Source organism: Phascolarctos cinereus, unplaced genomic scaffold (assembly GCF_003287225.1).
Source record: "Phascolarctos cinereus isolate Bilbo 61053 unplaced genomic scaffold, phaCin_HiC Scaffold_5;HRSCAF=322, whole genome shotgun sequence".
Taxonomy (NCBI): domain Eukaryota; kingdom Metazoa; phylum Chordata; class Mammalia; order Diprotodontia; family Phascolarctidae; genus Phascolarctos; species Phascolarctos cinereus.
The window spans coordinates 185,379,157-185,451,245 of record NW_027555958.1 but is presented as its reverse complement, the minus strand read 5'-3'; the positions used below and the strand labels follow the sequence as shown (position 1 = coordinate 185,451,245).

The following is a 72,089-nucleotide window of genomic DNA, read 5'->3' as shown; positions in this document are numbered from 1 at the left end:
AAATGCATGGTTGTGGGAGTTGGCAGGCTGAGATCAGGGACAAGGTATAACTGGAACATGGAGTATTTGAATGAAAGTAATCATCAGAGAAAAAATTAGCTGAAATCAGATTGTTGAGGGTATTAAATGTCACGGTGAAAAATTCCTATATTGGCCAACAGCTAACAAGGAACCACTGAGGTTTTTTTGTTTGCTTGTTTCTTTTGTTTTGTTTTGTTTTTACCTCACAGGAATGGCATGACCAGACCTACGTGTTAGGATGATTATTTTGGTAGCTCTGTGGAGAATTAATTATAAAGGAATGGGACTGGGTGATGGAAATCAAGAATGGATTTATAATAGTTGAAGTGAGAAATGTGGCTTTGGGCCTCAGTGTCCTCAATACTAAAATGAAGGGATTGTTTTTGATAATTTCTAATCCTCCTTCCAGCTCTAAATCCTATGATGCTAAAATGATAAGCATCTGCACTAGGTTGTGTGAGTGTGAATGGAAAGGAGGGGGCTATGTGAATGATGTTGTATAGATGGAATGCAAAGGATTTCACATGTGTTTGGATATAGGCAATGAGGTAGAGGAAAGAAAGTCATGGATGACCCTGTGATTTAAAAAAATACTGAAGAAAAATACATTTTCTCTTCATTCCATCTTTCTACTGGTTAAAAGGGGGAAGAAAAGAGGTGAAGAGAAAAGAAGAGAACAGGGGAGGAGAGAAGAAGAGAAAAGTATAGAAAGGAAGGGAAGGGAAGAAAAAAGAGAAAAAAGAAAGAGATAAAGAAAGATATGAGTCCTTGCAACAAATAATGTAATAAAACAAATTCCTAGGTTGAACACATAAAAAAAAGTCTCACTCTGCACTGAGTCCATCACCTTGTGAGACAGAGATTCAAAAAGAAATAATATAGTGAAAAACCTTAATTGTGTGAAATGAGGAGGAAGGGGAAAATGGGAGCTCTTGAAAATGGCTTCATTTATTTTTGTGAAGTTGAAGTACAGGAAAAGGAAACAGGTAGCATATTTTATTATCAGTCCTCTGTAATTATATTTGTGCACCATTTTGTTAGATTTCTGAAGCATTTCAAAGTTGTTGGTCTTTAGAACACAACATGTTTTTCTTGTGACATTTAATTATTGAGTGCCCACTATATTGGAAACAATATACTGAGTACTTTAGTAACAAATGAATTAGAGCCCCATAGGAGGTAGCTTGAGGTCATAAAACTGGCTTATGAGTCATGAGATATTACCTTAAGTCTTGGCTCATCCATTAAATTATTCCCCCTCTTTGGTGATCCTTATGTATGGTTTGGTAGTCCCTGCTTCTCTTTTAATTTTCTCTAGAGCAATGAAATCTTAGGTCCAGGTCCTATCCCTATCACACAATCTCTTACCTCTCTATTTTTATTCACTGTTTGAATCTTCCTGAACCTGATTTTGACTATCAGCATGGCCACTCTTCTTTGATTCCTCTCTGTTATCCAATTCCATTGCTCCTTTTCTGGATTTGCTTTCCTCACCCCACCACAGCAATTTTGGTAACTCACTCTGAAATTTTGTAACCCTTTGCCCTTCTATTCCTGCCCTGCTAATTCCAAAATATTACTTATTGGCTACCTATTATTTGGCTCTTTCTCTCTCCTTCTACATACCTCAAAATCTATGTATTTATGTATCTCCTCATATTTCCTAACCTCAGAATAAAAATCCTTCTTCCAAGTCTTATTCTTTCACTTATAGCTTTAATGTCATCATTTCTCTTATTCTGAGATCCATGAACCATTCTTTCTCCATATATGTGTGTGTGTATATGTATGTATGTACATGTGTATACTTATATGCATGTATTTGCATATATATGCATGTGTACATGTATATATATATATATATGCATATACATGTACATATATAGATATACAAATATTGATGTATGTAGGTATCTCAATATCTATTAGTTTTCTATGTGATAATAAGTGGGCTATTCTCTTAAAACCTAAAAATCAAAGAGAGGGGGAAAAAGAAACTTTCCCCTTATAAGATACTATCCTTTTCATATTTGAGTAGTTTGGTTGTAGAAAGGAGCAGACAATAAACTTTGACGGTGAAAGTGAACTTTTGCTTAGAGAAAAAAAGGATTAAATTAATTTATGAAAATGGGGGAACTGCCACTTTGAAATGAACAACTTGATTACAGAAAATGAAGCATCTTTTTTCCTTCTGAAAAAAGAAATAGTGTGAAGAAAAGTTTATGGGATGGATGCAGAAGGTTAGTAAAAATAAGTAAAGAAGGGATAGAGCCAAGATGGTGCAGTAAAGGCAAGTACTTTCCTGATCTCTGCCCCAAACCACTCCAAACACCTTTAAATAATGATTTTAAGCAAATTCAGGTGTGATAAAACTCACAAAGAGATGGAGTGAAGCAATTTTCTGGCCCAAGACAATTTAGAAGGTGAGCAGGAAAGATCTGTTACAACAGTATGAGAGAGGAGCACAAGCCACATCAGTGCAGACAGGTCCCCAGCAAAATCAGAGCAAACCACTGAATCATTGTCAGTAGCGGTGGTTTCCAGACCTCTTAGCCCACAAACACCAAAGACAGCTTGTAAGGTCAGCAAGAAATGTCTGTCACACCCAGGTGAGAGTGAAGCAGAGTACAGCGTAGGACATGCCAGCACAGGCCCAGACCCAGAAAACCAGGAACAGACCTAGGGAGCCACTGAATCAGCAGCAGCAGTGACTGCTTTCAAAGCTCTCACCCCAGACATGGTAAGGAGGTCAAACAACTGGTCAAAAGGAGATTACTGGGACCTCTTTGCTTGCACTGAGGCAGAACTCTGTTGCTTTACTCATACTCAGATTTGGGTCACAGCCCTGGGTGGCAGTCACAGTGCAAGGAAGTGCACTAGCACACCATAGCTTGTACCCGCAGCAGAATGGGAACCTTCCTCCCCATTCTAGGGCAGAAAAAAGGGCTTGTAGTCACTCATAGACCACAGCACAGGCCAAGAGAGTAGTAAACACTTAGTAAACACCTCTCCTTAGATCATACCACCCTGGAAGAATGGAAAACTTACATATCCCTAGAAGTATCTCTAAAAAGAGCTGCACAAAACCCAAGAAGCTTGGGACAGTGTGCCTCCACCATGGATGTAGAACCCTACTTTAAGAAAGAGCTAAAAGTCAAGTAATAGGCTGGGAAAATGAGCAAATGAAAGAACAAATTCTGACCATAAAAAGTTATTGTAGTGACAAAGAAGATCAAAACACCCTCTCAGAAGAAGATAACAAAGTCAAAGTTCTTTTATCCAAAGCCTTCAGGAAAAATATGAATTGGTCTCAGGCCATGGAAGAGCTCAGAAAGAATGTCAAAAATCAAATAGGATAGGTAGTGTGAAAATTGGGAAACACAATGACAGTGATGCAAGAAAATCATGAAAAATGTGTCAACAGATTGGTAAAACAGACACAAAAAATACCAAAGAAAATAACACCTTAAAAAGCAAACTAGACCAATTGGTAAAAGAGGTTAAAAAAAAATTAAGAGAAGAATTTCTTAAAAAGCAGAATTGGCCAAATGGAAAAAGAGGCACACTGAAGAAAACTGTAGGGGAAAAAAAAAACTCTTTAAAAAGTAGGTTTGCCCAAATGGAAAAGGAGACACAAAAGCTCACTGAAGAAAATATTCCTTAAAAATTAGAATTGAGTAAATGGAAGCTAATGACTATGAAAAATCAAGAAACAGTGAAACAAAACCAATGTAATGAAAAAAAAAATAGAAGACAAGGAGAATCTAGTTGGAAAAAAAAACTGACCAGGAAAACAGATCCATGAGAGAGACAGAGTGAAAGGAGAAAGAACAGGATAAATGGGGGGACATGATAGAGGGAAATATAGTTAGAAATAGTAACTGTGAAAAAAATTTGAAGCAAGTTTCTCTGATAAAGGATTATTTCTCAAATGTATAGAAAAATGAGTCAGATTTATAAAAATAACAGACATTCCCCAATTGACAAATGAACAAAAGATATGAACAGTTTTAAGATGAAGTAATCAAAACTATCTATAGTCATGTAAAAAAAAGCTCAAACTCACTATTGATTAGAGAAAGGCAAATTAAGATAATTTTGAAGTATTACCTCATACCTAATAGATTGGCTAATGGGACATAAAAGGAAAATGACAAATGTTGGAGGGGATGTAGGAAAATAAGACATTAATGCACCATTGGTGGAGTTGTAAATTGATTCAACCATTCTGCAGAGCAATTTGGAACTATATCCAAAAGGCTATAAAGTCATGCATACCCTTTGACCTAGAAAGATCACTACTAGTTCTATATCCAAAAAGAGATAGAAAAAGAAAAAGAAAAAAGGACATATACATACACACACACACACACACACACACACACACACAACACACACACACATATATATATTAGTTATTTTCTGGTGTCAAGGAATTAGAAATTGAGAGAATGCCCATCAGTTGGAGAATGACTGAACAAATTGTGGTTTATGATGGAATACTGTTTTGCTATAAGAAATGATGAGCAGGGTGCTCTCAGAAAAACCTGGACAGAGTTACATGAGGTGATGCAAAGTGAAATGTATGTGTATAAAGTAACATCAATATTATAAGATCATCAGTTGTGAATGACAGCTATTTTTTTAGCAATACAATGATCCAAAATAACTCCGAAGGACTTGTGATGAAAAATATGATCCATCCCCAGAAAAAGAACTGACAGTGTCTGAATACAGATTGTAACATACTTTATTTGCTTTCTGTACTTTTCTTCAGTTTTTTTTTGTTCTATGTTTTTTTTCACAACATCACTGTTATGGAAATGACTACACATGTGTAACCTAAAATAGTAATAATAATAAATAAAGAATTGTGTTAGAAAACAAAAAACTGCCTAAAAATTTAGGGCTTTGTGATATCTCAACTCTTTTTCATGTGACTATTTTTAGAGTTTGAAGAAATAAATTCACAAAATAGTAAATCACTTAACTGTTTAGCTGTCTGGAGACTGGGATGATTAAATAAATACTTTGGTTTCATAATTAACATAATGGTGGATTTCATGAGTTTTATCTCATAAGAGAAAAATGTCACAAAGAACCAGGAGTCTCTGATTGCAGCTATTGAAGTGTTAAGAAACCAGCAAGAAGAGAAATGGAAGAACTAGCTGGAAGGAACTGATTTGTAAAGATAGTATAAGTCATTTAGGAAGACAGCAGGAGAATCAGCTGCCAAGAAGGCTTCAGCTGGTGTTCTGGAAGTTACTAAAATTATCTGGACAAAGGTTAAAGTTTATTGCAAGAAAATTGAATTCTGTTAAGTTGCTCTCTACAATTTGAATTCTGCTAAATTGTTAAATTATCATCTACAGCACTAGAAAAGCAAGACTTTTCTGGTGTGCTGGTTGCTCTGTACTGTCATCACTGGTTTGATAAAAAGAAACAAGAGAAATGATAGGTTTTAAAGCAGCAGTTTTAAGAAATTTGAAGAGGAAAGTGGAGGTCAGAGTCATGCATCTAGGCACAGAAGAAGCTGGAAAATAGGGATTTCCCTCCTTGCCCTCCCCCAATCTTCTCTGCCACAGCCTTGGGTGTAAGGCACTATCACTGTAGAGGAGCTCTGGCTAGGTAGTGACAATAGCTTGTACCCTAGGATCTTCATAGAAAGGAATCAAAAGGGAGTGTGGTGACCAGAACCAAGAGCATCAATTTTTTCAGTTCCTTTCAGGCCCTAACACAGATGATGGGGAGGACAGTGATTACTACTAAGAGCTTCACAAAGAGTCAAATAGAGACCAAATGTGCTAAACCCACAAAAAAGAGATTATCACGTGAAGAGATTATGATAACCTTCAGGTTATCACCTCCATCTATTAGCAACAGGAATTATCTGATACCTCTCAGAAGCTCAGTAAAGCTAATGATATGTGGTAGACCATTGACTATATCCATATTCTGAATAAAGAGAAGAAGCATACAGAGGAGATATCCATGCCATGAAAAGAGATCATGGTCCTAAAAATCTCAAAAGTGAACTATGATCAGATTGTGAAAGCACATTAGGATAACCCTCATGAAGGAGAGTACCAGATCTCTGACCAGATTAGATTCACATAATTTTTCTAGTCTTTCAATGAACCAATCAATCAGTGACATTTATTAAGCACCTACTATTAGTCAGCACCTACTTTATTTCTTTATTAAGCACCTTCTATTATCCACTGCCTCCTTCTCTGTGTCCAGCTTCCTGGATCTACCTGAAGTTATATTCATCCAGATTTGAGAAGTTCTGCAAGCCCCAGGTCCCATAGGAAATTGTCATTGGTATGCTGCACCCACTTAATCCTCTCCCTCTTCCTTTTTTCAGGTTCAGATTTGAAGGACGTAATTATACAACAAAAGTCAAATATTTTATATAAAATTATGATTACAATCAATTTTGCTATTAAAAATAGAAATTATATTCCAATTGGATGATAGAATAACTTGTTGAGTGAAGCTGTCTGGGCCTGTCTGCGTTGCCCTGAGAACAAACCTGAGGAATTTTGAAATTTTCTCATTTAAAGGAACTACTTCTCATTATAACAGTAGAATACATCATCGGCAAACATGTAAGAGTGGATCAAATGAGCTTATCACTGCTTCACCAGATTGAGAGAAGAAAGCATATTTGTCAAACAGAAAAGTTGATGAAGGATTAAAAGGGGATCAGTTAGTCTGGAGTATATTGTTCCTGAAAGGACCAAGGACATCAGGACCTATATTCCTGAATTCTAAATTGCCGCCTTCAGACTATCCTCATTCATGCTTGGGTTTCTGTAAATATATACAGTCTCTCACGTGGGTATTATGTGCATGGTTGAGAAAACATGACCCAGTTTTATGAGTTAAGTGTAATATATTTATTACACTTAATTCAAATTGTAATATAGTAATTTCTGATGTTGTACTAAATTGCTTTGAAGTTGTGAATCCTACTGATTTTGTCTTATCACTTAGAATATGCTTTATGTTTAAGAGTTGATTGTTGCATCATTGGGATTTTATGTAAAAGAGAATCACAATGGTGAGGGCTCTGAAGCTACCAGATAAATGCTAGGGAATGTATTCCCCCATAGCAGAATTATCCACATGATTCTGAGAGAGTCTGAGTTTTATTTATGTTGTGATGAACCCTCTCTGTGAACCCATACCAGCCAGTGTGAGATCATGTTGATATGATTAACTCACCACATAGAGAAAGGAGATGATGATCACTTGGTTTGTTAGGGACTATATTATAGGGTAGAATACAATATTGCCATGGAGTTTTCTGCCGTCTTTTCAAACTACAAATCTGTATCTCCATTTCTCTTCACTGTTGAATTTCTAGAAAGATTGAACTATACTCAGGAGTGTGTTAGAATCACCTCAATCTGGCTAGTAAGAGCCAACTGTTAAATTTTCAATGTAAGCATGTACACCATGGAAATCACTAAATGCTACAAATCAAAGCTTCCTTCATTGTTTTCTTGATTGTCTATACTTAAGAAAGTAATAATTCAGATTAAGCTAAGAAGTGTATCATGTACATTTTGATCACTAGTTATTAAACGTTTACCAGCACATAGTTCCCTTATAACCCCTGTGCCTTTTTATTATTTTCATTTGCCCACTCCTCAACCTCAATCTGGCACCCATCCCAACCATTCAACCAAATCTATTCTCTCCAAATGACCTCTCAATTGTCAAATTCAGTCTTTTTTTCTCAGTCCTGTTAATCCATCAACCATAATATTGGGCAGTTCCAAGTCTAAGAGGTTTATTATTAGCCACTTTAAAAATAATAAGAGCAGGAATCTTAAACAGGTGATTGAAGAACAATTATTATCTCCTTCCTTTAGTTTTGTTCTGGTTTGAATATATATGCATTCCAAATAATAGAAGAATTCAAGCATTTCTTATCCCAAATCAGACAATTGTCTGGGAGAAAGGACTGTGAGTCAGATTCAGGAATAAGGAATTCAAACCTTTGTAACCTATTCAAACCTACTTTTCTAGACTTATTTCATAATATTCCTTTTGGTAAACTCTTCATTCTAGCTATTACCTATTCCTCAAGACTATTATGTATTCCTCAAATTTTCCATGCATTTTCCTACTTCTTTACATTTGCATGACTTTTCCTCGTACATGGAACTATCTCTTCTTCTCTGCTTCTCTATAACCGCCAGATTTCTTAAAGACTTAGTTCAAATGTCACTTCTTTCACAAAACCTTCCCTACATGCCACCCCAGTTGTTATTGCTTCCTTCCCATCAAACCTACATCATTTTGCCTTTGTATCTTCAGTACCTAACAAAATGGCCCTAGTAGATTTCTAATAAATCTGTGTTTGACAGAATTGGAAATAATCTTTCCCTTTTCAAATTTTCCTAAAACACTTGTTGCAGTATCTACTATGTTTAGTTTGCTACTCTGCCATTTATAACCTATGTAACTTGGACAAATTATTGTTGTTTGTTTTTCATTTTTTGACTAGGCAATGGGGTTAAGTGACTTGCCCATGGTCACACAGCTAGCAAGTGTTATGTGTCTGAGGCTGGATTTGAACTCAGATCCTGCTGACTCCAGGGCCAGTTCTCTATCCACTGTGCCACCAAGCTGCTCCTTGGACAAGTTATAAAACCTTTTTGGATATAGTTTCTTTATCTATAAAAGTAGAGAATTGGATTGGATGGCATTTAAAGCTTTTTTCCAGATCTACAGTCCTAGTATCTTGTGTAACTACTGGATTCTACTTTCTATAGCCCTCATTGTAGAGATGCCTTTCTGAATTTAAGGACCTTAGTAAATGGGGGAAAATTCAAATTTACTTCACTCACTTCTGTCACACAAGATGAACCCATGAATGTCAGTATCTTATACTAACCCAAGTAGAGCCAAGAATTCCCTTTATAAGCCATTTATATCATAGGAATCAATGGAAGAAATTACTTTTTGAATCTATGGCTAGAGGGAAAGTTCATGATCAAACTGGAATAGCTTTATTTACACAGTAAAGGATAGAGAAAGGATTTTTTAGACCACAGTAAGTGGAGCCTTTCTACCCACACCCTTTACAAATCCTTGGACTCACACTAATAGATGAGATGCAGCCACTGAAAGGGAAAAGGACAGAATTTACTCCTCTCCTTACTTAATATATGCCTCCACATTCATTTTACTGGTACCTATCTTCTTTTTAGTGGTCAACTGATTTGTTTCCATTGTCCTTTATTCCTAATAAGAGTCACGTGTTTATGTGTTGTCTCCCCTATTAGATAATAAGCTCCTCAAGAGCAGAGATAGTTTCTTATTCTTCCCTTGGTTGCTTTTCTTTTTGTATTCCCAGAGCTTAACATAGATCCTGGCACATAGAAATCACTTAACAAATAATGGTTACTTGTAGACTGATTAATTTGTTGACTGATTTCTTGGTCTACATGACTTTTTGATGAATATCTTACCAATTTAGGCATCTGTGGCTTGTATAAACATTAAAAATGCTACATATTTTTCTATGCCACTAAAAATTATTTCAGAATGAACCTAGAGTTATTTGGTGAGACATCAATAGATCTATTGATCTATTCTCCTTGCCAATCTCAAAAGATTAATCACACATTTCCTTGTTTTATTTTTAGTATGAATCTTCTATTTCTGACTTGGGCAGAGAACTAAGTTGGTGAACCATGTGAGCTCTCCAGTGTAGTAGGAGCCTGTGGTACTTTGAAATCCAGCCCCCAGAGAAATAACTAACAAATGGGAAGAAGTCAGAAACTGAAGAATATAGGGAAATAAGTGGATAAAACATTGAAATTACTAAACATCTCAGAAGGAAGAAAACTCATGGACCTTGGCCATAAGCAAATAAATCAACAGGTAACATAGTAACAAAATAAAGGAATATGGTCTCCAGAGCTAATCAATGAATTCAGGTATCTATGAATAATTACTTCAAAACAAAGGGAAATGATTCAACACCTGATGAAGCACAGAAGAATGTGGATTTTGAGGAGAGAATAAAATCAAACCTCACTGTAATTTAGTAGTATAAAAGAGAAATGAAAATTATGAGAACAGAATTTATGTCCTAAACAACAATGAAAAACAATAATAATTGGCAGAATATAAAAATTTGAATCTGCAGTAACAGGTCTCACCAAAGTAATCAAAGAGAGAAAAAATGAATATAAATATACCAAGTAAAGGAAAATAAAGAAAAAGAGATACTAGTGATCATGATCTCTACCCAAATACAAAATGCTTATCTTGAAGACAGGATATTTGGAGACAACTTAAGGATTATAGCTATCCCAGGAGATCGCAACAAATAAAAAATAATCTGGATACTATAATGCAACACACACACACACACACATTCATATGTATATACATGCATACACATATATACATATATGTGCATATATAATATATGTATAAATATATATATTATGTATATACATGCATACACATATATACATATATGTGCATATATAATATATGTATAAATATATATACAAGAAAGCTGCCCAGAACTTTGGATCACAGAAAATAAACTAAAAATAAAAATAATTCATAAATTATTTCTAGAAAAAAAACAATGGCTGCAAACTCCAAGACACATAGAGGTTAAATTTTTAATTCACAAACAATTAATTCTGTAAGTGACCAGGAGAAAGACCTTCAAGTACAGAAGAAAGCAAATTTGAATAACACAAGACAATTCTGTATCCACCAAAAATACAGAAGGTAATGGAATAATTTGTTCCAAAGAGCAATGGAGTTCAGGATGCAAGCCAGGCTGAGTTTCCCTGAAAGTAATGAGTTTGACAGTAAATGGGAAAAAAAAAAGATGGAAGTTCAATAATAAAAAAGAACTTCAAATATTCTAGGTAGCTCAATGAACAGATAGAGTGCTAGACCTGGAGTCAGGAAGACATGAGCTTAAACCCAGCCTCAGACACTTGCTAATTTTGTGACCCTTGACAAGTCAATACTAATTAATAACATTATTAGTAATAATGCTTATTATTATATTACCCTTAAGTAGTCTGCCAGTCTTCCAAAGTAAGCCCTACCTGCATAATGCCATTTTGGGCTATTGAGACAACCCATTTCAGAGTTATGGAGGAAACAGACTAGTACCATAAGGGACATGAATAAAAATAAGTATTGTTCTAGACTACGGACTTGAAGAAGACTAAAAATATACTGAAATCTGGGGGAAATAAACAGATCCTAAATTATGCAAAGAACTGAGAGTCTTCTCTTCAAGTGGTTACTGGAAATAATTTCCCTTTTGCTCATGGAATAATCTTGCATTCTTTCCCCCCCTCAATATAATATTGTTATAATAGAATGCAACTCATTTATGGTGAAAAGCAGGCCAGAACTTTGGATCAGTTTCTTCATCAGTAAAATAGGGATCATAAACTAATAGAAGTACTTTCCTCATTGAGTTGTTCTGAAGAGGGATGAAATGCATAATGTGTTACTACTGCTACTACTACTACCACTGCTACTACTACTACTACTACTACTACTACTACTACTACTACTACTACTACTACTATTATGTCAGACAAAGAATCAAAACTTACAAAATTTGACTTATGTCCCTGATCATGGCAATCCTTTTGATCCATCATTTCAATTCAATTGAACAAGAATTATCATGACCATTTGGCAGATGAGGAAATTGACATTCAGAAAAAATGTGACTTATCCATGGTTCTATGGCTAGTAACAGAATCAGGATTCAAATCTAGACATCAAATTCCATGTACAAGGATTCTTCTATTATAAAAAATATCTTAAGAATGTCTACATACACAGTTGTCAACATTACACAATAGTGCTTTATTCTGTGATTCCCCCCCCCTTTCAAAGAGGCATTCAAATACTTGTACTACATAATATATCCAAAGAAGTCCGAATGTAATTGGTTTTTTAAAACTTCTTTTGCAGTCCCTGTACGATAATCAAATTTCCAATATATTTCTTCTTATGTTACTTAGAATACTCGTTCTATACACTCTCTATTGAAAAAGATGAATCAATTCCACACTGCCTTTGGAATGTGTCTGCACCCAGATAAAGTCTTAGCAGCTTTAATTTAAGTTAATAAAAACCGGGGACTTGTGACTGCATTCTCCCATAGTGCCTTTACCTTTGACTTCCCTGTGAAAATGGTCACTTGCCATGAACTTCTGTTTATGGCTTTTTCCAATAGATTTGATCTTTGTATTTGTACAGTGGCTCCCTCTCATGTTGCCATGAGGTGATATTGTAACCAACAAACAAATGTTGTTAACCAGAAAAAAAAAATGTGTCTAGCAGGCATCTCAGTCCCTATCACCATATCTAAAGTATAATTCATTGTCTTCATCTCAAAACTTATCCCTCCTTCATTCCTTCTCCATTTCTGTGCATGGCACCACCATTCTTCCTCTTTCCAGCTTCCTAACTTAGGAGTCATCCTTGCCCCTTTGTTCTTTTTCACCATCTCATTTTCATTAGTCACTAAATTTAATTCATTCCAGCTCCACAGCATATATCTATTTTCTTCCTTTCTTTCTACTCACACCACAACTAATATAATCTATATTCTCATCATCTCTCCTCTGGATTGCTATAATAGCCTTTTTGTCGATCCCCTTTTCTCTACCATCTCCCCTATCTATTCTATTCCACATAAATGTCAAAGAGAGATCCTTAAAGCATGATTCTGATGCTGAAAAATTGTCAACTGCTCAAAAAATTCTAGCGGTTTTTCTCTTGCTTCTAAGATAAAATACAAACTTGGCATTTGATGTCTTTAACAATCTCCAGTTTATCTTTCCAGGCTTATTATACAACATTCCTCCTCACAGAATCCAAAAATTCAACCAGCTTGGTTCATTTACTGTTCCCTATACTCAATGTACAATACTCCAACTCTTAACTTCCTGCCTATGAACAGTCTATGCCCCATGTCTGCCTCTTGGAAATCTACCTCCCTTCAAGGCTCAGCTCATATGCTACTTTCTTTAAGCAGCCTTCTTTCTTGTTTCACAGTCATCAGTGCTTCTCCCCATAATTGCTGTATATTTATCATGTATATAATTTAATGAATTTACCTGTAAATTTGCAATGGCATGGTGGAATGGAAAGAACATTGGATTGGAATTACATTGGAAGTTAGAAGAGCAACATTTGTTGATCTTCTACTATGGAAAAGACATTGTTCTCAGTGTCAACAAGTCAACAAACATTAAGTAGTTATAGTAACTATTATATGTCAGGGACTGTGCTAAGTCCCAGAATGCTAATGAGTTAGGGTTTGATTCCTAGCCCTATTATTTGCTGCTTGTCTTGTCCTTTGGCAAGAGTCTGTCTCCCTGTACTTAACTTCCTCATCTGAAAAATGAAGGTGTTGAGGACTGCTGAACTCTTAGTTCAGTTTCAATGTTAGGAAAAAAAGGAAATATTTAAAAGCCACTGAGTAGTTCACCAAAAGATAACTTTTCTTCCTAATACCACATATTAAAAGTAAGTAGCAAGGAGGGGAGGAAGCTGGGTCTGGGAAACTATGTCCAATTAGGTAACAGAGACACCTTTTTCCCCCTTTAGGGAAAACTAATAGCCTGTGAAAGGAGGAAAGAAGAGATACCTGTGCTAACCCAATGTTAAGAGTTGGGGGGAATAATGGTACATATACCTGTAATATTAGTCTAATCACTAAGGGAATAGATGGCTTTTAAGCTTCCTTCTACCTCTAAATTTATAATCTTTTGAATATGACAGAAACATCCTTTTAAGGAGCCTGTAGAAGTAGAGGGGATAAAACGGGCATATAAGTAAATGTGATACAAGGAGGAATGTGTTAACTGTTATAAGATTTAGATGACATATGTAAATGCATTTTATATGATAAAGATGATAAATTTTACATGAGAGTTTACAAAGTGTGATTAGATTTCAAGGAGAATACATATATTTTTTGAGGATAAGATTATGTGTTGTGGATATGAAATTTGTCCAAATGATAGGAGACACAGTACACTTCTAAACATCTACCTCATCTTTATCCTCATCTTCATCCACATTAATAAATACTTATTAAATTCCTGAAATGTGCCAGGCACTGTTGTTAAGCACTGGGGACACAAAGAGAGGCAAAAGACCATCCCTGCTCTCAGAGAGCTCACAATCTACCTTTTGAGTGGTTTTAAACAGGAATATATTATATTTGGTTTGAAAATCAGTTGGTGGGAGAGTAGGAGAAAGGTGATATCATGATTCTAGGTGCAGATTCCTTAAGTGATAAGCAATGAGTCAACTGTTACATCTCTGTAGCAAAGACAATGATTAACTGCAAGTGTTCATTAGCAGCATCAGATGGGAACTCATCTACTTCCGCAAGTTTCTCTATAATGATGTACTTCTATTTATCATTGAGGTAATCTTGTCCCACCACATCATGAAGTTGGTTTATAAGCTGAATTGTTGCATGCCCCTAATCAACTGAATCCTTGAATATGAATTCCTATGTTTCTTTTTTTCTTTTCCCATATTATTTATTTAGTATTGTATTTTTCCTAGTTATATACAAAAACAATTTTTAACTTTTGTTTTTAAAACTCTGAGTTCAAATTCTCTCCCTTGCTCCCTCCCCACCCCATCCCCAATTGAGAAGGCAAGAAATTTGGTAGGGATTGTATAAGTGTAATCATGCCAAACATATCCCTAATAATCATGTTGTGAAATAAAAAAAAGTAGACAAAAAAACTCAAGAAAAAGAAATACTTTTTTTAAAAAAAGTATGCTTCAATCTGCATTCAGATACCATCAGTTCTTTCTCTAAGGAAGGTAGCATTTTTCATCATAAGTCCTTCAGAAGTGTCTTAGATTATCATATTGCTGAGAATAGCTAAGTCATTCACAGCTGATCATCTAACAATATTGCTGTTACTTTGTACACAATACATTTCACTTTCTATAAGCCCATGCAAGTCTTTCCAATTTTTTGTGAGAGCATCCTGCTCATCATTTCTTATAACACAGTAGCATTGCATCATAATCACATACCACAACTTGTTCAGCCATTCCCCAATTGATAAACATCCCCTCAATTTCTAATTCTTTTCCCCCAGAAAAAGAGTGGCTAAAAATATTTTTGTACATATATATATATATATATATATGTGTGTGTGTGTGTGTATGTGTGTGTATATATCATGTATATATATATATCATGTATATATATATATATATATATATATATATATATATATGTATATATATATATATATATATATATATATACATATATATAAATAAAATCTCTTTTGGAATACAGACCTAGTGCTGATATTGCTAGGTCAAAGGATATGCCTGGTTTTACAGCCTTTTGGACATAGTTCAAAATTGCTCTGCAGAATGATTGAATGAGTTCACAACTCCACCAACAGTGTATTAATATCTCATTTTTCTCACATCCCCTCCAACATATGTCATTTACATTTTCTGTCCTATTGGCCGATCTAATAGGTAGGAGATAGTACCTCAGAAGTGTTTTAATTTTCAATTCTTCAATCAATAGTGAGTTAGAATATTTTAATATGCCTATAGATAGCTTTGATTACTTTATTTGAAAACTGATTATATTTTTTGATCATTTATCAATTGGGGAATGGTTCTTATTTTTATAAATTTAACTCAGTTCTCTATATGTGTAAGAAATGAGGCCTTTATCAGAGAACCTTGTTTTAATTGTTTATTTTTTTCATAATTACTATTGCTACTGTATTTCCCTCCATCCTATTCCTTTCACTTCCATTTGTTCTATTCTCTCTCTCCTTTTATCCTGTCCTTCCTCAAAGGTGTTTTCCTTTTGACTACTCCCTCCCCCGATCTGCCCTCCCTTTTATCCCTTTCCACTCCCTTTTCTTATCCCCTTCACCTCCCACTTGCCTGTAAGGTAAGAAAGATTTCTATATCTAATTGAATGTGTATATTATTCCCTCTTTGAACCAATTCTGATGAGAGTAAGGTTTATTCACTCTCTGTCATCTCCCCTCTCTTCCCTTCCACTGTAAAAGCTTTTTCTTGCATCTTTTATCTGAGATTATTTACCCCATTCTACCTCTCCCTTTCTCTTTCTAATAGTATATTCCTCTCTTACCCCTTCATTATATGTTTTAAATTGACATCACTTCATATTGAACTCACACTTATATCTTCTGTCTATATATACTCCTTCAAACTAACTGAATAATGAGAATGGTCTTCTGAGTTACAATATCATCTTCCCATGTGGGAATAGAAACAGTTTAACCTTATTAAGTAGCTCTTGATTTCCCTTTCCTGTTTATGTTTCTATGCTTCTTTTGTATTTGAAAGTCCAATTTTCTATTCAGTTCTGGTCTTTTCATGAGGAATGCTTGAAAGTGTTCTACCTCATTGAATATCCATTTTTCCCCCTGAAGTATTATGCACAGTTTTGCTGGGTAGATGATTCTTGGTTGTAATTCTAGCTTCTTTGCCCTCTGGAATATCATATTCCAAGCCCTTTAAAGCAGAAGCTGCTAAATCTTGTCTTATCCTGACTATGGCTCTATCATATATGAATGGTTTCTTTCTTGCTGTTTGCAATATTTTCTCCTTGATGTGGAAACTCTAGAATTTGGCTATAATATTCCTGGAAGTTTTCATTTCAGGATCTCCTTCCGGAGGTGATCAGTGGATTATTTTAACTTCTATTTTACCTTTTGGTTCTAGAATCTCAGGGCAGTTTTCCTTGATAATTTCTTGAAACATAATGTCTAGACTCTTTTTTTATCATGGCTTTCAGGTAATCCAATAATTTTTTTTAATTATCTCTCCTGGATCTATTTTCCAGGTCAGTCATTTTTCCAGTGAGATATTTCACATTTTATTCAATTTTCTTTCCTTCTTTTGGTTTTGTTTTATTGTTCCTGGATCGCTTATGAAGTCATTACTTTCTATTTGTACTATTCTAATTTTTAAGGAATTCTTTTGTTCAGTGAGCTTTTGGACTTCCTTTTCCATTTGGGCAATTCTGCTTTTTAAGACATTCTTCTCCTCATTGGCTTTTTGGACTTCTTTTTCCATTTGCCTTAGTCTGTTTTTTAAGGTGTTACTTTCTTCAGTATTTGTGTGTGTGTGTGTGTGTGTGTGTGTGTGTGTGTCTCCTTTAAATTTTTTGCATCACCCTCATTTCTCTTTCCAAATTTTTTCTACCTCTCTTACTTGCTTTTCAAAATCTTTTTTGAGTTCTTCTGTGGCTTGAGACCAATTCATATTTTTAGAGGTTTTGGATATAGGAGCTTTGACTTTGTTGTCCTGTTGTGAGCGTGTGTTTTGATTTTCCTTGTCACCACGATAACTTTCTATAGTCAGAATATTTTTAATGTTGTTTGCTCATTTTCCCAGACTATGACTTGACTTTTAAGTCTTTGTTATATTAGGGCTCTGCTTTCTGGATGGAGGGTGCACTGTCCCAACCTCCAAAGGTTTTGTGCAGCTGTTTTCAGAGCTACCTCTAGGGACCTGTAAGTTTTCAGTTCTCACAGGGTGTATGATTTTAGAAGAGGTGTTTGCTACTCTCCTGATCTATGCTGTGGTCTGTGAGGCACAACAAACACTCTTTTCTGCCTGGAACTGTGAAGAGAGTCCCTCCTCCACTCTGCAAGCTCTGCTATGCCAGTGCTCATCCTTGTCCTGGGACTGCCCCCCCCCAGGACTGGTACCTGCATCTGAGTATGGGCAAAGCAACAGAATCCTGCTTCAAAGCTTGCAAAAAGACCCCTATAATATCTTTCTGACCAGTTGTTTGACTGCCCTGCTATTCGTGGGCTGAAAGCTCCAGAAGTAGTGACTATTGCTGCTGATGTTGCTGCTGATTCAGTCACTCCCAAGGTCTACTCCTAGTTTATTGTGGCTGAGGCTGTCATGGAGAGGCCTGTGCTGGACTGTGCTCTGCTATCACCCAGATGTGACAGAATTTTCCTGCTAACCTTCTAAGTTTTCTTTGGCATCTGTGGGCTGAGATGTCTGGAAACCACTACTGCTGTAACTAATTCAGTTGTCCCAAGGCCTGCACGGGCTTTGCTGGGGCTGGGGATGCACAGGTGTGACCTGCGCTGGATTGTGCTCTTCTCTCACCCTGGTGCAACAGACTTTTCCTGCCAACCTTTCAAGTTGTCTTGGGCTGGAAATTTGTTTCACTCCATCTTTTTTGTGGGTTCTGCTGTTCTAGAATTTCTTTAGAGTCATCTTTAAGAGGTATTTGGAAAGATTCAGGGGAGAGCTCAGGCAACTCCCAGGCTTACTCAGCCATCCTGTCTCTGTCTCTCGGATTCCTGTTTTTCAAACAAGCCTCTGGTCAGTGGAGAATATACATTAATTGTTCCTGTAGGGACCACCTATCAATTGAGTGGCACTTTGAAGAAACATAATGGCTTTTCATATGTCTCCTTCTGATATGTGCAGAAAGAAATATACTCCCTTATTACTGATGTTTACTTTTTCCTCCTCAGAAATGTCTAATAAACCACGGCATTGAATTTTATCTGACAAAGGCTTGAAGAAGAATTTCGAATATTGGGAGGTTAAGGGTTCAATTATCTAACACAAATACAGAAGATGCAAAATCAAGTCTCTTTAGATTCCTCTATGTTATACTTAAAGCAGCATGGGCTACTGAGGTCATAGATTGGCTTCATATTGAAAAGGGGGTCACAGCTTCCCATTTGAATTACTATTTGATACAGTTGAGCAAAGCTTTACTTTCTCCTGAATAACTTGTATTACACATTCATCTGATGCATTTAATTCAAGACTTTTTTGTTAGAAAAGCTCAGGTTCATTTGCCTCTCTTGCAGTAGCCAGAATTTTGGAAGGTTTTCTAATTTCAAGTGGAGCATAGAAAAATGGTTAGGGAGATCATCTCTTTCTAAGAATGTTTTTTCAACACTGTAGCTATTTATTTTTGAAAAGCAACTTCACCTACACCTGTTGGACAGTATTTTACCAGTGAAATAGGCTTGGTTCTGTTGTTTTCACTGCTGTCGCATGCACAGGCTGTAGCACCTTGATTCTTGGTGGTAGCTTTGTACTAGAGAAATGCCTGCATGGAACCTTTACTCTGTCCAGGAGAAAGATGAAAAACAAGAATTTCAACTCCCAGTATCCACCATTAAAGAGTTCGGTCCCAAAATACTTAACACTGAAATTCTCAGTTCTCACAGACTGAGAATATCTCAGATTGAAGATGACTAGAGTCTCTCCAGGGCAGTTAAGTGGTACAATGGGTAGACCACCAGATCTGGAGTCAAGGAAGACCTGAATTTAAATCCAGCCTCAGATACTTACTAGCTGTGTGACTCTCGGCAAGTCACTTAATCCTTTTTGCCTCAGTTTCCTCATCTGTAAAATGAACTGGAGAAGGAAATGGCAAACCACTCCAATATCTTTGCCAAGAAAACCCCAAAGGATGTAACAAAGAGTTGGACACAACTGAAATGACTACAGCAGAGTCTCTTTGGATTTAAAATAATCAGAAAATGCCCTTCTGCTTTCATCATTGCACTCAACTGCTGAACTCCTTATCCCAAGGCTACTGTCTCTCCCAAATTTTCATGTAGATAGATAGATACAAAGACAGACAGACAGACAGACAGACAGGTAGATAGATAGATAGATAGATAGATAGATAGATAGATAGATAGATAGATAGATAGATAGATAGATAGATATAGATATAGATATAAATATAAATAGAGATAGAGATAAGTGATTAAGCAGGTAAAGTGAACTGCCCAGGGTCACAGAACTAGTGACCAACAGAATAATCATATTTCAATCTTTTAACTCCAAATCCAATTCTCTTTTCTGTGAAAATATACAAATACAGAATATTTCATTCTTCTCCTATTTCTCTCTTTCAGTTAAATTCTCTAAGGAAGAAATTTTACCTCTTTAAATGAAGAGCAGCTTTCCATTAGTACGACCTTTCATTCCCAAAACATAAATGTCTATTTAGATTTAAGGATTTTTTACCTCAGGATCCCTGAGTAAATTAGTAATTTTTCTAGTGGAATGGGGGAGGGAATTAATAATTTGAACTCATGTTTTTGATTTGCATATTTTAATTAAAGTATCTTGCTACATTGAAAATACTTTAAATTAGCAAGAATCTTAATGCGGCTTCCACACCACAATTTGCTATTGGTGATAATAATGAGGAATTCATTAAAAATTCTCAAGTGATTTGAAGGTATATAGTGTTTTTTTTTCTGCCTGTCTTCTGTTAGATTCTCAAGATCAAGTAAACTATAATAGCATTCAATGTAGTAAGACTTCCTAATATAGTAATTTAAACTATTTGAAATTATCAGTGTGTTTAATGCCTTGTGAGGTGAAATGGGGACAACAGTTTACACTGAAAGAACCTCAGCTTAGTCCCTTAATTAAAAATGTTCACTTTTATATAAAATTTCCTGAGATACGTACTTTTTAGTACCTTTGAAAAAGTCTTCACTTTTGAAAGTACAATAGAGAAAAGTAAATACATTTACCAAAGATATATTTTGTTAAAATGTCATAGTTAAATGTCAATTGAAGTACATCATTTGATGAATACAGAGTAAGTGGCTATCATATATAGTGGTTCTGCCTTAAAGGGACCTATAATCTAATTGACATGCTAATATGGCACACACATGTAGGAAGACACAAGAAGATAGCATTGTGGCCAGAGTTCTCAATTGGGAGTCAAAAAACATGGTTCAAGTCCTGGTTCTGTTACTACCTAGCTCTCACCTTGGAAAAAATTACTTAAACTATCTGGCACTCAGTTTCTGAATTTATAAAATGAAGTGGTTGGACTTCCTGACATCTAAGCTTCCTTCTGGTTCTAAGCCTGTGCTCTTGTGATCCTCTTAATGTAGACTCAGTGTGGAATTGTAAAGAGAATCAGAAGAGAAAAGAACATCATTGGATGTGATTAGTGCAGGAGAGCTTGATAGAAGGGAAGAGTCTTGAACTGAGCCTCAAACATAAGCATAGAGTTTGAAATGGTAGAAAGGAAGAATTTTAGGTGTGTAAAGTGATAGGAATGAAGACACAAAGACAAGGATAAGCAGGCAAAGTATGTGTATGATAGTGTGGGATACCCAGGAAGTGTGCAAGGATGAAGGTGAAGGAGAAAAAGATATTCTATCCAGACCAAAGGGTTCATGGTGATGAAGAAGGTTGATAGGAAAGTTGAGATCAGTTGATTTTCTTCTTTTCTTCTTCAGACTAAACATTCCCAGTTCTTCCAACCAAACCTCATATCCTATGAACACATGGACCTTTACTATTCAGGCTGACCTCTTCTGGAGGCTGTCTAGCTTAAGTAAAGGGAGCAACTGTCCCAAAGTTCTACATCTTGTAAGTCACAAACCCAGGATTTGAACTCAGGTCTTCTGACACCAAGTCTACTGTTTCTACTCCCCCCCTCCAACTGAGCTGTGTTGCTCCTTAACTTGACTATCCACCTTTATCTCACTTTTCACCAGTATTAATTACTAGCTTCAAATGTGCTAATCTACCTAGTGTGTCTCCTGATATACACACTTTGTTTTACCCTTTGTGTTTCCAACTGCTTTGTTTCTCTCACCTGGAATTCTTCTTCCTCTCTACTAATCAAAATCTGAACTTTCTTCAAGACAAGGTTCACCTCCTCTTTGAACCCTTCTTTGAATAATTCCACATTGATGTTTTTTTTCTTTTGAAAGAAATTAAAAATTGAGATTGTCATTAATTTTATTTTACTGATATCCATCAGTCAGTCAAATATTTATTGAGCACTTACTATGTTCCACACATGATGCTAAGCTCTGGAAATACAAAAAGAAAGAAAGAGAGAAGGAAAGGAAGGAAGGAAGAAAGAAAGAAAGAGAGAAGGAAAGGAAGGAAGGAAGAAAGAAAGAAAGAAAAAAGAAAGAAAGAAAGAAAGAAAGAAAGAAAGAAAGAAAGAAAGAAAGAAAGAAAGAAAGAGAAAGAAAAGAAAGAAAGGAAGGGAGGGAGGGAGGGAGGGAGAGAGAGAGGGAGGGAGGGAGAGAGAGAGAGAAAGGAAGGAAGGAAGGAAGGAAGGAAGGAAGGAAGGAAGGAAGGAAGGAAGGAAGGAAGGAAGAAAGGAAGGAAGAAAAAGGTCCCTGCTTTAAGGGATTCATATTTGAATAGTGGAGAAAACATGCAAAAAACTTTGTATATACAAGATGTTTACATAGTAAATGGAAAGCACTTTTACAGCTGAGGTGCTAGCTGGAGTAGGGAGAAAGGGGGATTAGGAAAAGCTCCTTATAGGATTCTTGAAGAAAGCCAGGAGGCAGAAGTGATGAGGAAGAGCTTTCCAGGATGGAAGACAGACATGGAGTCAAGAGAGGAGTATCATGTGTAAGCAATAGCACTGATTCATAGATTATATATAGGAGAGTAGAGAATAAGAAAACTGGAAAGGTAGGAAGGGCCTAGGTAGTGAAAGGCCTTGAAACTTAGAACATTTTATAATTGATTCTGGAAGTAATACAGTGCCACTGAAGTTTTTGATGGCTTGTTTTTATATCACCATAATTTCCTAATGAATACTATCCCTATGTTTCTTCGAGGAAAAATAATTAGAAAAGAGATTATCCCAGTTGCTCTTCTAATGGTATATGCAACAAAAATATTCCATGCCCATAGTGCCACATATGTCCAGTGAAATCACAGTCATATTTCTTCATCTTTTTCCCCCCTAGGGCCAAGACTGAAACATAATTATAAAGTTTGCTCTTTGATTTCTTGTTCTTTTGTTTTCATTATTGTAATTATTATATGACTTGCCTTCTAGTTTTTTAACTTACACCTATATCCATTCTCATAAGTTTCCTCATGTTTTTTTTTCTTTTTTGAATTTTCACATTTTAACCATTATCCTGGGGAGCAACCCACGTGGAGACAAAATGGGACAACTGTTTCTGCAAGTGCTACAGTGAAGATTCAGAAAAGTACTTGGCACAATCAAAACTTCCAACAACAGAAAATGACATTAACCATATCAGTAGAAATGACATTAAAGAAGAGGCATTACCATTGACTTTATAATTGACTTTCCTATCCGACTTGTAGATGAAGCTTTACTTGTGCATTGTGTCCCCCATTAGAATGTGAGCTCCTTGAAATCAAGAACTTACTTTTCTGTTTATATCACCAAGGCTGGGCACAGTGTTTTGTACAAGGTAAGCATTTAATAAATGATTCATTCATTCATGTCAGTGTCAGTAATATCAGATTTATATGATGGACATCAAATTTATATGATGGATATCAGATCCAGTAACCAATGGGCACTCATTGCATTTCCAGGTCTTTGCTACCATGAAATGTTTTGCTCTGAATATCCGGGTAAATATGGAACCTTTTTCTCTGCCTTCAGCTTCCTGGAGGTAATATGGACAGTAGTGGGATGAATTACTCAATGTAGCCAAAGAGCGGAAAACTATAGTTATTATTCTTATATCATTCCAAACTGACTTCTAGAATAATTGGACCAACTAACAGCTCCACTGACAGGGTATTGCTATGTTTATTGCAGATATTTAAAATGATATTTTATATAGATTAATCTAGTAGGGCTGTATAGAATACATAGAATTATTAATTTAGGTCTCCTAAGGCCTTGAATAGTTTCAAGGAAGTATACAAGCTTGAATATTTATTCCTGCTTCTCAGATATAGAAACCAAGGAATAAGTAGAATATTAGCATGAAGGACCCACGTGGAAAGCCTAGAACCAAGAATACATCTATTCCAGTGCCCTACCCAATCATATTCTTTTGAAAATGCTGAAATATTGGAAAGGACATTAATTTTAAGCAAGTCAAAATTGGAGCCATCTCAAAATTTCACTTCATTGCTAGAATAAGAACCAATAGAAATGCCAGAGCTCCCTAAGATGCCAATAAAAATATGAGACTTCAACAGTTTTTATAATAGCTGCCAAAATGCCCTGTGATGCTTTAAATCTTTCTCTAAGAATATCCACAAGTCTTAATTAGCCAGACTCCATGGGATGTCACTAACCACACTGACTTTGTTATGCCACATGAATATTGAGGAAAGAAAGAGTCTTTTGATACACTTCCTTCAAATGTTCTCAAAACTCAAAATTCCAATCTGGCGGAATGTAGATGAAGATTAGTTCCCCTGCCAAATTAGGTAGGAAATTACTCCAAAAGTTGTACTATTTGAAAATCAAGAAGTCATCATACTTCGTGAATGAGAATTCCAACCAGAAGCAGCTACGTGGCACAGTGGCTTGAGTACTGAGCCTGGTGTCAAGAGGACCTGAGTTTAAATCTGTCCTTAGACTCTTACTAGCTTTATAAGCGGGGAAAAATTTAATCTCTGCTTGCCTCAGTTGCCTCATTTATGAAATAGAGGTAATAATATCATCTACTTCACAAAATTGCTGTCAGGATCAAATGAAACATGTGCAAAGTGCTTAGTACAGTATCTGGGACAAAATATGTGTTTAATAAATACTTGTTCCCTTTCCTTTCCCTTTTTATGTGAGAGGCATAAATTATGTAGGAAATTCTCAATCTTGAAGTAATTTCCTACATAAATTATGCCTCTCACATTATTTTAATGTACAGTTTTACTGTCGTTTCATATAAAGGGAAAAAATGAGATTAAATTTGTCTAGTATGATGACTTCTTATTATATCATGCTATCCTTCATAACAGTACCATAATAATTGGTCAATTATATAATAATCACAGATTTTTTCTGCTCAAATGTAATCAGCAGTACCTGCTTGTCTCACTAGCTAAATTCAAACCTGGCTGTACCATATGTCTCTAAAATTATGACATTCTCATAATGTTCACTTCTATGTACTCTTCAGTTGAGATAACCTTATTCTAGCACCTTCTGATCATGAGAATTAGGTTAGGCATAAAACAAAGCAATATGTACTTACCCAAAATGTTCACTACCATGATGGTGGAGATCCAGAATAAAGTCAAAGTTGAAGAATTTCTTCACAATGGTGACTCCCTCACAGGTGCTACTGTTCTCAAGTATCATCATTCTAGCTATGTCAAACTCCAGAACATTACAGAAACTATAACAAAGGGTCTGAAACCACTCAAAAAATTTGTCTTGACTTTCCTTCCAAATAAGAAAAAATTGGATGAAATAAGTCTATGTCCAGGCAGTTGAACTGACAACTTACAGAGCTCTTTAAACTATATGTTTATTTAGGGAAAACAAGGCAGGTGGATGGACTGGGTCCAGAAATAATCAGAAAAGTACAGTCAGTTAGATTATCTTCAGAAATTTAAAATGTCATTTAATTGTGCCAAGCTTCTCTTGGAAATAGAGTTCCATCATTTTGATATGAAAAAGTTTGTTCCAAAAGCTATAATGCAGATTTAAACTTGAATAATTTTAGAAGTATAAATGTTCTAATATTACAAAAATATCATGAGGTTTAGTTATTTACATTTCCTTTACACATTTTTTATTTTTGAGAGAGTTGTATCACAAATTTTATTTTAAATTTTAGTAAAACTGGGCACCCTGTCATTACACATTGCATAGGCAACAGTATCTAGATAACACTTTTCAATCTAGTGAATCAATAGAGGAGGTCTCCTTACTTGACAACCTTGGTCACTCAATCAGTTTCTCTAGTACACTTTTTCTTGTGAGGCTATGTCAATATTGTTGTATATGCATCAAAACTTTGTTCTTTAAGTACTCTAAATCACTATTGATTAGAAAAATGCAAATCAAAACAACTCTGAGGTACCACATCACACCTATCAGATTGGCCAACATGACAAAACAGGAAAATGATAAATGTTGGAGAAGATGTGGGGAAATTGGAACACTAATGTATTGTTGGTGGAGTTGTGAAATGATTCAACCATTCTGGAGAGCAATTTGGAACTATGCTAAAAGGACCTGCCCTTTGACCAAGTAATACCACTTCTAGGTCTATACCCAAAAGAGATCATATAAATGGGAAAAGGACCCATATGTACAAAAATATTTATAGCAGCTCTTTTTGTGGTGGCAAAGAATCGGAAATTACGGAGATGCCCATCAGTTGGGGAATGGCTGAACAAGTTGCTATATATAAATGTAATGAAATACTATTGTGTTATAAGAAAGATGTGAAGGCAGACGTCAGAAAAGCCTGGAACGACTTATATGAACTGATGCTGAGTGAAGTAAACAGAAACAGGAGAATATTGTTCACAGTAACAGCCACGTTGTGCAAGGACTAATTTAATAGACTTATCTCTTCTTAGCAATGCAAGGATCTAAGACAATTCGAACAGACCCATGATGGAAAATGCTGTTCACATCCAGACAAAGAACTGTGGAAAGAACTATGGAGTCTGAATGCAGATCGAAGCACATTATTTGCTTTCTCTCTCTCTCTCTCTCTCTCTCTCTCTCTCTCTCTCTCTCTCTCTCTCTCTCTCTCTCTCATTTCTTTTTTCCAAGTAGTTTTTTTTCGCATTGGTTCTAATTTTTCTTTACAACATGACTGATGGAAGTGAATCTTATGGAAATCTTATGGAAGTGAATATTGAAAGCTAAAAATAAATAAATAAATTTATTTTTAAAATTGTTCTTTGCATGATCTGAAGGTTGGAATTACAAATACCATCCTTTTAGCCAATGAGCAACAGCTGATGAAACTTTTAGCAAAGTTCAAAAATTAAATATATCAGTACTTTACAAATTTAAGTAATTATTTTCCACATTTCGTAAGTTTGTGGCATTTATATTTCTGAAGTTAATAAAGCTTAAAACTGAATGAAAACATTCACATCCTATACTTTACCAAAATTATTATAAAACATGGGACACAAGAATATCTAAATAATTGAAACATAATATCGCCTAGAGAGCAATGGAGAGATGCACTGTGGGCATAAGCAGGTCATACCTTATAATCAGTGAAAAACTTCAAATAATGGAAGTCTTAAGAAAAAGCTGATGGACTGGTCATGTAGTAATATAACAAGGAATTATAGGTCAACAATCTGAATGTTGAATTAGAATCATCATGTTGTCAGGAAAAAACATGGAAGGCCCACACACTGAGTGGATTTCCTGTCACAAACTATAGGAAGACTTGTATGTTTCATGACATGAATTGGCATGGATGATGGGAAATTGTGATTTGCCTTGTGGAGGGAACTTACACATCAGTGAGAGCACAGATTTATTTGAGTATTTGAATATGTATCAACAAAATTATGCTTTCTGTACTCTGTCCTTTGAACTCTGTGTTATGGCTTGGGTTATTACTCAACTTTTTATACTCTTTCCTCTGTTTGTATATTAGGTCTGAATTCACCTTTAAAGCCCAGCTTATATGCAATCTTCTTCAAGAAGTCTTCCACAAGTTCTTCAGTTACTGAGTCACACACACACATACACACACACACACACACACACACACACACACATACACACATATCTCACATGATATTTTATTTTGTAATTATCTAATGCATTTATCCTGTAACATCATTTATTATATCCATTGGTTTTGGTGCCTTGTCTTCCTACTGGACTATAATAATTGTGAAAGAAAAGACAGTCTCTTTTCCAAATATTTAAGTCTCCCCACTGTCTAGTACCATGTTGTATGATTGTAGCACCACCCCATATATAAAATATTCCCTCATCTTGTACTCAAACTTTTGGGTTGGGTCCCCAAAGGGTGACTGCTACGTCTGGTTTTAGAGTTCTCTAGGGATGTGGGTATGTAGCTTATGAGTACCCAAGCATTAATACTCAGCCACTAGACACAATTGACTCGAAACAAAGTCATTTTTTAACATAGCATAGTAAGAATAATAGTAATACATAGTAATAGTAATATATGAATCTAGGGTATACCCTTCTATACATACACACAGTCTATGAGAAAAGTGGACACAAATTTAGTTCACAATGTGAATGAGACACCATCATAGAATGCACGTGCCCAAGGCAACTGACAGTTCTGTAATCTCAGGGTTTCAATATCTTTTTCTCTGCATGTGATGAAATCCACCCAAAGCTTCGTGACTGATATGTAAGGTGATTCAGTTGATCTTCCAAGGGTTAAGCACCTTGAAGCTGATTCCAACTTTAAGAGGTTTTCATTCTGCATCCACCTCTGTCTGGAATGTGTTTCTTGTACCTCAACTATGTCTTGGAATGCTCTCAAACAGTATCCAGTTGCTGCCTTGAGTATTTTCTACTAGGCAAGTAGCTATGGCCATTGTTGGGGGAAAGTTCCCTTCCCCTTCACTCATGTCCCCCACTAAGAATCTCTTTCAAAGGTTACTGTGTGTTTGGAGAATCATTTTGCATCCAATCATTTTGTTCGGTTGTTCCAGAAAGAGAGAGACAGACAGACAGACAGACACACAGACAGAGAGAGAGAGAGAGAGAGAGAGAGAGAGAGAGAGAGAGACAGAGAGACAGAGAGACAGAGAGAGAGACAGAGAGACAGACAGAGAGACAGACAGAGAAAGACTAGGAGGGAGGGAGGAAGAAGGAAGCAGGAAAAAATAGGGAGAAAAAGGGAGAGAGCCATCATATATTGTAAAGGGTTCACCTGAAGAAGGTAACACCTTAAAACATCATCTTTGATTGTATCCTGTGATTATAGCAGCTGAGCTGGGATGTTGGGAGTTTGAAGCAAATCTACTCCCCTTACTCACACATTACATACTCAATAAAAGTTAATAATATTTATTATTATAAACTGTTGGGTGCAATTCAAGGCACTCCATGATCTGGTTCTAATCTTATCAGATTGGTAGATCCATTCTGTCCAATTCTTTCGCAGTTCAAATGAGTGAGACCTGCAAAAGCACAATGTGTCAGGAATTGTAAGGTAGAGTAGGGGAGGGGGAAATCAACTCCATTCAGTTTGACAGACATTAGTAAGCACCTTCTAAACCCACTATTACCTAAGTTTCTACCATATCCAAGTAAATAGAACTATTTGCCACTGCCAAATATGTATTTTGCTGCCCTACTTCCAAACAACATTTAGTATTATCCCTCCCTTAAAACATCTTCTCCATTCTTCTCACCTGTTGAAACTTTTCTCACTTTTCAGGTCCTTAGATTAATTCCTACCTTTGTTATAAATACTTCTCTGATATTCCAATCCATCTAAATATTAGTTTTTGATCAAGGCAAAGAGCCCAGCTTCTAGGATAAGACCTTCCTATTTGACAAAAACTACTTGGAAAACTGAAAAACAACATGGCAGAAACTAGATATAGACCAACATCTTATACTATATCCCAAGAGAATGTCAAAATGGGTACATGATTTAGACATAAAGGGTGGATGTCATAAGCAAATTAGGGGAGCAAGGAATAGTTTACCTGTCAGATCTATAGAGAAGGGAAGAATTTATGACCAAATAAGGATCACACAGCTAGTAAGTGTCTGAGGCCAGTCTTGAACTCAGAAATATGAGTCTTCCTGGTTCCAAGTACCACACTCTACCCACTATACTACCTAGCTGCACATGTATTTGTGTATATTTCTATCCCCTAGTCTTACAGACAGGGATCATTTGACTTTTTCTTTTTTTGATGTATCACCAGAGCATGCCACTATTTTTTTTCACAAATACAAGGTGCTTACTAATGTCTGTCAAACTGAATGGAGTTGATTCCCCCCTCCCCTACTCTACCTTACAATTCCCTGACACATTGTGCTTTTGCAGGTCTCACTCATTTGAACTACGAAAGAATTGGACAGAATGGATCTACCAATCTGATCTTTGGCACAGGGAATGAAGGCCCTGGAAATAAAATACCAGCTAAGCTAATTATTTTAAATACAAATGTTCAGCTGAATCTACAATAGAACCTGGCAGATAACACCCTATTTTTTTTAAACAATTGCCCAGAGCTACAAAACTAAACCCAGCTCATCCCAGAATGAAGGAAGCTGCTTTATAATTCATTTCAATACTGGCTTACTTTCCACAGTTTCATTCTCCTGTGTCTATAAGCGAGCAGAAGACAAATATTTATCTTGTCCTCTTGTACTCAGAAGATATCATTATGAATGATGAAAATTCTATTTCCAATTATATAATAAACAGAATAATAAATACAAAACCACTGAATATACAAATGTTTACACTTTCAGATTTTTAATTCAAGAATATTATACTTGAATAGCTGCTATCAGAAACTGGTGATTTTATATTTTTAATTCAGCACTTCTCTGTGTTCCATGGAACATTGTGTTTCTTTTATACAGTTCATTGGGTTCCAGAAGAGAAAAAGTTTTAATCAAGGAGAAATACACATGGCATATATGGCACCCCAATCAACATTGTTGTCTATTGTGTACACAAAGAGAGAGCAGCCTTGGATCTTCCTACTTTTGATAAGAATAACTCCATTTTAGAATTAGCCTCCATTTCAGTGTAAATTGAGCAGGTACCTCTACAAAGAGTTGTATTCTCCCTTTTCTACCAGTTAGCTCACAAGAGCTTTCATGATGTTTAGATGACCACTAATGTTCTCAGTAAAGTAATAAAAGTATGATTTTGCAAGGCCCTATATAAAAAGTATTTACTCATAATAGAATTTTATATATATATATATATATATATATATATATATATACACATGTATGTGTATGTGTGTATGAATATGTATATGTGTATGTGTATATATAGGTATATATGTGTAATATGTGTTAATAGATATATTGATATAGATACATGTGTGCATACACAAATATTTGTATATATTGATGGGAAAATGAGCTATATTTAGAGCCTACTTGACACATTTTCTTTGTAGGTCACCTGATCTCTACCTTCTATCACTTGTAATAGAATAAATTATTTTAAATTATTTGTATTCCAAACATTGAGTAGCAGATCTTTTTTACTGTAACAAGGGGCAAGTAGGTGGCATGGAGTGTTAGGCCTGACATAAGGGAGAACTGAATTGAAATCTAGCCTCAGACAATTACTACCTGTGTGACTCTGGATAAGTCACTTAGTCTCTACCTTCCAATGTTGCTGTTAGGATGAAATGAAATACTGACTGCAAAGCATTTAGCGCAGTGTCTGGCACATTACAAACACTGTATAAATATTAGCTATCGTTATTATTATCAACAACAGTGTTTCAGTCATACATGACATATGTTTAATCAAGTGAAGCAGAAAGCAATGGGATATTGAGTAAAATTGAGTATGTGACCAAAAAGTTGGTTTCTTACATGTCTAGATAAATTAACTGAACGTGTGCAATAATACGTAATGGATGAATCTCAGAATCATAATATTTCAAGAGATCCTCAAGGAGATTTAGTTAAACTTCTTCCTGAATAAGAATCCCCTAAATAACATAATCATAATGGAGTTATCTAGTCATTGTTTGAAAAGAACTAGTGAGAGAGTAACTACTAAGGTCTTCCCAGCTCCAGGCAGCTCAAGTTGTTTTCAGTCTTTTGTTATATACCAAGTCTAAATTTATTTCTTTGCAACTTCCATCCATTATTTGTAGCTAAGGCCCAGACAAAATAAATCGGATTCCCTCATCAAGTTGACAGCTTTTCAAGTACTGAAATTAATCAATCAATCAATCAATAAGCATTTTTTTAGGTAATTGAGGTTAAGTGATTTGCCCAGACTCACACAGCTAATAAGTGTCTGAGAACAGATTTGAACTCAAGTTCTCCTAATTCTAGGACCAGTGCTCTATCCACAAGTTGCCCCTAAAAGCATTTAAGCACCTTCTATGTGACAAGTGTCTGGAATGCTAGAGACTCTCAAGATGCAGGTACAAAGAATGGAAAAAAAAATTCCAACTGACAAGGGCCTTACATTCTAGTGAAGATAACCAGCCCACATATAAAATGTATAACTAATATATAATATGCATGTGTTTGTGTATATGTGTGTGTGTATATATACAAATATATACACACACACACATATATATATATATCGATATATACATACACACACATACACATAGGGAGAGAGAGAGAGAGACAGAGAGAGAGTAAAAGAGAGGAAGGGAGGGAGGCAGGGAGGGAGGGGGAAGGGGAGAGGAAGAGGGAGAAGGAGGGAGGGAAAAAGAGAAAGATAGGGGAGAGAGGTGAGGGAGAGACTTTGGGGGATGTCAGTAGCAGCAAACAACATTAGGAAAGACTTCATAGAGAAGATGGTGCTTAAGTTGCTTTTTAAAGGAACAGAGGGATTCTATGAGGAATAAGCAAGGTGTATTCTATATATGTGGAAAAGCCAAAACAAAGGCGTTGAGATTGGAGATGATGTATCATATGTGAGGAACAGAAAGAAAGCTACTTTGGCTTTATTCTCAGAGTATGAGAAAATGAGTAATGTCTAATGAGTTGGGACCAGGTTATAAAGGGCTTTAAAAGCTAAAAGGTGGTAATTATATTTCATATGTAAGATAGATAGCATTTTACATTTAAGTTCTCTTCTCCAAGCTAATCATTTTCCATTCATTCATGTTGACATGTATTTATTGTGTGTCCAATATATGTCAGACCATGCTGCCTTGGTGGACCAAAACAGAGGATTTACCCTGAAGTTAGGAAGGCCTGGTTTCAAGTTCTGCCTCTGCAACTTACTGGTTTTTTCACTCTAGGAGAGGAACCTAATTGTATAATATGCTCCAACAAATTTTCTAAGACTATTAATTTCAGAGAAGATCATAATTTAAATTGTTAGAAAAAACTCATAAGAAGAAGTTCCCTAAACCAGTGAAATCACAGGTTTAGTCTAAACAAAATAAATGAAGTACTGTTTTAAGCTCTGGATATACAAAGCCAAACAAGAAATCATCCTTTCCCTCAAGGAGCTCATATTCTGTTTGGAGGAAACATATGCCTAAGTAAATTTATGTGTGTGTGTGTGTGTGTGTGTGTGTGTGTGTATGCATGTGTTTAAAGTAAGTACAAAGTAAAGGGGGATACTAACAATGAGTTCTTCAATTGATTCATAAATATTATGAGCTCAACATTTGTCTTCAATCAATTATGAGCTCAATCATTCTAGATTATGATCTCCTTGAAGGCAAGAAGTGTCTTTTGCCTCTTTCTGCATCCCTAGGACTTAGTACAATGCCTGGTACATAGTAGGCATTTGATAAATCTTTATTGATTAATTCTTGCTGCTTTCCTTTGTATATTCCCCAGCTTATCAATGAACTTCCTAAAATGTGATGCCCAGAGCTAAACAAAATAATCCAAATAGAGTCTCACCATGACATTGTAAATGGAGATAATATCTACCTTTGTTGTTGTTCAGTTGTTCAGTCGAGTCTGACACGTTCTGACCCATAGGCCATATCATGTCAATACTGCCCATGGGGTTCTGTTGGCAAAAGCACCAGAATGGTTCACCATTTCCTTCTCCAGTGGATTAAGGAAAATAGAGGTTAAGTGTGCAGGGTCACAGCTAGTGTCTAAGGCTGCATTTGAACTCAGGTCTTCTTTACCCCAGGCCCATCATTCTATTCATTGAGCCACCTAGCTGCCTCACCATCTATTTAATAGTTGCAAAAGTTTCATCAAAAATGGATAGGTGCTCTCTTAATATCTCTTTACTTATCTTAGGAATTAATCCTATGTGTGTGTGTGTGTGTGTGTGTATGTGTATGTGTGTGTGTGTGTGATTTCCAATCTAAAGATCATTCTCCTTGGAGGAGAAAACAAAAATCTTAGTTTTTACTTTTCTTTTACTTTTTTTAGCAGTTCTTTCTTCTCTCAATTGTCCACTATTTTTACCTCATCCACTCTTTTTGTTGTCTTTAACTTCCCTCACCAACATGAGATCATTCTGTGTTTTACCATTCCTATCACAAAATCTACAGTACTGTCCCATGCTGTTGTATCCATTCTCCAATACCTGTCATTATTTCCATCTTTTGTGCATATCTTTTAATAAAGTTAATTTGTTTAACTAGTTCTCTCACATCCATCTCTGTAGACTGCTCACCTTTCCACTCCTAAGCATTATTATTTTTCTTCATTTCTTCAAAATTTCATTCTTGGAGGATCTCTTTTTTTCGTAACTATATTCTTTTATGCCATTTTTGTCCAAGGCATTCTACCAATAATTCTTTTGAGTCCTTTGAAATCTACTCCTCCAAAATCCTGAGTACATGGAAGAATATACCTAATTCTCCATTCCTTTGCTATCACGAATCCTAGAGGGGATTAATCAGTTCACCTTTCCCTAACTTCATTTTCATCTTAGCCAGCAGTTTAATGATAAGAATCAGACCCAGAATGGAATATTCCTATAGTGTTTCCATTCCTTCAACTTTTTGAAAGATGAAATTACTGTTAAAGAAAGCCAAGACATTATTAGCTGCTCTGCGTTAAACAAAGAGAACGTTCCAGCAGATAAACATAGCTGAATGCCTTCATCAATAATATGATGTCTTTGTGTCATGCTCATAATTTGTTTCCATGATCCCCCATCAACTGAATTTCTTATTTCCATCCAGGTAGTTTATAATGTATTCTGATGATGATATCATTTCAATTTTTTACTTCCATTGATCCTCATATAAATTATCTTTTTCTACTATTTTGCTATGCTTCGGTTCTTGGATTCCCTCTTATAAGTATGTCATATTTAACGCAGACCTTTATTCTGCCACTCTTCTCTCCCCTTTACCAAACTTATCTATCCTTATTCTTTTGAATGAACATTTTTAGATGCACATTAAAATAATGGAATATATATGTTCTAAATTTTTATGCAGATTATGTGTGTTCATTTAAAACATCTGAGACTATCTACTGCATATTTTCTTCAGTTTAGCACTGATAATCAGTCTACTTTTAGTCTTAGCAGAATCAGGCATTGACAAATTATTCAGGAAGCATTTAAGTGCTTACTAGGGGCCAGACACAGTGCTATTCATTAAGAATAGAAAAGCCAAAAAGTGTCCTTGCCCTCAAGGAGCATACATTCAATGATTTTTAATTTGTTCTAACGTTCTAGAATTCTTACTCACATAAGGCTTTGTATCTCTTGCACTAAGCTGTTAATTATCCTTCTAAGACTATTCTCCAAAACTCTCATCTGTTTTTTAAATCTACTTTCTTGTATCCTCATTTAATTTTCAACATAAATTTTATCTCTTGCTTTATTTTTTCTAAGAAGTCTAGTAGAAGAGTCACACTATGATTTTCTTTGAAGCTTTGCTTTTGCATGCTATGGAGTTATTCTCCTCCTTTGGATTTGTGTCTTGGGCATCCTTGGGATTTTAATAGCTTTTTTTTTTTGGCTCTTTCTTCCAGCCTTACTTCCTGTTTTAGGATTTTGTGTCAGTTCCAGGTTCTGTACATTTTTTTTGGTGCGATTGTCATGACTTTGTATGGTACTGGAACATGTTATCTAAGGCCATGCTATTATGTTCTTTCCTTATGGAGTGCTGCATTCTTCAAAGATCACAGGGGCATCTTGGTCTGAGATGTTTCACTCTTTCATCAAGCTTTATGTGGCCTCATCAAAGGCATGATTTCATTGTTGCCCTCCTGGATTTCTATACTCTTAAGACTCTAATTTGGGTCACAACAACACAGCTGCAGGCTTGCCTCTAGGTGGAGCTTCAATGGTCATTTGATGGTCCTAGTCTGCGTAGCTGGCTGGAAGGTTCAGTAGGTTCAGAACAACATATCTGTCTACTTACCTTGGTGTTTAATCCTGAGACCCAATCTATAATCCACTCTGATGTCGATAAGCATCACAGCCACTGTCTGGCTACCCATTTTGAGCCTCGGAGTTGAGACTGAGATCTTCTGTGGGGTCCAAACAGCAACATTGTGTCCCTGTCTAACTCTGGTCTTCCTGACTTCATGTTGGTTCTCTATCCGCTTTGCTATGCTGTGCCTGTTATTGCAAGGGAGAAGTTTCACTTTTTTTCAAAAGACAGTTTTTGCAAAGAGGAAGGGAGGGAGGGAATAGGGAGCATAACAAAAAGCAAAAGAAAGTGCATCCATGTAACATGAATTGTATACAGACTTATTTAGACATTATTAATGTCTTATTTACTTAATGCACCTCTCTATTTAGAAGATTCTATGGAAATAACTTCTATGAGAATAATAATAACATGTAAGAAAAATTCCCTGGAGAAACTGTGAACTACGAATGGACATTTTGTAACTAGTTCCAACTGGTTAACTACATGGTTGGGAAGACATTTTTTTTTTCTCATTGGCAGCATAGCCAGAACCATTGACTTCTTACAAAAGCCTGAATCAGCTCCATTTTCTTTATTGTTCCATTCTAGCCTGTGTAACTCCGTCACTCTTTTACTCAAATGTATCTAGTTAGAGACCATGAGGTAAAGAAAGGGGTGATTTTAGAGATGTTTTCCCCCTCTCAGGTATATGGCTTCCAAGAATTTGGTCTTTATCCTTAGCTTCTTTTTTCTCACTTTTTCTATTCTAATAGGAAGGCATGGGATCTCCAACCTTAACAGAATAAAACATGACTCCAAAAGTCAGATTCCAGGCCAAATGTTATAGATAGTCCAGCACCAATGCCCTCAGAAGTAAGGAACAATGTTTAGGTGCTACCTTCTGTAACAAAAACAATAAAAGTTTAAATGAGGACTTATATGGCATCAGTGCTGCCTTTGGATGTGAACTTGTTGGGACCAATGGTATGTATGAGGGAAAACAAGGGCTCAGGTTCTTAAAATCTGGCCGACTTGTGTTGGTGTCACAAACACCACAGGTTTGCTGGGAATCTCACCCACCCAATTGGTATCTTAATAAACTCACTACTTGAATTAAAAAGGCTTCAGTGGTCAAATTCTTCCAAAGCAGACCTCTGTACTGTACCCTTGCGTTTTGGGTTTCCTAGCACCCCCAAATGACAATATATTTTGGTGGCCTTGTTATAGGGAATTGCTTGACCTCCTCAAACTCTTCTCCAGCCAAGACTGGAAGGTATGTAAGCCTTCCCTCTCTATATATCTCTTTCTCAATCTGCAATTGGGGTCACTCTCCAAGCACCTAGAAAAGCTTGGAGGTGCTTTTCAGGCCTGATACTTTCAGGTTCGTTGAGGTCAGGCAGTTAACAAAGCTGTTTAGGACTCTGGCATACCTTCTGCCTATTGAAAGATGCCCTATCTGAAGTGTATGCCTAATTCTCCCGATTCTCTAAAATGCTAGGGAGCTGGTAAAACTGCAAGTACTTTTTGGTTTCCTGAAGTTTCCTTCCCTCTGGACCCCTGGACTCTCTGTCCCCATATCTATGCCTGCAGGATCCCCCTTGTCTTCCAGCCTCATGGCCAACTGATCCTTGAAGCTGTACTCAGCAGGACTTCCCAAAGACTTGCCCCTAGGTTAGAACTGGAAAAATCTTGGTCCCAAAGACTTTGAAAAGGAAAGCTTCATGCCCAGCCTCAATACAATCTACAGGACCAAGAAAATTATTGTGCCTGGCCTCAACACGATCTAGAGGACCAAGAAAAATTGTCTCATTTGTACAGGGGATTTCTGACAAGCCTTTCTGAGCTTTTGGATTTTCCCATATTGATCTGTATCACCCTGTCTCTTCCTCATGTTAATCTGTCCTATGTTTGTCTCTGAGTGATATGAGTGAGTGTCTGTGTTGAATCTGACATCCTATAAGGTTTAAAATGTAACCAGCCAGCAAAGGAAGCTTCTAAGGGCTGTAACTAGATTTTTCTTGGAATGCCTCTTTCTCTTTCTCTCCCCGTCTCCTTCCCTCCTTGATTGTAACAGCCTCAGAGGAGCTGGAGAATGAGAAAGAGAAAGACGCTTTATTATTTAGGTTATATGATTGATAAAAACAAATAGAGGAGGGTAAGAGAAGTGTCTGATCAGAATTAGAAAGAAATAAGATAAGTGCAATTTTAAAGGGGCTTTAATCAAAGACCTCCAGAGAGATAAGTAAATAGAAGGAAAGGCAAAAAAAAGTTTTAGCATGTAGGAATGAGAGGAACATGGACAGAAAGAGATGGATAATCTATTTGCAGGAACAGTGTGAACAGAGGGTTTGAGAGTTTGGCTTAAGACAAATTTGGTTTAAAAGATCTCAAAAGTGAAGCCTTGATGGGGGCAGCTACATTGTGCAATGGGTAAAGCACTGGCCCTGAAGTCAGGCAGACCTGAGTTCAAATTCAGCCTCAGACCAAACACTTGACACTTACTAACTGTGTGACCCTGAGCAAGTCACTTAACTCCTATTGACTTAATTTTTTTTTAAAGTGAAGCCTTGAAGCTCTCCAGTACCTGGGAGAAGGGATGAGGTGCCAAGTCCCCAACTCATCTGTCTGGAAAGTTCAATGCCTCGCTTTGGATGTAGAAACAAAGGAAGTTTCAGTAAAAGTTCAAAAAAAAAGAATTCTTAAGATTCTTCTTCCTGTAGTTCCAACTATGATCAGGCTAAGGCTACAATGAGAAGTGGGAACAGCTAAAAACATCTTAGCAGATTCTGGAGGTTTTGAGATTCATTATTAAGGAGTTTTGAAACACCTCCTTAAAGCCCTGGTAACTCCCTCTTCCCTACTCCCTTCGCCTGAGTCAAGAAGGTATCTCAGTGTGGGGATTGCAAACAGCCCAGGTTTTTTTGTTAACCCCCCTCATCCCGGATCAGACTAGGAGTAGAGAGTTTCACTCTTCCTCTTGCACCTAGCAAAAGGAAGGAGGGGAAAGGGCAGCAGCTGTAGGGGGACCCACTGGCAATGACCCTGTCCCCTGTGCATCCTGTAGCCCATCCAGAAAGCCTGGAAGTATAACCCAGATTTAGTGCACACTGCTCACTGCCCTCACTGGCAGCTAAGGGTGAAAGTGAGATTGGTCAAGGCAGTATGAGGTAAGAAGCAAGCCTCAAACTTGTTAAGCCCACTCTTTTAAAAGTTGCAGTTTTAGCACATTAATGATGAGATGCCATTTTTTGTGTAAAGTAATTTGAAAATGCAGTTGATGTCATCTGAAGTTTATTGTTTGTGTTACAGCTGAAACAATTTGGCTATTATTTAGGAAAATTTTAAGATTGTTGGTTATTTACTTAATGATAAAACCTAAAGCTGGTAATTGATTATTTTACCTGTGGAAAGGAGAGGATGAGGTAAAGGCCCGCAGCAGCTCTAAGAGTAGATGGGGTAAATAGGAAGGCCCTTCTCTGGGGTCCCTTTCAATAAAGATATCCCCCTTTATTTTGTAAACTTGCCAAAAAGCTTGTTTGGGTTATGGAGCTCCTAAGCAATGAACTTGGCTTGCTAATAATTTGCAGGTATATAGAAATGATCTCTAACGATTGGCTTTTACACTAGGACAAAATTAAATTTGAGATGTAAATCCTGGTAAATTTTTCTCTGAACAGTGATCAATGAAACTTGCTGTTTGAGCTGAAAACTCATGGGATAGTAACTGATTTTATTTTGAGTTGTCTAGTGGATCATAATAATCCATCCATAATGAATAATCCACCACCTGGGAGAAATATCACAAGCTACTTAGGGACAATGTGATTCAGATGAGGTCTGCATTGGGAAAATCTGAGAGGACAATTTTAGTCTCAGTCTAAGATAGGAATCCTCGTGGCTCAGTTTCCCCATTGTGTTGCTTTGAAAAGGATTGTTACCCATTTGGCTGTTCGTGAGTCTGACTATGATGTGAGATGGACACCATATGATTGGAAAACTGTGAACGATCTGAATTCTAAGGATGTTTTATCCTGTCATACTTGTTATAAATCTTGTCCCTGCTTTATCCTTTTATAGCAAATTTCTATAATCAGAGCAAATGGTTAGTAAAAGATAGAAGCACAATTCAAGTGTGTAAGATCTTGCTGTTTTGACCTGAATGTGTAGACATTCCATATCCCACATGACTGAAATTAAATCAGAAACATCTTCAGTTTGGTTTGGAGAAGAGAATTTAAGTGCAATCAATTTTCTTAGAGGGAGGTAACTTATTTAGCCTAGTCATTACTTAAGTATCCTCTCAAGTCTTTTGTTTTAATTGGAGTAAAAGTCAATCTCCGGTAAATTCAGTTGTGTAACTATTGAACCCAGGGGTAGAAAACTTCTACCTTCAAAAGTGTTGTTACTTCCCAATAACATCTGATCCTACTGGAAGAATTAGAATCACAATGGAAACTTTTGAGACAGTAACAAGATCAGACAACCTTGTATGTCAAATGTAAATGATTCTAATGGGGATCTTAGTTTCTTTGTTTTCCCCCATTCTGACATCATTTTTAAATCTTCCTATATTTGGGCTCTTCATATTGAACCTGCTTATCATATTTGTGCCATATAAACCATAGGACATTCACCTGCAGTTGACAGCGAACAATGGGTACCAACCCATGTTTCCCCATTATCCCTGAGATGTAGACTGTGCTTGGTTCCAGTCAACTTCCTCTCTGAGAACCCCTCAAGGTAGGCACAGCTCTATGCCTCTTGCCAGTAGGAAGCAGTTTCAGAATACCAGACCTTTGCCCTTAACCCCAAAAGATTTTGGGTCCCCTTTGTTTGATAGGAGAATGATGGAATGCTAATGATGGACCCTTAAAAAGAAAAGACCATGTCTTTCAGACCTCTACCACAAGGTCCCTTAACACAGATCTCTGGTGTTTGCCTAAGGAATCCAGTCTATCCCAGTCAATAATCCTTTTAATTGCCCTTTCACTGGGGCTCTCCAGCCACGGAACTCTTTCCATTGTCTGCACCTGGCCCTACCCCAGGGTACTTTCCACTCCTGAATCCCATCCAGATATTCCCACAGCCTCTCTGTATAAAAGTTCCAATTTTATCCTCACAAAATGTGCAGATTCTTTAAGAGTCTGGCTTACTTGTATTGATGTCACAAATAAACTCCCTATTTTGACAAGAAAAAAAGAAAATGAGTTAAGTTCTGAGTCTACTTCTCTAGAAAATAAGATTAGGGGAGGAAAATACACTCCAAAATCATTGAAGTAAACATCTGTTCATTTGTTCTTGATATCTTTGAAGTAAATATCCCTTTGTAAAACCCAATTGATTTTATGTAGTTAAATGGGAATGGATTGGTAGTCACTGGCTCATAACAATGAATGCAACACAATTAGTGGGGGTTCAAGTTAATGGCATTCAGAAGAGATCACCCCAAACCCTCAGAGTTCCCCCTTTGGGCCTTCGGGAGAAATGTAGCCAGTCCACCCTGAAGAGAGAGACAAAGTAATTGATGTTACAAAGGAGACATTTAAAAATACACGACAGAGAAAAATGAGTTCATAGAGACACACAGACAAGCAGAAGAATGTTATCGCTGCTGTGCTTAATCTAATATTTATTTTAAAAATCAATGATTTTTTATGTCCATAATAGATCTGTGACTTCATATACAAAATTAAAAGAATCTTCAAAGAAGTTACTAAAAGAAGTTTCTTTATTTGATATCAGCCTGGAAATCTAACCATGCTGCACCATAATATCAATTTTAAATAAACAAGGATTAGTGAAAACTACACAGCAACCACCAAAGTTCTCAGAGTACATGACTAGGAGAATATCTGTCTTCCTTCTTCCTATGTTAATAAAAGTACATTGTAGGGCAAAAATCTGAAATTGATGCTAGAATATTTTGCTTTCACAGATATTTTTGGTATCCATCATAACAAGATGTTCTCGTGGAAAATAAAATTTAAAAGGAGACCAAATAGCACCAGTGGACTGCCAAATTATACTTCTTTGTGACCTTAAATAAGCTTCCCAACATTTGTTATTAAATAACTTGTCCACAAGCCATATATTTACTAGATTATTTATTTTATAAAATGTGAAGTATTATTTCTTGCAAATAAATTGGAACACTGTCTCTATAGTGTCTATTCTTTTCCTTAATTTTGTTACCCTTATTTTCCTTTAGGAAAATTATCCTTAATTATCCTTTAGAAAACACCTGAAAAATCTATCTTCTTTGCTTTCATACAATCGGTATAATTTTGATTGGAATGTCATATTTTTACCAGTTTAAAGTCTTTAGTAAAATTCACCACACTTCTTACTGTAATAACCACAGCTTACCTTTCACTAATGCCAAATACCATTACCAGTTCCCTTTATGTGGGCTGCTTTTTAAAGTGGAACATACCATGAGAATCAGTTTTATTTTTGAAGAATTCCTTTTTATTCGGGTATAGTTCACCATTATAAATAAAATGATCTGTAGCACTTTAATAGCTTATTGGCAGGATTTAACATAAAAAACAAAAAAAAATACCTTGCAAGATCATACAGAAGGAGAGTCTTCTATAGTCCAAGTGTCTATGTGTCAGGAGGAAGTGACAAGTGAATATTAATAAATCAACAAGAATGTGTTAATTGTCTTGTGTGTGCCAGGCCTTGGGATAATGACTCTTAATATATAGGAAAAAAAATGGAAGGTTTCCAGATCCTAAAAGCTTAAATTTTTTCAGAGAATATATTTAACTATGTTTAGCTAATACTTGCATTACCACAAGAAAAGTAAAAAACATCAGGGAAAATGAGGTTTTTTTGTCTATTATATGATATTAAATTGTCTATGTTATAGCCTAAAAAAAAAAAAACTAACCTGATGTTCATAGGCAGATCTATATATTTTGTATATGTTTGTGGGAGAACTTTGGAGGAGGGCTTTATGGATTGGAGAAGTAGAATTTGACTCCTACACTTCTGCACTTTTAAGATGTAGAAGTAATTTTTAATACAATCTAATCTTATCTCCTCACTTCCTAGCTAAGTAAACTGAGGTCCAGAGAGTGGCACCATCTTGCCCAAGGACATTCAGTTATAAATAGATAGGGCAGAAATTTTATCCCAGATGTTTTGGTCTATTTGAGAAGGGCCATCTTTTAACAAAGATCTAAGTTATTTCAATAATGTTTTTCTTAAATTAAAAAAAATAGGGAAAGATTGAGGAACATGGCAAGAGCCAGAAACAAACCAATTGGGACTTGAATATTTCATAGGAGACTTTTCAAATTGGAGTGTTTTTCAGTATTCCTTTAGGCAATTTCAATTTAATTCAACTAAACAAATATTCATTATCTGTCTTCTGTTGTGAGAATAGTACACTAGGTGCTAGATGATAGATAAAATTTAGATATGTTTAAGTCCCTGCACTTAGATTACCATACTGAACACCAGCAGATATAACTATAATGGTCACTTTAGAAAGCTGCAAAGCGAAGGGGGTAAGTGAGGCCAGCAAAAGCTATGCCCAGAGTAGAAAACCTCTTTGACTTCTAATATTCATATGGGAAAAATGTCAACTCACACCAAAAAAGTCTCCTATTCACCCCATCTCCACTCCTATTTTTCATAGTTTACTGAGGCACTTGCTTCTCTTTAGGAACATCTAGTTGCCAGAGGAGGAAAAGAAAATCAAAGGTCTTCTTAAGGAAATTTTTCAGTTAAAATTTGGCCCTGACATTTCCTGAACCAGGGAATATATAGTTGCCTGTAATCATTCAAACTATTGGTCTCTTTTTCATTTTCAGAAAAGAAATGCATCCAAGAAATAGCAAAAAATCCAACCTGTTCCACTGTGAACATGGAGATTTTTGTGGTTCTGGCCCCAGATATATTTTTTAACATCTCAGGGAACAAAATTTCCTTTTGCTTGCAGCCAAACTTTGAATTCATAATAGCAACATACTTCGGCATCATATGAATAGTAATGTTACATATGATAAGAGGATAGTCTCTCCCAAACTGTAGAACTTTGTAAGCTTAACTTTTTTAATCTAAAAATAAGGACAATAATACTCCCTTTATTTATCACATATGGTAGGGCCATTGTGAGAATAAAATTAAATAAGTAAAAATATATTTTACATAGGTTTAAAACTATGCGTGTGTGTATGTGTATCAATACCCAGTTATAGTTATATATGCACAAAGTATAAGTCAGTTCTGCCCTAAGAAAATAAGAAATCTGGAGGAAAATATCACTGTTATATAGGTTATGACAGAGTAGAAAATATTCCTTGAAAGAAGAGGAAAAGTGAAATTAATTTTAAATATTAAAAATTTTAAATTTTAAAAATTTAAAAAATGTGAAGAACCAGAGAGTAAATTTAACCATTATATGGAAGGAAAGAGATAGGAGAATATAGCACCAGATAAGGAAAGGGGGGAAAAGAACAGTTTTTCAAGATAGGTAATAAGGAGATATTTCTTATAGGAGGTAGAGACGGTAGAGATGGAGCAGCTTCTAATGGTCCAGGAAAAAACATTATGGCAGGTATCTATAAATGCCAAGATTAGAGTACTCATTTAATAATGGTCAGAGGAAGAAGAATAAAAAAAAAACTGGCCTTGGAATCAGGAAGACCTGTGTTAAATTTCCAACTCTGGTTCATACCTCTGCTCAACCTTATGCAGGCCACTCAACTTCAGTGCCCTATACAAGTATTATCTAAGTCTATGTTTCGGAGAGATGTCACTCTAAATTGATGGAGAGGTTTTTCTCATCTGAGAGTTCCTTATTAAAATGAAATAACAGGTCCTTTCTCCATCCTTATCCCTAGAGGAATGATTGGTGACTATTGATGGTCACCAAATCAGCTATCTATTCAATGCACTACTAAGACAAAGTCTAGATGCCAAAACATCTCATTCAGTTAGATGGGCTCCAGATTTCAGATAAGAAATCTACTTTGTAAATATATGATAGAAGAAGTGTGGCTAGACAGTAGTTAAATTGAGAATGACTTATGGGTTCTAGTAGACCCCAAACAAAATGTCATGCTTAGTCCAATGATATGACATTTCAAGACAAAAGTAAATAAATAAATTTAAAAATTGATGGATGACTAAATAAACAAACAGATGAATAAATAAATAAATGGTTGAATGCATAAGTAAATAAACTATTATAGGCGACAAAAATGGACGCATGGCGTAAAGATGAACAAAGTGATTGTTTTTCTGTGCCATAATCTGCTCAGACAATATGTGGAATGTCTTCAGCTCTGGGAACTCTATTTTAAGGAGGACATAGATAAGCTAAAACATTCCCAAAAGAGTTAACAAGTGGCAAGGACATTAGAGACCATGATATATGAGGAACTGTTAAAGGAAGTCAGGAAGTTTGTGCTGGAGAAGAGAAGCATAGCCTTATTCAAGAATCTAGAGAGCATTCATGTGGGAAAAGGATTTGGATTTTTTTGCATGGGAAAAACTGGAAGCAACGTCATGAAGTTACTGAAGGTCAGATTTAGGCCTGATAAAAGTGGAAAGGTCATGACAATTAGAGTTCTCTGAAAGTGGAATAGGTTACCTTGAGGGGTAGAATGCTTACTATCACTAGAAATTGTGCAGCAGGAGTCAAGTCAACCTTAATCAACAATATCATAAAATGTTATCGAATGAATTCTTGTTTGTGGCAGTTTGGACTGGATGGAAATCAAGATTCCTTCCAACTTATTCGTTCTGTGAAGTATGTGTTGGGGAAATGGAGTCAAATTCAAACCATGGGGCAAATTATGAAGGAGGACACAGATTTTGCAGTAGTATGGCATGAAGTTCCCTATATGTAAAATGGGTAGTTGGAAGACGGGTTTTAATGCTAGTCATTAACATCTTTTTTCTTTATATTTAAAAAAAATAATTATTTTATTTTATCCCAATTACATGTAAAAACAATTTTCAACATTCACGTTTTTTTAAACTGAGTTTCAAATTCTCTCTCTACCTCCCCACCTCCCTCATTGAGAAGGCAAGCAATTTGATATAGGTTGTACATATGTAGTCATGTAAAACTTATTTCCATATTAGTCATGTTAACATCTAAACAAAACCCTCAAACTAAGTCATTGAAACTTCTTTGGCTTCAGTTCCTTTCTCTGTAAAATAGAAGCTATTGAACTACCTGCTTTCTGACTCCTTTTCATAGGATATAGATTTAGATCTGGAAGAGTCCTTAGTTCCCTGTCCCTTATTAGCACCCTTTTATAGATCAGGCACAGAAAATTTAAGTGAATTGCCCAGGATTATACAACTAATAATTCTATGAGGGATAATTTGAACCCAGGTTCTCCTTGTTCAAAGTCCAGTAGTCATGCGGCCTTTCATATTTAACAAACTATGATTTTATGAATTCGACAAGTCTATGCATGTTTACTTCCCTTTCTTATAACACTCCAAGTATTGAATTCTTATAATTGTAACATAACATTTAAGTATTGTTTTGTTTTTCCTTCAATTTTGATAATTAACTGACTTAAAAGGTAATGTCCCTCCCATGGTGTTCTATAATACCTCTTTTTCTCATAGCATGCTGATCTCAAATAAGGTCTTAATTCATCCTATTCAGTCACTGCTATCCAACCACAAATCCTGCTTTCATCTAGAGTTCATAGACATAAGGCTAGCTAGTCTAGTTCAGTGAGATTGTTCGGGGATTGTTTATTTTGTCAAGTTCTATGCCTTCATGGGTCATTAGCCATGCATGTGGCTACAGTACACAAACTGTCCAGGACAGCAACTTTTCCAAACAGGTCTCTGGAATAGCCTCATTGTCCTTGCTCATGCATATGCCTGATTTCCCCCTTTTAAGTTTGCTCTTTAGTGCAGAGCCTAAAAGTTTGGATTCCGGATATGGAGAAATTAAGTCTCAGTGAAAGGGGCTACTTTTCCAAACTCACTTCCTTTCAGAGAGCCAATGAAATCCCCAAATGGCAGGTATGTTACAGCATGTACACATTTTCAGACACAAGGATGGTCTTTTTGGTACCCATATCCTTCCTTTGTCAAGCTTGTTCTTTATAGCCAAATGTGAGAAAGCATAATATAAAACGAAACTGGCAGATCAAGGGCAGCAATGTTTCTTCAAGGGGAGGAACGTGGGAGGGAAATACATAGAGGCCCAAACAGCTACAAGGTATGATTGCACCTACTGCAAAGGGTAGTTGTCCCTAGGTTCAAGTACTAGCACCTCACACTCACTAGCTGTGTTATCCTGGGCAAGCAAATTTTTTCTCAACTGTTTTCCTTGCCTTTGCTTTGCTTTGTTTTTTTTTTCCCTTTCCTTTCCTTCATATTTCTTCCCAATTTAACAATAAATAAAATTGATTTATCAATTTTTGGTTCACAAAGAACTTTGCAAATATCATTTCATTTGACCCTCCTGCCATCCCTGAAAGATCAATGTTTAATCTCCATTTCACAGAAGACTAAACTGAGCTCAGATGCTGTGCTATGTTACTGCCTGTGCAACTTTGGTCAAATCTTTTCAGATTTCTAAGCCCCAATTTCCTTATCTTTGAATGAAGATGATGAGCTGCATGACTTCCAAGTCCACTTCAGCTTTTGATTTATGGGATCCAAAAGATTAATCAACTGATTCATATACATATAGCTAGTAAGTATTTGGGGCAGGATACAAACTCTAGTCTTCTCCAAGTTCATTCTAGCACATCTTCTATGCCGCATTACCCCACCTCTTACGGAACACTTTCTTCATTACAATATTATAATGATAGGTATGAGGACGAGGAAACTGAGATTGAAATTTTTATATAAATATATGTATATATATGCATATATATACATATATATGTATATATATATACACATATACATGTATATATATACATATATACATGTATATATATATATATATATATGTATATATTGAGAGAGAGAGAGAGAGAGAGTTTACTGGCTTCTATTTCTATTTGAGTTTGATACCTCTGGTGTAGGATACTGACCATGGAGTTAGGGATACCTATTCAAATTTCAACCTCAGTTTCTTCAGCTGCAAAATGAAAACAATAATATCCCCCACCTCATAGGATATTGTAAAGATCAAATCAGCTATCATAAGGAAAGTAATCTGTAAAAGTGTTTTATAAATGCTAAAGATTATTATTAACATACAATTCAATAAACATATTTCTGTTAAAATACACTAGTTAGGAAGGAATGAACTATTCAGCTCTGTAGATAACAGGCAAAGGAAATGGAGAACATAAAAGATAATAGGTCTCCTCAAGCTCTTATTTACAGAAGACTCAAGTTTACCTCAGAAGACAGTCATTATGTATAGGAGCTCAAAGCAATTTTACTAAAAATTGTCACAGGTTTTTGAGTGAAAGGATAAGTCCTGGCCATTGAAATAATTTCTTTCTCGCTTAAAAATTCTACTGTACTTTATAAAGGAATAATATGCTTTTCTAAAAATACAAGTAAGCATTCCATCTAGGTATCATTTTGTTTGTAAATGATTCTTTCATATATACTCACACATCCACATAATAATATTATACACACACACATATGCATATATTATATTTTCTGTGGCTGAGGAGGTTGGAGGTGATTTTAAAAAAAATTGATGGAGAGGGGGCAGAATAATCAATTTTCCTTCCTTAGCCCAAAATGCAGCTTCTTCTGGGAAACAAAGAACTCTGAGGAAGGTGAAGAGAAACAAATTGTTTTCATGCTAATGCAGAGCTTGCCAAGCTAGAGACATACAAATGACTAAACATGAGATAGGAAGTTTCTTTTTTCAAGTGAAATATGAAAACTCTCCATGAATCATCACCTGCTTTTAGTAGGATATTCATTTACCAAGACCAGTGCAAGTTAAAAACTTCATACAACTACTTCCTAAGTCCATAGCCAGCAGAACCTGGCAGCTTCCTCCCAGTAAAAATAAACAATTTGCTGACTATGCTTTGCTGACTGCAATCTCCTCTCCTAGCCCAGGTCAGGCCTTTCTTTGAAATCTCTGGCTCCCATTTTTGCATAGCATCCATGGTCTGGACTGCCCTTTAGTTTTGTGCACAGAATTCACAGTTTTCCTGCATTGATTGAATGGAGGTGTTTTAAAAGATCTCTATTTGTTTGGATGACAAATTGGGAAGCAGGAAGGGACCACAGTTTTACAGGTTGGGGGGATGGAGGGGAAACTTATCCAACTATTTACTCAAGTGAAAATATTATAGATGTTTCCAAAAAAGTCAAATTCCTCCAACAATGCCATCTTTTATCCAACTCCCTGAGGCTTCTCCACCTCCAATGAACGTTTAGAGAGCCTTCTTAGTCCCTTAAAGCTACACAGCACCATATTTATTTTTCCCTCTCATTTCTTATATGGTAAGTATATGTAAGTGTCACAGAAAGCCATGAGACACATTTTCTGCTGGAGCCAAGAAAAATTGCTGATTCATAATGCAAATCTTTGCCACCAAGCAGGGAACATTTCTCTCCCCAACTTGCATAAATCTTAAAATCTCAGGGATGCAGGTGGGAAATTTAGAAAATTAAATTAAAGCTGAATTCTTCCTCTAAGAAGCTAAGTAATTTTTGATATAATTTTATTCTTATCATCTCATTGATGGAGAAATGGGGACAGATGTCCATTCTAAAATTGAAAATACCTGAAGTCATCTCATAAATAAAAAACAAAGTCAAGAAGCATCTGTACACTAGAGTTCCTTAACCCAAAATACACAGAGGGTTATTAAAATATCAAAGTTATCCACTGATCACAATGAATTCAGAGGGCTGTGACATGGGACTAGTGGAAAATACCAAGATAGGGAGACAGTGAGCAAGAGAGCTATAAGGTAGGGAGAAAAGGAAAGAAGTGGCTTTCTATCTTATTTGATTATTCTTGTTATCTTGGTGCTAAAACCAGTGGCTTCTACCTGCTAAAGAATTATAAAATGTCTATGTGCTAAGCGGTGAAGGACCACTCAATTTCAATGCCCCCTGACAAAGTCCTAGTCTCCTTGGCTTGGTTATAACACTACTACTTTCAGTTCAGATCAAACTCATTCCTCAAAGGTACACTGAAATCCTTAATCCTTCTTAAAGCTTCTCCTTTCCTGACCACTCCAGTACAGAATGATCTTTTAATAATAATAATAACTAGCATTTATATAGTGCTTTAAGGTTTGCAAATCACTTTACATACATTAATTCATTTGATCTCACAATAGCCCTGTGAAGTAGGTGTTATAATTATTCCCATTTTTCAGATAAGTAAACTAAGACACAGAAAGTTCAAGTGACTTACCCGGACTCACAAGGTGGTAAGTATCTGATACAAGATTTGAACTCTTGTCTTTCTGACTCCAGGTCATACGCTCTAGCAACTAAACCAATTCCTATGACACCTAATGATGGTACTCTTTATATGAAAAATAATTCCAGATTGCCCTGTGTCTCTGTTGCTTCCTGTGTAAAATAAAAGGGTTAGATTTTATGGTTTCTAAGATCTTTTCCATCGCTGAACCAAATATTTCTTTTGCAATTATATAATTTATTATTACATTATGTCCCAAAATAAATTTCAAGTTTCTAAAGGATAGGAGAGGTGTCCTATACTTCTTTGTTTGCCCAAAGGTGCTCAAGCACAATGCTATAATCAGTCAAGCAATAAGCATTTTTAAGTGTCTGCTGTGTGTCAGGCACTATGCTAGGTGCTAAAGATGCAAGTATACACATAAAAAAAATGAAAGTATCCCTACTCTTGGGGTGTTTATATTCAAAGGAGGGAGAAAACAAGCAAATCTAGGTGCAAACAAGATAAATATGAATAGATTAAATGCAAAATTAATATGAAGTAGTTTGGGAGAAAGACCACTACTAATTTGGTGACTGGAAAAGGCTTTCTGTAGAAAATCTTGTTACACCCATAGGAAATGTGCATTAATTTTGGCTGAATGAATAGTATTAACATGTACTACCACAATTCAGAAAATAGAGACAAATGGTAACCATAGTAAATTTATTCATGGCCATGTGATTAAAATATTACTTAATTGTCTTTATTTCTGATGTAGAAAGGACATCTTTATAAGAGTGAAAATGGATGTTGTTTATCTAACTTCCTAACCAATATTCAGTAGATTGCCCATTTCTGTAGTTCATTCTTAGACCTTAAGAACATAATGCCCTGGATAGTTCAACGAGAGACACATTCATGGCAACTCTCCACTGATTGTCAGAGATGATGTAATTAGCTTGTTATAAACTTCTCAATTGCCTGATTAAAGAGCATTACTACAGATGGAACCTTTCAAAAGAAGTCACTTCATAGAAAATTTCAAGCTCTTGAGTTGAAAGTTGTGTTTAATGGCCTGGCTGTGAAATAGTGATGACCTCTACATATTAGATGGTACTTCACTAATAAATTGCCCTCTGTCAGCCATGCAAATTAGCACAGCCCAAAACTTAAAATTAATTACACTGTCAGAGAAGTCAGGGAGGAAAGAATTTTAATAATAATAAAAAAAAGTTCTTGGGAAGGGGTAGGATGAGTGATGGTCAGCAGTTGGACAAAGGAAGAAAGTTTGTTATTTCCTTCCCCTCTGATACATACTCTGGGACAGAAAGTGAATGGTCACTTGGCAAGTGAAAGAATTAAATGGATTTATAGTGTAGGACAGCTGAGAAAATGTTGGGCCTCAACAGGAGTCAAGGGTTCTAGCTCACAGTCTGTGAATAGTTTGCTTTCTCAACTGAACAAGACTTCACATCTATAGAAATTAGTTTCCACATTTGTAAAATAAGGAAATTGGATTGTAAGATCTTTATTGACTCTTGAATTCAACTTAATTCAAGAAATGCTTTTACTCACAGGTCTGTTCCTGACTTTCTCTGAACTTCAAAATCATGCCACATCTCATTTTCTTTTCTCTTATCTTTTGCTTGTATTCTTCTCTTATTAGAATGTAAACTCCCTAAGGGAAGGGACTAGCTTCAATTCTGCTATTATTTGTACCCACAGTGCTTGATACAGTGCTTGGAACATAATCAGGACGACTACTAAATAAATGCTCACTTCCTGCCTTCCTTCCTTAAGTACCTACTAAGTGTAATACACTATGCTAAGCTCTGAGGCAACAAAATCAAATATGTGACTGTCTCTGTTTTCAAGAAGTGGTATATGAAATGTATACAGATTAAAAATAAAACATTAAATATGAGGTAATTTGGCAGTGAGAGCAATGATAAATGGGGGGAATCAGGAAAGATTTTTTTGAAAGTAAAACATTATCTGAGCCCTGATAAGAGATAGGAATTCTATTTATTTATTTTTGGCAATTGGAGTTAAGTGACTTGCCCAGGGTCACACAGCTACTAAGTGTCAAGTGGTTTAAGGTCAGATTTGAACTGAGGTCCTCCTGACTTCAGGGCCAGTGCTCTATCCACTATACCACCTAGCTGCCCCAAGAGAAAGGAATTCTAAAAGGCAGAGGTGAGCAAGGAAAATACTCCAATCATTAGGAATGGTCACGTAAAACCATGGAGATGGGAAAGAGAATGATATAGTAGATAAAGCTTGGAAGTTAGAATGAGGAAGACTTTGGTTTGAATCCTGTCTGAGACACTAACTAGCTGTGTGAGCTTTAGCAAGTCACTTAATCTTAACCTCTCAGAGCCTCAGTTTCTTCATCACTACAATTTGGGATTTAGTGCTGCTGCTCTGAATCTATGGTCCTATAAATCCTATGTTATTTATGGGGAATGTCAAATAGGCCAATTGGGCAGAATACATGAGCAGAATCAATGTGAAATGTCAGAAAAGATAGGCTGCATCCAAATTCTAAAAGGTTTTCTAAGGCTAAAGGAAGAAAATTTACTCTATCCTACAGCAGAGGTTGGCAAACTACAGCTCCTGTACTATAGCTTGCTGAGCCCTGTGAATGTAGAGGAAAAAGGAAGCAACTGAAACTTCTTAAGCAGAAGGGTAATATGCTTAGAACTTTCCTTGAGGTTTATTGATTTATCCACTTCTAACATTTAATTACTCTGTGAGTCATAGTTGCCAAACTGTCTCAGTAGAAATAATTTGTCTTGACTATTCCCTTCCTTGCTTTGGTGATTCTCTTTTCTTTAAATATACCCTATTCCTTGTCCCCTAGACATTCACTGCATTCCTGCTGCTCCTGGCCAACTAAGGCTCCATCCACACTGCAGTGTTGTCTTAAAATGGGACCTCAACATCAAGAATACTATGCACCAGATTTTTTTTACATCATCCTCTTTTCCTATTTCTCTTTTGCTGCTTCCAGATGCTGGTATTTATTCATCATGACCCTTGGGATCCAGAGTAATATACAATAAACTTGGATGTATTCAAGTAGTTTATTAAACTCTAGACAAAAAGTGAGATGATGGTGATTATGTGCTTGTTATTCTGTCAAACATTGTATGTTGAGGCTGTGATTGACTTGGGTCCAGTCAAGTGATGCAAGCATAATTATTGTAATGGCAGGTATAAATGCCTAAGGCCAGGTATCATGTTGGGCAAGACCATTGGGATCTGTTTCTACTTACAGGGGTAAGGAGAAGGTCCTTCAAAGCTGCTGGGAAAGTTGGATCACTACTCTGCCCTGGGTGAAGATTGCTTTTGAGGAGGGAAAGCCACAGATCAAGAGTATGGGATCATCTCCATTAAGTTTACCAGAAAGGCTATATCATGGACCCCCTTGGGCAGAGTCAGGAACACTTTCCCAACCCACTAAAGAGTCAGCCTTAGTGACCAAGTTGGCTAGTCTGCTTTAAAACTGGCTGAGCAATGGGCAAAACCATGTTTGTTTGTTTGTTTGTTTGTTTGTTTTACATGATTTTGGAAGGGTATAACTATGTGTAAGGGGAAGAGTTAGAGGTTTGTCTGGGGAGCACAAACATGATGAGCTCAGCTGGTGCCTTGGGGCAAGCTAAGCTTATCTATGTAAACTTATGCCTATAAGAATGTACCCATGAGGGTGAAACTGTGAAAATACTAAACATATGCTTCTTTATACGAAGAGTTATTTTGCTAAAGAGGTGGAAGGGCACACGCCTTGAAGTTACATTCAGACATGATATGGGGGCTTTAGGCATCTAAGTTGTGGATACAGCTGACAGGGCATGGTTCTCTGTTATACTCTCCATTTCCATAGGTTAGGCTTTTTCTTCATCATTTCAGGTTGTGGACTCCTTTTTTGTGAGGGGAGTCGTGGATTTCACAGTACACACATAAACAGAATGCATTTTTTTCTGGTTAAGGAATCTCTATTCAGTCAAACACGTTTTATTGTTCTCCCATCCTCATGACACTTAAAGATATCACACTTCTCTCATCCATCTCAGTGTATATTATACAAACATCAGGCCTCCATACTCTGCTTCTGTTGTTGTTTACCTTAGTTTCAATATCATTGATAAGCATTAATATAGTGCTGCACATATTGAATTTAAACTTTGGTTGGGGAAAGGAGTTCTTCACTGCCCTCTATGCAGGCTTAAGAGCACTGAACCATATGGTTCACAGAATTATAGAAATTCAATGTTGGAAATAGCCTAAGACACCATGAAGTCCAACCCATATCTGACTAAAAACAAAACAAAGGGTCATTCAATCTTTGCTTAAAAAATCTCCAAAAAGTTAGAAGTCACTATCTTTTGAAGAAACCTGATTAATTACATTATAACTTTAATACATTTTAAAATAATAATTTATTAAGTACCTATGATATGCCAGGCACTGTGCTAAACACTTTGCAAATAAATATCACTTTAGGCTCACAACAATCCAGGAAGGGAGGTGTTATCCTCATTTCATAGCTGAGGAAACTAAAGGTATAAAGAATTTCAGTAACTTGCCCCTAGTAAATATCTGAGACTAGTTTTGAGATCAGGTCTTCCTTAAGCCAAGTCCAGGTCTCTTTCTATTGTGTTACCAAATGTCCCTTAGGAATTTTTCCAGGCTTCAAATCTAAAAATGTATTTTTTCAACTTTGTCTTGATTTCTGCTAGTTTTGTCCTCTGGGGGCAAGCAAAACAAACCTAAATGATCTTTCGTTTCATAGAACCTCAAATAATGGAAATCATCTATCATTTATTTTCCTTCAGGTTGAACAACTCCAATTTCTTGATCCAGTCATTTTAAGGCATAGTGCCAAAACTCTTCACCACCCTAGTGGCCCTGTTCTTGACATCATTTTCCTTCCTAAGTTGTGGTACCTAGAGTTAAATGCAGAACTTCCAATACCATATGACCATGTCAGAATACACCAGAGCTATCACCTCTATTCTTGGACAGTACATATCTGTTGATTAAGTCTAAAACTACGTTAGCTTTTTTGGCTGCCATAATGTTGATTCATTATGAGCTTCAGTCTACCAAAACCCAGTAGATAGGTTTCAAGTCATGTATTCTAACTTGTATACTTATGAAATTGATATTTGAACACAAGTATATGAATTTATATTTATCCTTAAAATAAATGTCATATTCAGTTGACCCAGTTTTCTAACCTACTAAGATCTTTTTGAATACTGACCTTATCATCCAGGATATTAGTTATCTTTTTTTAATCTTCATCTCTTCTAAAACCTACATAAGCATGCCACCTCAATATACTTTTATGCAAATCATTGGTCAAAATCTTAAATAACATAGGACTATGTATAGCTTATGGTCTTTCTGTACCAGCACTCCAATGTCCCCCTAAAAATTACCAATGTACAACAGATATACAACATGTATAACATATACATGTGTTCACATATGTATATGTGCCTGTGTGTATACACATGTATGTTAGAATAGAAGCTCCTTGAAAACAGGGACTATTTCATTTTTGTCTTTATATTTTTATCACCTAGAACAGTACCTGGGTTTTAGTGCTTAATAAATGTGTGTCGATTGATTGATTTACACAATGTCTTATAAAAGAAGATGTATACACAGCTAAATCCTGCTACCACTGAAAAGGGAAAAAAATGAATAAACTACTGCTGATCTGTCAAGGCCTAGCCAAGGTTGATGGATATTTCCAAAAGGAAATCTTGTCCAGGATTACCATTTTGTGAGATCCTTTTTACATTTATCCCTATTACATTTTATGTTTTTAATTTGAGCCAATATCCTCATCTGTCAGGTTAGCTTTAGATCCTAATTCTCTCATCCAATGTCACTCAGTTATTTCTCCCTGCTTTGCATCCTTAGCAAATTTGATCATTATTCCATCTCCATTTTTTAGCTAGCTTATCAATAAAATAATAAACAGACCAGGCACAGATACTGACAGTGTGGCTCTGGAGATCTTCATCTACGTTGATGTTGGATATTTAATAATGATTTAACTAGCTCCATGCCCACTAATTGTACTAGCAAAACTCTACATTGTCTGTCCATTATCCATAGCAAAAACATGAGCTATGTTGCCATTCCTCCCCACCCTCAGGAAAAAGAAAAAAAAAACATCTAGGTAAACTACAGTGTAATGAAAACTGGCTGATTTCAAATCTCACTTTCATTTATCCTTCATAGATCTCAGTTTCCTCATCTGTAAAATGAAGTGGTTGGAATAAATAGTCTCTGAGATCCCTCCAGTTCTAGATCTGTGATCCTATAATCTTAATACTATAGCATCCCCTCATAGGGTAGCTGTCAAGAAAGAAAATGAAGCTACTTCACAATGACTTGTTTATGATTCCATTCTGGCCCCTTGTGATCACGACTTCCTTTTCTCAGTGTTTGTTAGCCATTCCTTTAATAATATGTTTGAAGTTGGTCCATAATTTTTCATGCTCACTATCCTTTAGTTTATAAATTCTGTTGATGAATATTGGGATAGTAGCCCTTCTCCAGTCTTTTAGTACCTCTCTCATTCTCAGCTTTTCAAAGATCACTGACGCTCACTTAACATCACCATCTTTCCAGGTCTTTGAGTACCCTAGAAGGTAATACATCTGTAACATGTGACTTGAATTCAAAAAGGGAGACTACGTGTGATCTCTCAGTATCTCTCCACTCATATTTTCTAAAAGCCCCCAATTAGCCCTTTTGTTCTGTCTTTTCCAGTCCAAAGAAAATTGTCTTTGGCAGAGCAAATTGGATTCAGTAAATAAAGTCAAATAAGGTAAATAAAGAATCAATAAAGTCAGTAAATAAAATACAATTTGAGGAGGTAGAGATAGATAATAATTTGTCTCAAATAGCTCAGGAAGTTTTAGTACAGTAAGAACCAACAGGGATAATAGGAAAGTTTTTAAAAAAATGAGATTTTAGGCTGAATTGAGAAAGACAATATCTAATATGTGATATTACTATACTACATCTTGCTCAAATTTGAAGTTTTGTTTTCAGTTCTAAGCACCAAATGGGGGGGGGCAGATGTGGAGAAATGAGGAGACTGAGAGATGACACAGTCTGGGGACTGACTAAAGACTTTTATCATAGAAAAGAGGCAACTTAGGGGTGACAATGTAATAACTATCTTCAAGTATTTAAAGGGCTAATGTGGAAAAGAGGTTAGGCATGCTCTGGTTGGTCCCAAAATCAGAACTAGGAGTAATGGGTACAGTTGGTTAATAAACAGATTTATGTTTAATATAAATTATCTTCTGAACAATTTCAAATTGTACTGAACTATTTTGGGGGCTATAGATTCTCCTCTTATTGAAGGTCTTTAAGCAAAGTTTGAAATACTATAGAGCAGAGGTGTCAAAGTGACACAGAACAACTCTATTTTATCTAATTCTTATTGTAAAACAGTATCATTTCATTCATCTGGGATCAAGGCTGAATCCTCAGTGATTGAGTTTTCAGACAAAGGACACCCATTAATGTCTACCATTTTCTTTCAAATATTTTGTTAGAAATCTTGAAAAATATGAATGTTCCATTGATTAAATAATAAACAGAAAATAAAATAATAAATAGATGTTACTGAACATAATTTATTATTTCTTGATGAACCAAATTCATCAAGATGAACAATAATTATTGCACTATATTGCAGTATAATTTTGCCTTCAAGTGTCTTGGGATATATAAAGAGATTTTCCCTTACACTAAATGGCTCTACACGGTGATTTTCTAGTTCTTGTTTTTCTTTTGTATCTCTCCTTTGGGTTAGCTGTCACTCCTCAGTGAAGAAAAGTAATTGTCTTCTCTCCTCTGAATGTTATCCCTTGAGCACAGTGAGAAGATATGTATCAAATCCACATTCTCAAACAAAGGGCCCATTATCTTGTTTGGTAGCCATTCTGCTCATTATTCCTCAAAGCTCTATCCTTAGCTTTCTTATCTTCTCTCTAGCTCTCAACTTCTCAACTACTGATTGCGTCCACATGTGTGCCTGTAGGGGGCAGAATGCAATAGATGACAGTTACCAAGAAAAAAAAAATAGGCTTGATTTAAAGATTCATTTGCTAATAATCAGAGCTATCCAAAAGTGGAATAAATTACCTTGGAAACTAATGTGTTCCCTTTCATGGGAATCCTTTAAGCAAAGGCTTGACAACCACTTGTTAAGATTATTTTAGAGAGGATTCTTCTCTGAGTGTGACTTTGACTGTAATTCTGTGACACTATTCTTATTGAAATTCTTCTTACTATATTTGGTCAATCATTCTAGCCTAATTTTATATCCTCATTCTATTATTCAACATGATGTCTATTACTCTTAGTTTTGAGTCATCTTCAGAGTCGATAAACATGCCCATTATGTCTTTATACAAGTCATTATTAACCAATGTAGAGCTGAGAGCAAATATCTGGGGCTTTCTACCAGGAAGTTGCCCCCCGCCCCAGGCTGACATTGATTTCTTAATGACTACTATGTTCATAATTTCATGCAACCAGTTAGAAATCCATCAAATTCTACTGTCATTGAGCCCATGTCTCTCCATCTTGTCCTCAGAGAATAACATGACAGATTGTAGACTGTCAAATTGCTTATATCTACTCCCTTTTCCTGATTAACAAGGTTCATACTGTAAATTTACACACACTCAAAAAGTAAATTATTTGGGCATGGCTGTTATTGATGAAACTATACTAGCCCTCTGTGACCATTGCTTCTCTTTTCCAGATGTTCAATAACTATCTATTAAATGATGTATTCTAAAATGTTCCCAGAAATCAAAATCAAGCTCACTGGCCTCTTGTGTGAAGACTGTACCTTACCATTCCTTAAAGAAGAAATAATAATAATAATTTCTTCCTCCTAAGTCCCATGAACCCTTCCTTATTTTTCCCCAGACTTTTAAAGATGACAGTGGTGGCACAGCAGTCACATCTGACACTGCTTTCAATAACCTATAGATATTGCTCATCTAGGTCTTGTGACAAAATCATTGAGGGCAGCTAGAAATTATACTAGTGCCAAGACCAAGTATAATATCTGTTCTTACTTATTACCTTACTTTTCTTGGATTCTAATTTCCCATTAGCCACTTTTCTTCTTTGCTTTTCAATCATTAAAGCTGTATGGACATAATACTTGTCTTCAAATAGTCAATGAGATCTAATTATAATTCCTCAATAATTTCCTTAAGGTTTTCATATTCTCAATTTAAAGTCTTGCAAAGGAAAGGCATAATTTCATTTACTTCTTTTAGAGAGTGCATCCAAGTTTGTCTAGTAGTTTTGATGCTTAATGGTGACAAACTCTTGGCTAGGTCTAAGTGGGTTATTTATATTTCATGACTTGAAGTTAAACTAGTCATTTTGATCTATGGTTTGACTTTCAAATGAGGCTTTAAGAATATGCCACAGACCTCAGACAGGTAGGTAGGTGCAAAAGATGTCCTATCCAACTTAGCTCTTTTAAAGAGCTTTAATAAAATCTCTCTCTCTCTCTCTCTCTCTCTCTCTCTCTCTCTCTCTCTCTCTCTCTCTCTTTCTGTGTGTCTCTCTCTCTCAATCAACTATACCACATTGAGAAAAAGTGAAGTGCAACTGGAGTCAAAAGGGCCAATTTTCAGATTAAATTATGTCAATTACCATGCAAATGATCTTAGGCAATGCACTGAACTTCTCTGAGACTCAATTTCCTCATATTTAAAAAGTAGATGTTAATATTTGCACCATCTACCTTCTGACAAATGAAAAACCCCAAGAGACAGAGTTTCTGAGTAATTAATAATCAATTTATTAATTAGACTAACTAATAATCAATAAATTGATGGTCATTGGTTTCTCTAGATAACCAAAGACAAGAGACATGGAGAGCTAGAAAGTTTTAAATACTCCTTGAAAGGGAATTTCCTTAATGACTGAAAATCAACTCTAATAAGTGGACATTTAATGAGGAGGTAGGCTAGAAGTTTTCAACTCCTTCTGTTGAGACCATGGCTTGATCATGAGATTCTGCCACCTCCAGCAATCTGGAAAGGGGAATTAATCTGTCTCTATTCAGACCACTCTGATCAGTTTTCTCCTTCATGAACTGAATCACCCTAAACTCTAATGGAGGGGCTCAAGGACAGGGATTTATTTTCTTCAGTGTAAGAACTCACCTAGACTGGATTCTGTTTACACTCTAAACAGAAGTAAGGTCTCCTAATTGGGTAGGGTCTAGCCCAAGATTAAAGAGCACGTTCCCTGAGAATGAGGAGTAATCTCAATCAGCCATGTCCTTCAGAGGTTGACCTTCCCTGGGAGCTGAATCTCAATGAAGAAACAGGAGAAAATCCTGGATCCTAACTTAATCATTGATTATTAATATAATATTAAAATAATAATTTCTCTCAACCTTGCAGGGTTATTGTAAGGAAAGTATTTTATAAACCTTAAAGTATAACATGATTTTCTTACTGAGTAAGGCTAAAATGTTTTATGTTGGGAGGGTCATACAGCAAGAAAGAGACAAAGTTCCATTTTTCCCAACATTGAGAATGTCCCTGTATCTGTGTGTATATTGCTGATAGGCATCTAGATGACACAGTAGTCAGAGGGTCTGACTTGGGATCAGGAAAACTTGAGTTCAAATTCTGCCTCAGAAGCTTAATTGTGTGACCCTGAGCAATTCATTTAGACTCTCTCTCAGTCTTCTCACCTGTAAAATGAGGATAATAACAGCACCTGATCTCCCAGAATCGTCATGAGACTCAAATGAGATGACATGCTTTGCAAACCATAAAGTGCTATATAAATGCTAGTTTGATAGAGGCTGGTATTCATGAATACATACTGAGCTTTCTGAGCTTTTACAGTGAGAACTTGGGACAGGGAATAGTGGGGAAGAAGGGAATAGTGTCATATAATATAATTAAATCTATTCTAACCAAAGGAGCATTTATTGAGTGCCTATTGTGGTGCTAAGAACTATGCTAGGCTCTAGAAATACAAATACAAAGAATGAAACAATATTCAAGATGCTGATATCTGCAGAGGGAGACAAGTAAATATGTAATTATATAAAGGATGGATAAAATGATGATAAATAAAAATAAATACAAGGTAACTAAATGAAAGGTATTTATGGAAGGAAGGCACTAGCATTTGGGGAAGGAAATCAATCGATCAATAAATAAACATCTATTTAGCTCCTACTATGTGTCAAGCACCATGCTAAATATTTGGAATATGAAAAAAGGGGGAAAAATAGTTCCTGCACTCAAGGAACTCATGATCTAATTGGCAAGAGAGAGAAATAAACAAACAAATATATACAATCTCTCTCTCTCTCTCTCTCTCTCTCTCTCTCTCTCTCTCTCTCTCACTGTCTCTCTCTCATTAAATAGGTATATAGACATAAATATAACAACTAGAAAATACAGATACTTAAGAAAAAAAGGTTTCCTGAAGAAGATGGGATATTAATTTGGATTTAAAGGAAATCAGGGAATTCAGTAGGTAGAAATAAAGAGGAAATGTATTTGAGGCACAAGGGACAGTCTGAAAATTCCTAGAGCCAGGAGATGAGAGTATTTTTCATGGAACAGCAAAAAAAAAAACAAAACCCTAGTATCACTGGACCAAAGAGTATATCATGGGGAATAAGTTCTTTAACTTACATTCTACTGTAGGGGTATATCACATAGAAATATAACCACACATGTGATAATTTGAGGAAGAATGAATGACCTCTAATAACTAATTGAATCAGTAAGGGCTTCTCATAGAGAAGGCACACAAATTGAGTCTAAATGGGAACTGAAGCTTCTAAGAGGCAATAGGGAAAGAAAGAGACACAACTTCTGTAAAGACAAAGAGGATGGAGATTGAATGACAAGGTGAAGGAGCAGCAAGTAAGCTGGTTTGGCTTCACTGCCAAGTGCTTATAAACAATCTCTCATGATTTTTTAGGTCCCTTGCCTAATACCTCATGTTATTTCATTTTGTTTATTTATAACCTCTGCCCTCTCTTCTCCAATCTATTTACTACAATAGGAATTAATCAATGGACAAACATTTATAAATTGATACCAAGTTACTGAGGACTGTGCTAAGTAATAGGGATAACAGGAAAAATGAAAACAAAACAAAAAAAGAAACAAAAATGAAAGAAAATCCAGCCCCTGCCCTCAAGGAGTTTACATATTGATGGGTGGGGAACATATACAAAGGAATAATTGCATGTCTGATATGTACTGAGTAGAAGTTAATCTTAAAGAAATTTCTAGTGATTGCTAGGGATGGGAAGGCTTAATATTCACATCATGCCCCATGATTCTGGATGTTCTCTAAGGATGCACTTATTCTTTTCTCTCTCACTACTCCCTGTCTCCTCATGACCCCACCTAACTTTCTAGCAGTTCTTGTGGTTTTATCATATCCATGTTGATGACTCATAGATCTCTCTGTGTGTATAGAGATGGAGATAGAGATATTGAAAAGGATATAGTGATAGATGATGACATAGAATAGATATCAATATAGGTATGTGTATGTGTATTTGGATATAGATATCAATGATATGGGTAGAGACATATAGAAAGAAATACACAGATATCCAATCCTACTCTATCCATTGATCTACATTCTCACATAAGCAGCTACCTCTTGAATATTTCAAGCTAGAGGTTCCTGAGAATCTCACATTCAATTCAACATATCCAGAACAGAATTCATAACCTTTCCCAACAAATTCATCCTTCTAATCTTCCCTATTTCTGTTGAAATCTTTGCCATAATTCTAATCTCTGAGGTTTGTAATGTCTTATTTCTGACTCCTTACTCTCTTTTACCCCACGTTTCTAATTAGTTGTCAAACCTTGTCATTTCTACCAACCCAACATCTTTTGTACTTATCTCCTTCTCTGGACTTGCTCAAAAATTACTTTATATAAGCCATCTTTACCTTTCATCTAGACTATTGCAATGACCATCTAAGTGACTTCCTTTCCTCATGTCTCTCCTCTCTCTGATCCATTCTCCAGATAATTGCCAACGTTTTTTTTTTCCTTTTTTTCCCTTCAGTGAAGCAATTGGGGTTAAATGACTTGCTTAGGGTCGTACACCTAGTAAGTGTCATGTGTCTGAGTCTGGCTTTGAACTCAGGTTCTCCTGACTCCAGGGCCAGTACTCTGTCCACTGCACAACCAACTGCACCCCAAAGTGATTTTTCTTAGGTCCATGTCTCACCATGCCACTTCTCTAACTCAGTAAATTCCAGTGGTGCCCTATTGTTTTTTATAAACAAATATAGGTTACTTTGTTTATCTTTTAAAACTTTTTACAAGCTCTCTCCAATCTCCTCTCCAATCTCATTATACATTAGTCCCCCTCTGTCAAATTCCATGGCCCAGATAAACTGGCTTTCTCCCTGTTCCTCACAAATGGCACTCAGTCTTCCAACTCTTAGACTTTGAACTGACCAATCCCCAAACCTGGAATGCCCCTCCTTCACATGCTTCTCATAGAATCCATTATTTCCTTAAAGACTTCTTGTAGAAAAGGCATTTCTTCATCTTTCCAATGGCTAATGCCCTGTCTCCTTAACTATCTTTTATCTAATTGCTATGTATTTGTTCCTATTTATTGTGTATATGTACATGTGATCTCCAACAGAATGTAAGCTCTTTAAATGAAGGCATTGTTTCTTGTCTTGTCTTTTTATCCCCAGAAGTGAAATGTAGAAGGTGCTTATTGATTAATTGATTTATAATACTAGGGAGTGTGGGGGGAAAATACATTCCTTTTAGTGCCAGCAAGAGTAATGGAAGCAGGTGACTTAGGATCATAGGGTCATGGATTTAGAGCTATAAGAGACTTACGACCCCACGAAATTTCTCTTCTCCCACTTTAGAGATGAGGAAACTAAAGCACAGAAAGTTAACTCTTTCTTCCCCAGTGTCACACAGCTATCAAATGTTTGATGAATGATTCGAACCCAGGTCTTCCTGAGGACAAGTTCAGTGCTCTATTCACCATAGCACACTGCCTATTGTTTTGTGGGAAGTCCTTGAATGAAGAAGAGGAGGGGAAAACACTTGTTCATCAAAAGAAAAAAAGGAAAGACCATGACGCCACCTATTTGATAGTAAGTCACATTTGTTTAGTTCTTTAGAGGTAGATAACTAGTGTAATGGAAAGAGAACCTGGAGTCAGGATGACCTGAGTTTCAGTACAGCCTCAACCATTTACTAGCTGTGTGGCTCTGGGCAAGTCATTCTCACTCTCAATTTCCTCATTTATAAAACAGGGATAATAGCACCATCTAATTAGTTAACGTATGTAAAGCGCTTTGCAAATCTTAAAACACTGTATAAATGCTATAACTATTATTTAAGAAAGCAAAACACTTTTCCCACAACAATCCTGTGAAGCAGCCATATTATCCTCACAACATTAGGTGGTAGAATAACAGCACTTTCCTCAGTGCTTAGGAAATGACAGTCATGCAGTGAACAGAGTGCTATACTCCCAGTCCGAGGGCCTGCCTTTGAAACTCAGCCCTGTCACTTTGTATGTGTGTGACCATGGGAAAGTCACCTGTTTTCTGGGCCTCAGTTTCCTTGTCTATAAAATAAGGGATTTGGATGAAATAATGACTCAGATTTCTTCCATCTATAAATCAATGATCTTAGAATGACTCCTTCAATTGAGGTTGTTTATTTTTTTTGTCTGTCTCTACAGCTCTGAAAGATGACATACAGTAGGTTCATAATAAATATTTATTGAATGAATGATAGAATCACTCCATTTTACAGAAAATAAAGCCTTTCAGAAATGATCATATAGAATGACCCTTTCATTTTACATATGGGAAAAAAACAAGTTCAGAGAAGCATTGTTTAGAGTGGTAGAACCCAGAATAGAAACTAAGTTCTTCTAGCCTCATGTTCTTTAAATCGATATTTGGAGTGGACCTGTGTGAATTCCCATACAGTAGGATTCAAGAAACCAGTGCTTAATTTCTCTCATCATCGACATGCCTTCAAACATTTTCTCCTTAATCCTTACACAATTCCCAAAAGATTGACAGGGAAAATTTATCTTTTGAGTGGTTTGCAAAAGCAAAAATTTAACTTAAAATATAATATCAAATTCACAAATTTCCTTTGAAATATTCAGTGTCAATCCTCATCTTCTGATGCATAAATGGTTCAAGCAAAAAAATTTTAACATGTGTAGAAAGAGCCTCAGTTATTTTCTACTATCTAGCCTCCTTCAGAGGTGAATTATCTTAGCTTTGTGCTAAAATCTAAGATTTGCACCTTGGACTTTTCAATGAATATATCTTAGAAACCTTTTTTTTTTGTAATTTCATGTATTTGAATGGGAATTCCTGTTATCATTTTAATGGAACTACAATATTTCTAAATTTTCATTGATTCTCCTACAGAAAGAAAGCTCCTAAGAGTAGGGACTGTTTCAATTTTTGTATTTGTATCCCCAGAGCTTAGTACATAGTAGGTGTTTAGCAAATATTTGTTGTCTAATGGGTTGATCTTCTTGAACAATAGGTGAGCAGCTTATGATCTTAAATATAATATTAGAGCAAAGGGGGAGGGGAAAAAAGAGCCTGAAATCTTAACTTTACTTATTTAAAGAAGTGCTACCTCTGTTTCAGGACTTCTTGACATGTCTCCAAGATGAGGGGCCAAATGCCAACTCTGTTTCCAGAAGTTTCTTATCCTCCAAGCAGTCTTGCTCTGGGAAAGGAGCTAGACCATTTGTCAACAAAACAGAGACTTTTCTCCTGAGTTAATTTAATAACCAGCTGTTGTGATGGCCATCCTATGCCAGACATTGCATCCTGCAGCCAGAGACAGCACCTTCTATTTCAGCTTCGTTTGACAAACCCGTCTATGTTTGGAGAACAGCTCCAGGCACTGACACTGGTGAGAAAAGTGTTTTTTAAACAGATAATTCATCTGGATTGGCTCCCTTTAAAATAGAACTTTGAGGCACCCTACCAGTTCTATATCCAGACACTCAATCTGATAGAGATTTCCTGTTTGGGGGCTTTCCTTTTTTTTTTCTACTCCACTTACCCCCAATGAAAGGCACTTAGAAACCTTCAAGGAAGCTGTGTGAGCCAACCGTACAGTACTTCTTTCAGGTAAATTGACCTAATGTGAGACAGCAATAGTTATGGAAATACTCTTTCATCTCTAAGCCTGAGAAATCATGGTTTCATGCTTCTTAAGGAATTAAGGTTTTGCCTCAAACTGTTGCCTAGCTTAGCTCTTCACATCTTGCCGCTGAAATAGTCAGCCCTGAAGTAATTGTCTACTGGAGCTCAATTGAGTGCTACAACTCTGAGGTATCTACCCTACCTCTGGGATCTGTCAGCATAGTGTTATGCAAAGAGCAGTGGATTTATAACAAAGAACCTGCATTTTAAACTTTGGTTTATCACTTCACTCCTCTAACCTCAGTTTCCTCTTCTGTAAAATTAAGGAGTTGGACTAGGTCCACTTCACCATGAAATTTTATGACCTTACCCAACAGAAAAATCTGATAAACTAGCAACCAGAGTCAGTTGTAGGGCACAGGGCTATACATGGTTTGTATGAAATTAATTTCATTGAGAGCCAGTTTATTTCTTTTTACTGGAAAAGCTAGTTTTCATTAGGTAAAATTAATTTGTTTTGGGGTTGGAAATTAGAAGGATATGCAAAAAGAGATTGAAATATAAAGCTATTTCTCCATGACTTTTGTAGTAGACTCCCCTTGAGCTTGGCTATGTTTTTTTTTTTTTTCTGAAAAAGTGTCCACTTTATTGCTTACTTTTAAACCGGTCTATATGTCAAACTTAATAACTATTTGTTCTTCTACCACAAATAATGGGAATACCAGAAGTATATTTGCATGCTATATTTTTAGTTGCTTTTAGGCTGTGGTTATTTTTGGTAGGATTCTTATATAAAGGTCCTCCTTCAGCAAAAAAACATAAGACTGGAGGACCTTTATAAAAGCATGTTCTGAGGATAAGCAGATGTTGGCATGGATGTGAGCTGCAGTACAGCTTTGACCACAATCCTGGGATCTAGACTGGAGTTACATGTTGTTTTGTTTTGTTTTGTTGTATTTTCAGAACCTCCCCTAAATTAGATGAGTAAACAATAAGAGAAGCTCTGGTTAGACATAGCTGCCTATCTGGATTATACTAGACAATCTTAGTCCCTAGAGTAGGCACTCTCAATACAAAATTAGATTGGATTCTTCTGATAGTATATCACACCTAAAATTATTTAGGGAATGAGCCCCTTAAGGATAATATACTTTGAGGCAGGAATCCTTAAATTGTCATCTTTGCTCACACTTTCCTCATATCACTTGGTCCATTATATTCCCACTGATCATAGCTGTTTCCTAAACATTAAGAAAGATGAACTTTAAAGATGAAAAAGGTAACCATTTCATTGTAATTGCTTTCCTTTGTAATGCTATGTATTTTATGCAATGATTTAAACACATTCTGACAGGGCTCCTTAGACTTCACCAGGCTGCAAAAATGGGTCCATGATAAGTCAATCAATATTTTTTAAACTACTACCATGTGCCAGGCACTGTACTAAGTGCTGGGGATACAAAAAGAAGAAGAAGACAGTCCTTGCCCTGGAAAAGGTTATAATTTATTATATACAAAAAATGTTTAAGGACTTCTGGTCTAAAGGCAGTATTCTGATTGGCTTTCAAAAGGACATGTCCCTACACTGAGTAAAATAACAAAAGATATCAGTGAACTCATTGTGTGAAAGTTATTTAACTGAGTGAGAGCTAGTATCTCCTGAAACAAAATTCTAATCTATGACTTTTAAAAATGCTGTTTTTCAAGTGAAAGAGATGGCAGTAAAACCAATATATTGTATAAACAAAGGAAGGAGAGGGGATGCCTATGAACTGGGGAATGGCTGAACAAGTTGTGGTATGTGAATGTGATGGAAAACGATTGTGCTATAAGAAATGATGAGCAGGCAGACTTCAGAAAAACCTGGAAAGACTTGAATGGACTGATGCTGAGTGAAGTGAGCAGAACCAGGAGAATGTTGTATATAGTAACAGCCACATCGTGCCATGTCTAACTTTGATAGACTTAGCTTTTCTCAGCAGTGCAAAGATCTAAGACATCTCCAAAAGTCTCATGATGGAAAATGCTATCCACATTCAAAGAAAGAACTATGAAGTTTGAATGCAGATCAAAGTATACTATTTGCTGGGTTTTTTTATTCTGTTTTGTTTTATTTCCTCTTTCTTGTGGTTTCTCCTATTGGTTCTAATTCTTCTTTACAACTTTACTAATGTGAAGATATGTTTAATAGGAATGTATATATAAAGCCTGAGCACTGTCTTGGGGAGGGAGGGGGACAGAGAGGGGGAGAAAAATTTAAAACTCAAAAGCTTGTGAAAGTGATTATTGATGCATCAAAATAAATTAACAAAATGTTTTTTTAAAAAAAAGAAAAGGAGGAAAATCATGAAAGTGAGATGGAGGAAGAGAACAGTAAGTGGATAAAACATTTTTATTTAATCTAAAAAATCAAAGGTAGACTTTTGCATAGGAGTTGTATGACAATGGGCCAAAGCAATCCACAGCATATTACTTCAGTGAGGTGGTACTCAGAAGTCATGTGAAGGATGTCATCATAAAACAGTATGTCTTGGAGGAGAGGAATGGTCTTGTTGAGTAACAAGCTAAAGAGTCAACCACTGAATCCACACAATGTAAGAATATGAAGAAGCACCCCTTGATATACCACTAGTGGTAAATTTGTGAGGAATAATAATAATAGAAAACATATGGAAATATTGAGTAAGTCAAAAATGATTAGTTTCTTTCCTGGAGTGGATGATTTTAATTAAGTGTACATGCAAACTGTGTGGTTTTGTCTATTTTGTGGGAATCATTTGGCATCTCTTCTTTTTTCTAGGTTAAATTGGAATTAGTTGCGGCTGAGAAGTTCTTCCCATCATTATTCAATCATCTGTTCTGAAAATCCACTCCGAAGTTCTTTTCAAAGGTATCTATATTTTTGATGAAAAGTCAATCCATAGCACTTTGGTAATAGTAATAGCCAGCAATTGTATGCCATTTTAAGGTTTGCAAAGCACTTCACAAATTATCTCATCTGATCCTCACAACAACACTAGAAAGTCAGTGTTATTATCATTCCCATTTTACAGATAAGGAAAGTGAGGCAAACAGAGGTAGAGTGACTTGTCCAGGGTCACACAGCTAGTAAATTTCTGAGACTGAATTTTAATTCAGTACTTCTTCAATCCAAGTCCAGCTCACTCTCCCCTGTGCAATCATGCTGACTGATCTATAAAGGAAAGGGCAAACCTTCCATATAGTGTGTGTGTGTGTGTGTGTGTGTGTGTGTGTGTGTGTGTGTTTGAAGAGTAATAATGATCAAGTCCTTTGCTATCCTTTCATTTCCATTACCCATACCACCATGCTACAGCTAAGAGAACACGTTGTTTGCAAGCAGAAGATAGCACTGAGCCCCCTGATCTAGTCCCTCTAAGGTAAAGAGAACTCTGTCAGTGGTATCAGAAAGATCTAGACATTTTTTCCCCACATTTATGCTCATTAAAATACTTGAACTATCTCCAGGTTCATTGGGGTGGGTACTCTCACCCTAGTGAGAGTTCTCTACTATGTATCTGAATATATGTCTTTCATATATTTGGTGCTTGCTACTTATTGTCTGACTTGAATTGAGCATCTTCCATGTATACTTTAAAGCACCATATAAATATTAGCTCTTATTACTGCTACCATTATTTTGTTATTTTTATTACAATATAGTGGATAGAGAACTGGATTTCAGGTTAGTGAATCTAGGTTTGAATACAGGGTTTTCTACTTACAGACTGTATGATCTTGGGAAAAGGCTTTCCTCTCTTAGAACCTGAGTTTACTCATCTGTGTAAATAGGATAAAAAAAAAGAACACTACTTCACTTAGTAGGGTTTTTAAAAGGAAAGTAGTTTTGAATCATAAAATGCCATAGAAATGTGAGCGTCTTTGATATTTCAATGACTCTGTATCCTACTATATGAGTACCTCTCTAGGACAGATCACAACCTATCGGTATCTCCTCATTCTGTCTGACTCTTGTCTAAAAATTCTCTTATGTTCTCTTTAGCAATTCCATTCACCATTCTCACATGTCACCACCCTCGATCTTCCTTTACTTCTTATGGAAGAATATAACTCCTTGAAAATTAGAATTAGGCAAGGGAAAGCAAATGGTGTTATAAGACACCAAGAAATAATAAACCAAAATCAAAAGAAAGAAAAAATAGAAGATAATATGAAACATTTCATCAGCAAAACAACTAATCTGGAGAACAGGTTGAGGACAGACAATATAAAAATTGTTGGACTACCTGAAAGCTACAATCAGAAAAATAATCTTGATACAATATTACAAGAAATTATCAAGGAAAATACTCTCAAAGTTCTAGAACAAGAAGGTAAAGTAGAAATAGAAAAAAAATATTTGTATATATTGTTCACTACCTGAAAGAAATACCAGAAGTAAAGCTTACGGGGATATCACAGTCAAGTTTCAAGGCTCCCAGATTAAGGAGAAAATATTGCAAACAACAACAAAAAAAATTTGATACTGTGGAGCTACAGTCAGGATTTCATAAGATCTAGTATGTTAAAAGACCATAAGTCTTAGAACATTATATTTCAAAGAGCGAAAGAGCTGCAGTTGTGACCAAGAATAACTTACCCAATAAACTAACTTTCAGATATGTGTGACAAAATAAGGTGAATGGAAGAGTTGATGTATTATATCTAGAAGAAATATAAGGAAAATATTAAAGACCAATGCTAAGGCACTCATTAAGGTCAAACTGTTTACTTCTTATTTATAAAAATGTTATCCATATTCTTAACATCTCATCATTACTTGGATAGTTCGAAGGAAAGGTTGGAGCTGAGCTGAATATGATGATGTAATTCTAAAAACAAAATTTGGTCAGAAAAGGTAAGAAGAAGCAATTATCTCATACAAATGGGGCATGAAAGGAAGAACTGATACAAAGAAGTGGGAGGGGATAGGGGTAGAGAGGTCATAGTTCTGGTACTCTCATTTGACCTGGATTAAAGAAGAAATAACATATACATGTAAAAGGGTATAAAAGTCTTCAAAACATAAAGAAATAAGAAGATCAGGGGACAGGATAAAGGAGGGACTGGTGGGCAGGATAAGGGATAGTTGGGTAATGTGAGAAGATAAGGAAGAGATTCTTTAAAAGTGCGTGGATTGGGAAAGTAGAGGTTAGAAGCAAGTGTGAGAAGGCATAAAGTAAAAAGAGAGTTCAGAAGGACAATAGTGGCGAAAAGTAGGATGGAGAGAAATACACAAATATTAATTATAACTTAGAATTTCAATGGGATGAACTCACCCATAAGACATAAACAGATAGAAGAATGGATTAAAAATCAGAATCTGACAATATGTTGTTTACAAGAACACATTTTAAAATAAGAAATACACATAGAGGGTAAAATGTAAAAAAAGAAGGGTTGGAATAAAATTTATTATGCTTCAACTGATGCAGAAAAAAAGCAGGGATAGCAATCATGATTTCAGACAAAGTTAAGGCTAAAATAGATTTAATTAAAAGAAATAAATAGAATAACTACATTTGGATAAAAGATACCATAGACAATGAAGTAATAACAACATTAAACTTATATGCACCAAATACTAAAGCATCTAAATTTTTAAAAGTTAAATGAATTACAGGTGGAAATAGAGAGTAATGCTACAATAGTGGGGAC

General features: G+C 36.0%; 1 pseudogene; it reads right to left on the bottom strand.

Moving 5' to 3' along the window:
• Positions 1-18,450: 18,450 nt before the first annotated feature.
• Positions 18,451-50,243, bottom strand: LOC110196579 (replication factor C subunit 4-like; annotated as a pseudogene).
• Between the last annotated feature and the right edge of the window lie 21,846 nt (positions 50,244-72,089).